Genomic DNA, 71570 nt, shown 5'->3' with positions numbered 1-71570 from the left:
TTTGGCTTAATATCTTAAATGAAGAGCTTCGCATGGCCCAAGATTCAGAAGTCCTGCTTGCTCCAAGCAATGGCTCAAGGCTTGAATTTATGAGCAGCAACAGCTTATCTTGGGTCAGTTGTGTGGGTCCTTCCTTTCATCTGTCTGTCCACTAGCATTCCTACTTCATTGCATGGATGTCTCAACTCCCTGCAGAGCTGCTACCGAATGGCCCCAGTTTACTGCTTGGCACAGTCAGCACAAGGTCAGTGCACCTTCTCCCACCTTTCTTTCCTTGCTTATGACCTAGCTGGGCAACTGAGCTGTACTGGAAGCACATCTGCTAACCTGCCTTCAGCTCCAGTAGCTGTAGCTGTCCCTGTTCATTAATTGGAGCCATATGCAGGAAGCACCATGATTAGACCATTGCTGCTTCTGTGGCCCTCTCTGCAGCTGAATTACTAGCTGAGAGTCAGTCCTTTTCTTCTCCATCATTCATTAATGTGTGCAGCATTGTTTAATAACTCCAAGTGATTCAGACACATCAGGTGTATTCAGTCCCAACATACGCAAAGTTGCTGAGAGTGCAGATGTTGCTGCAACTGTACCGATGAGTAAGTTAGCACGTATCCGAGAGAAGTCTCTGTTCTCATTCCCAGTCATAGGCTCTACTCACTATAGTTTATCACAAACCTTAAAGAGAGTCAGTAAAATTTGTTCAACATTTATTAGCGTGGCTATAAAACTTCCATCATATTTGCAATGGCTTTGGCTAATAACAGAGGATATTTCAGATAGAGACATGTAGTTGGAACAAAGGAAGTCTGTGAGATGTTCTTCCACTGTCTTGTTTATTTTACATCTGCTGCAGTCTTAGCTTTCTTCACTGTAGGTGGTAGAATATTTTTACAGGCACTTGCAAAAAGATCTGAGTATTTAAATTTTTTTTCCAGTGTAATGGGGCCATGTGTAAATTTGTGAATCAATTTCTTAATAACGAATGCACTGCAGACTAAAAAATCCCTGTACTGAATTCCTCTCTAGAATCGCCTTGACGTTCTTTGGAGACCAACGGGTTCTCCTTCCTTCTGTAATTGGTCCTGGGTCAGCTGGTTTTGTGCCCTCCATCTGGTTTGACTGATCAGTGACACTTGTCTTGTGAAGCTCAGGCAGTGATTTATGATCACAGTAAGACCTAAACCACATAGCTGAACTCCAGCATTCAGTGCTATTCTTAAATGTACGAGTTTATTACTGAAGATGCCAACTCTTGAGGAATCTTACTGTGCAGTTAACAGGCCGAAGTTACCAAGAGTTAGAGCCGAGCTTTACACTGGGAGCTTAGTCTATGTCCTTCAAATGAGAAAACTGTCACACAGTTAGGGACAAAGCCTCTTCCATGAAGGTCGCAGTTATCTTGAAACCTGGCTAGTGTCTGATCACTCAGAGCCAGTTTCCCAAGTCAGAGCTTTTCACAGGAAGACATTAGGCTTCTTCTGGAAGGCTTTGCAGTGTGAGATGATATATTTAAAGACAGATTTTTCTCTGCTTCCCAAGAGCTGGATGATTCATTGCAGCTCTTGCTGCTCTACTCCATCATCTCAGATCAAATGAGAGACCACTGAAGATTTCACTAAAGGCATGGCTTTAAGAGCCCTGGGAAGAGAAGGGGGCTGAGAACCTGAGAGGCCTGAGTGCAATAAAAAGGAGTGGTATGAGATTTACCAAAGCTGTGGCCGTAGGAGTAGAAATCCTTGCCAGAACCAGCCAAACATTTGATCCCACGTTTTCCAGCAGGCCTAGGAGACTATTTTGTTTCAAAAATTATTTCTATTTTTATGTACTTTATATTCTACCCACTAGGAATTGATTGTGTTTGCTACCAGAAAAAAGGTGGACTGTACAATTATGTACTCATTTCACAGACTTAAGTAGTTTTAAATCATGGCTGTCATACTTTGTATTTTTGGTGGATTATATATCTGCAAACCTTGATTCATGTGTGTTGCTTTAGGATAGCTAGCTTGCACTCTCTGATTGCACCTGATTGCATTCAGGTTATGGATGCTCCTGTGCCACGTCTCCTTAGTATCTCACGTAGTCACAGTCTTTAACATTGCTATCACAACTACGCTATTCTGAGTTACAAAAATACAATAATTCATGCTTTGCCTTTGTGAGCCTCTGCAGGCTCAATGCTTGCAGTGTATATTTGTCATGTAGAGCTTGGTAACATTGAATACTGAGGTTCTGCTTATACAGGGCTTATAGAGTTAAAGGAATGCTAACAATTGATCAAATACTTCCAAAGACTTAATCCTGTAAAGCAATTAATTACCTACGCGTACTGGCAATACTCGCAGCAATGTGTTTATGATCATTCATAACATCTTCAAGGGATGTGTTCTTAACATGGGATGTATATTGCTATCTTTAATGGGCTCATCTTCAGTTATTAACCTTTTGCAAGCCACTTATACATGCAACTGCAATATAAAATATGGCTGGAATAATTTGCAGTCAAAATTACCTCCTGTAATGTGTCCTAAAACGAGCTGAAATATTCTACTTTGTCAGACAGAGCTTTTAAAGAATTCCCCGCTTCCTTTGGCTTTGAGGAAGGGAAGTTGTAAATTTGATTTTGGAGTTGTTCAGCTCTGGAACTTTTTAAACATTTACTTAAGGTTAAAAAAAAAGTTCTGGTGTAGAGCTGTTGTGATCGCTTTTACATACACTTGCATATGTGTGTTTCTTCCTTATGGGTATGGAATGAGGAGCGGAGAAGATACATCATAAAATCAATTTATGTTTTCAAAGCTCTTCTCCTATAATAGGAACACAAAAAGTTGACCTTAAAAAAAGTCTCTGAAAAGTATCTGCCAAGGAAAAAGCTTTCCATTCATTCAGGAGTCAACATATGTTTTTTTCATTTACTGGCCCTAACAGCTGACTTTATCTGTTAGCTAATTACCTAGTGACATTTAATTGAAACCTAAAAAGAGCCCAAGAGGCTAAAAATAATCACAAACCAAAAGTGAACACACCACTTGTTTGAAATTAACACTGAGCAGCATAGTGATTCCTAACACACACTGTTGATAACAACGGGGGTTTGAAATCTCATGAGTTGGCAAATATCTCTCTACCTTTCTGGGATCATCTGTCCTTGTTGCGGTACCTTGGACTCAGTCATGTGAGGGCTGTAAGCATTCAGTAACATACTTGGGTATCGGGCTTCCAATGGTCATATGAGCTTCATTCAGTAAACGTGCACTTCAGCACTTCTTGAATCTTTCTCTTGCTTATGGACGGAGGACTTGGCGTCCTGTAGAACTGGAGATGTTTCTTCATGTGCTTACCTTTGCTAAGTGAGTCCTGCCTTGTATTTACGAGGATTAATTCAAAGCCTGTATGTCTTGCAGGATCAGAACTAAATTCTGATATATATGTGTTGCCTTTGTCTCTTTTTTTTCTTTCTTTCCTTTCTAAAAAAATTCTGTTTTCTGATGAACTGATAGGGCCTTTGATTTAACTGAGTTCAATGTATAGAATTTATGCTCTTCTACTGATTTTAAATTACAATGTCGCAACTCGAGCATGTAGGATGAATCAGGGCCCATCGTTAACACTGCTTACCAGCAGAGCTCACAAAGGTGTTGGTTACTAACTCAGCCAAAAGACAGCGCAGAAGTGCTGTACCCACGTGGTTCAATCTGAAGAATGGCATTCAGGCTTTAGGTCTTAATGTGCCTTTCCTAAAGTGCTAGAGAAAGAATACTGGGGCTGTGCCAAAATAGGAGGAAGAAGTCAGTAAGACCATTTCTTCCTTCAGTTTGGGGCTATCTGTACACTTTTGAGAGCTGGTAAACCTTTCCAGAAAATCTGATTGTTGATCAGGCCTACATCTTGCTTAACTTTTACATCTCATCTGCTATACATAGACAAGTATTTATTTCCCAGTTTCTTCCCAGTGGCATTAGAGCAACAGAATGCATACTCTCTAGCTCTAAAAGGAAACAAAGTGAGCTGGACCATCAGCTTTGAAAGTCTGTGTACAATATGCAGGAGTCTAACAGGAAGCAATGACACAAAAATGGCACCTTCTCAAGAGACACCTCCTTGCTCTCTGTGGCACCTTTATGCTTCAGTCCCCATTCCCAGACACTCAGAGCCCATCAGGAACTTCGCTTATGTGAGTAGCGCTGTGAATTTTTGTAGCATGTCCAGTGCATCAGTATTTGTTTTTTACAGTGGCTGCCTTTGCAAGTCCTCACTGCAGAGCATGAATTCAATGGGCTATATGCTTCATGAACGTAAATCAAGGCAGTGGCCTCCATGCCAGGGAGTTTAGCTACAACAATGGATGGCAGATGGATACAAGCAGACAGAACAACACAAGGAAACAATTGTGCACTGGTGCTCAGTCTGATGGACAGTGGTCTCAGCCCACCAGCTGTCTGGCTGGCTCTAGGAGAAGAGCTACTTGCATGCTTCTGTATTTGCAAGGTCAAGGCCTTCCTTCGCAAAAGAAGCTTTCACTCCCACCAATCCTGCAAAGCCAACTTCACTTGAGAGCGAACCCTCAAGGCTGTTCTAGTTCATGCCTCTCTGAGAAACAGCGTCAGCAAAGTTTTGGTCATCAAACACTCATTTAGTAACAATAGAGATGGAAAGACGGCTGTTCTGCTTGGGCAATGCTTGCTCTGACGGGGAGGATGTGATGAAATTGCTATCTGATTCGTAAACTAAACCGAGGCGATCTGGAATTACTGAGGAGGAATAAATATGAATGGCCCTGAGCAGTGCCACTTGCCTGAATATAACCAGACTTATTGCTGCTGGGCTGAGATTCCCTTTCCAGATTTATATCTGGATACACAGGGCACATCTAGAAATAGAGCTGGGGAGGAAATAGCTTTCCTGTTCTGCAAAATTTTTTGAGATTTCAAACTTTTTCTGTTTCGCAACAGGATGAAACTGAGATCTTTTGAAGTATTTCATGGAAAAAACAGAGAGGGATTCCAAAATAAAAAAATAGCTCAGCGACTAGATTACCTGGGATGTAGAAAACCCACATCCCTCTTTTGTCTGCAATACATGAGGAACTTGAACCTACACTGTTTGCATCTGAGGTGGATATTCAAACTCCTAACCTGTATAACCCATCAGTCACCCTCTTGCATTGAGTCTTCTTGATCTGTAGCAACAAAGGTGTGTCCTTAGTATGTCATTTATCAGCTGATCTTTGCAGTCATTATGGGTTAACTGCAACTGAAAAATTTCTGCTAAAATGTGAGAGATTATCAATGTCAGGCTAAAGCATCCACCTTGAATCACTCAATTTTTAAAAAATGGCCATGCTTTGCCTGTGACAACTCCTGTCCTTTGACATGTGTCATGCCATGAACCTCCTGTAATCTCGTACCTCTTAAAATGAAGAGCCATTTTATGCTTGAGGCTGTGTAAGTACTGCTGTATCTAAAGCAAATCAGTGGATCCTGTTACAGGAGAACCACATGAAAACTTACAGGCATCCTTTGGGCATACCGTCTTGTATGCATGCTCTCCCATCTAGTGTCTGAATAATAATCTGAATTATAGGTGAACTCTTCTCTATTGCTGGGACGTATTTATCCTGCAAACACTGCTAAGAGTGTGAGACAGGACACAGTAGTGTACTGTAGCTCACCCAGGATGACCTTGAGTGGTCATCTGGTAGACTGAGGTACCTTTGAGGTCCAGAGAAGTGTCATAAGCAAAAGCCAGATTTTCTGTCTAACAGGCCCTCTTCTGTGTATTTTTGTGGTTTATGGTAGGGACAACGAGTGACTATTTCAGTTACAAGCGTGTTCAGTCCAAAGGGAACAAAACGTAAGATTAAATTTTTTAATCCTATAGAACTCATTACTTCAAAATGCCATTGATTAAGGGACCAGGCAGTGACTGAAGATTAAGATCCATAAAAAAAAAAGCTGTCAGATGATGTGCCGTTTTTAATTTGTCCAGCTGTCTGGATTGAGGATTAAAGGGACTTCCCTCCCTTCTCAGTACTTGCTTCGCGTTTGCAAAAGGCAGCATTCTCTTTACAGATAGGACGTCAAGGACAGAGGTCCAATTTGAGTTATTTCCTTTTATACAACATCACTGATTTTATAGTTTTCTCTGAAAACAATATGCTTTTTAACTTGATCCACAAGGCAGCTAATGAGCTATAGGCATGCAATCCAATCAGGCCTGAATATGAAAACCAGACACCCCAGCGGAAAGCTCCCAGGGTTGCAAGCCTGCAGAACCTATTTACTCCTCTGAAACTTATTTACACTTCTGCTGTTCTGCCCTTCACGCATCCCTTCTGCAAATGAGGGGCATATCAGGGCTGTGTGTGACCCTGTACGTTAGGAGTTAGATGTGGTTTCAGTCGTTCGTGATTCCTCTGTTGGCCCTCAGAAAAGATAATAATTGCACCCATAAAGAATGGTCCACTCTAGTGGTAGTTAATGAATGAGTCTTGGACCATTTCCATAACTGGCTTTCGTTTTAATCCTTGTTCGATTTCTGAGTCTGGTCTGAGTCTGAAACCTCAAGTTCTCTCTGACTTTTCCCATTGCCTCGTAATTAGAGAGTAGTATTGGCCAGGATTACTGGACAGCGTTGGTTAAATTCCCGAGTCCTCCTTGATGCAGAATACATTGTCAAGAGGAGAAGGGAAAAGAAAACATCGTGTTGTCTGGGACGAACATCTTAGCCTGTCTGCTGCTTAAACATGGAGCTTGGAGAAGCTCCATTTTGAATCAGAACCTCTAACACAGATAAATAGCAGCTTATTTCTGGCGGACTTCAAGTTCCTGCATTCCCAAGCAGAACATCCTCTTCTATGTCCTTAAACACCTCATTGCAGGTTTGAATTGAACACACAAAGAATTTCATTTTGACCGCATCAAAATAGCTGTTAGCTCCCTTTTACAGTGCAGATCCAAGAACTATCCAAGTATTGGAGACACAAGGGGTTATCTGAATTCTGCCAAGCTTCTTTTATATTACTGCCTCTGGATACAGGATAAGAAAATCGGTGTCCATTTTAGAGACTCCACATGCCCCAGCATATTAAAAAGTATAGTTAGTGTAATGGAGCACCAGGCATGTGTCTTTCAAAGCAGATCAGCCCGTTCTAGGTCATTTTAACCTATGTCCTTTGTAAATTGTGGTTTGTGGATCAGATTTTCATTTGCCCATTTCTCTGCGGGTTATGAGAATGGCTGGTATCTCAAGCCCATTTCAGTCTGTGTCTGGCTCGCTCTGTTCAACAATCCAGATGTTTTTTACCATAGGCATTTTATAAAAGCCTAAAACAAATAAATACATGGTCCTATCCCTTCACCTCTCTTGGGATTAAATATTCCCAGAGCGTTATTAAGGCTAATGCATGTTTTCTTCACTTAAACAGCAGCCTCAGCGAATAGCAAATTCACACAGATACCATTGCAGGCTTGTACATACCAGCTTGAGAATCACAGTCATAACACAGCCTGGAGACTGCGTCCTCTCTCCCCCACTGGGACCCTGCCCCAGTGTGCATCTCACAGCTGATGTAAGGAGCCAGTGTGTCAGCATGAAAACCACTGCGCTGGAGCCCTCAGCCAGGCTGGATGCGCAGCACATAAAGTAAACAAGATCTTTTCTCCCTCCTCTGCATCCCCTTCCCACCACCAATAACCAACATTTACAAATGAGATGATTTGTAGCTACATCAGGGGAACTTTAAAACAAGCATTTCCCTGGCAGATTCATTTGAAATACCAAGTGGTTTTATAATGGGAAAAATTAACCAAGAGGTCTTACATTTCTTTGCTGTTGTTGTTTATAATCACGGTCGACAGAAACGTCATCTTGTAATACTTCGCCCACTTATCTTGCCACACGATTATTCATACCAGAAGTGGGGATGGGAGGAAAAGAGGCTCCTGTGATTGTTGTTTTGTAACCTCTTCCTATTTTTAAAAGGAATATAGTCCAGAACCAAACTGTACGGGTTTAATTCAGCCCAACATCACCTCATTGCCACCAGAACTTTTGTTAATGCTCACAGGTTCTGTGTGTGTAATTAAAGTAGCCTTGGAGCTGCTCTGAGTTATGCTCGTAGGGAATAAACAGTGCAGAGCTCTGCCAGGCTTTCAGCTTTTTGCTGCCCTCTCCAGCCAAGCTGTCTGTGTTGAGAAGGGGCCGGGCTGCTCTCCATCTTTTTCCCAGCAGTGAATTGTTTTGTGCCAGCTTGGGCTGGAGATACAAGTCTAGTCCGAGATCATCCTGTACCTGATTGGTTTAGTTATAGGGGCAAGGCTAGGAAATTTGAACAGTCCTTTTAAATGATGAGTTAGAGAGTCACAGAAATGAGGTAGGAAGATTAAGGCAACTATTGTGGTAAGCGTTGGTGAGTGTAGCCACATGACCAGAGTTACCTGCTCATACGAAGAATAAGGGGAAAGGTTTGCTGTCATGGCCTAACAGTATGCCCCAGGGGTCACCTTTAGGCCTGAAAAATTAAGAGTCTGATTCATCCATACGTTGCTCTGTTGGCTGCAATGCAGCCCAAATTCCAGTCTTGTTTTCCAAGGATTCCCTGCACTGACGAGTCACCGAGCACATAACGGTTGTTGATATCCTTTTCTGAGCTACGCAGTATGGTAGAAAACCAAAGGGAGGCAAGACACCTTACACTGCAAACTTGGAACATAATAATGTTGAATCAAGTCCTCAGTCTTCATTTCTTTTGTTCTGTGTCTCATCTAGAACTAACAACCAGGGTCCTAATTAGAGTCAGTGGAAGAAAAGAGCTTAAATGCACATTTAACCACAAAAATAGATTGAGATTTCCCAAACAAATTTAAGAAAAGCCAGTGAGTATAAATCAGTTGCTGGAAAGTTTAGCTAAGTTAATTGTGAATTGCTTTGAAGTCAGTGTATATAAACAAACATATATACATAATTATTTACCACCATGTTATTTAGGAATTTGCATGTGACAAAACACCAAGCTATTCAAAACACATTTCTTCCACTTTAGGAGATATTTATAAACAATAATAGAGTTCCCAGGAAAAATAAAACTCCTATCACAGAAGGCATTATGTAACTACATAGAGGGAGCACTCTGGTTAGTGAGATAGGTATAACATGGGAGAGGAACAATTACGGTGAAATGAAGTCACACAGTTAATCAGTTGCAGACTCGTTAATACAGCTCATTCCCATGAATGTCTTTCCATTGAAAAATTCTTCTTGTGGCTGTATTTACAGACACAGGCAGCCTTTGAGCTTCGGCCTGTTGGCTACCATCACCTAGTAAAGTCTATCATTTTGCTGAACCAGCTGTCCTTGAGAGTTCAGGAAGAAGAAGTCTCTGTGCTTTGATATCTCCCCTTGAGGGACAGTGGTGGGACTGCTCCCAGAACTTTGAGGGGGTTTGTGTCGCCTCTGAAAACTGAATAATCTCTATTTTACTGTGCTCTGACCGTCATTTCTGTGGGATTTGTTGCTTTATGTGTGCCAGCTTACACCTTTGCAGCTCTTACAAGCACACAGTTTCCCACACAAGTAACTAATTAGTGTTTCTTGCTCTAGGCAACTCTGTGGTTCTGCAGTTCTTATACACCTGGTAATTACCAACAGCAGCATCCGGCTATCTGCAGTAGGTTTTAATGTCTTGTGTATAAATCTATTCTTAAATTACACCAACCATCCACCCTAGAATAAGAAGTAAGACCAGTGCATTATCTGTATTCTGTGCAAAGGATGAAGTGTAATGTCTCCAGTGATAGAGAACAGCCACGGGTCTGTCATGCTGCTGCACCAGACAGATGTGATTGGAGCATCATTACTGGACAAGCAAAAAAGCAGAAGGTAATTAAGGGAATCTGGAACACATTCTCCCTATAGGAGCTGATGATGTGATGGTGTCTTATGCCAGCAGAAAAGCTGGTCCACTGAAGCATATCTAAGATTTTGGGGTTATTGAGTTAAAAACTACTAAAGGTATATTTTCACCTCCAGCTGATAAGGAGATGGGTGCTCTGACTAATTATCCTGACTGAAGAGCTTGTTTGGAATAAATAGATAAGCTTTCGTAAAGTAAATCTGGAGTTATATGTGGTATGACTGACGTCTTGTACTTAGCTGGCTTTAGTTGTGTGGTATTGGAGGATGCTTCAACTGGGTAGGGAGGGACAAAGCATGCAGAACCAATGACACAAGGGTAAAAACTAGGTCTCCCTTCTCGTTTCCACCAAGGCCGATGGGAGCTTGCCTTGTGTTTCAGCATTAAATATGTTAGGATAAAGGTGCTCAGTTCTGATTCCACTTGGATCCATGGTAGTGAGCCTAGCTAAGTCAATCCTGTTTCCGATTAGGATAAGCAAGATCAGAGAGCAATTCCTAGCAAAGAAATTCAGAAACAGCTTTAGGAGCTGAAATCCTGTTTCTCCCTTCCCCAAGTTTCAGCTGTATGCTTCAGGGTAGGGTAGAATAAGAAGAACTAATAGACTGGACTCAGGTCTGTCTTCCATTTCTGATAAATCCTTTCAGTCCCAGAGCATTCCCAGCTTACAAAAAAACCAGCTTGCATGCATGCACAGCTAGGGTTGTAAACGGCTGTCAGCGGCTGTCCTTCATCATTAAAAGGACATTTTGCCAGAATCTTTATTCTTCCATCCAGTGCCACCCAGAATGGATTGGTCAGTTTTTGCTCATGTCATTTAAAAGATTTTCCCTTGGAAAACTGTTCCAACCCATTTTAATCTCAAACTACGAAGGCCAGATGGGCCCCTACATTGTGCTTGCAGGGAGCTGGGGCCTTATTTTAAGGATTTTAAACAGTCGCATAAGCTAACTCTGATCTACAGCAATATCTGCAGTGAGCAGGTCCAAGAGCTGCACCTCTCACTCTCCACAAGTGTAGCAGGTTTGCAAGCATTAGCTTTTGCTCTGATGTGAGAGGGAGAAACAATTGGGGTGCAGAAAGAAAGGGCTACCCTCAATAACTGACCTCTAACCGGTAGGTCACAGTTCTCCCACTCCTTCTTGATTTCGGCACTTATTTTCTTCTCTCAGACAAAAAAGCAGCAGCTCATAAATTGATCATTTGAAAGGAAAAAGGGCAAAAAACAGTGAGATTAAAAATTTTGGATCGGGGGTACTTGAAACGCTGTGTTTCAAGCATTTTGAAATATCTTGCTTGATTTAATAGTAAAAGCTTTACAAATCTGTTTTAGTGGAAATGAACATTTCACAAGTAAATTACTCAAGTTCTGGAAAAAAGGAAATTTATGTTCAGTTTGAAAAACTGAAAAGAGAAAATTCAAAAATTGTGTTTTTCAGACAAGTTAAATTAAGAAAAGATTTGAAACCAGAGGAGAAACGTAATAAAAATGTTTTCCATTATGTTCCCATATGTGCTGAAAGCCAAATTTCCTAAGTTTTTAACCTGAAGGAGACATGGTAAATGCACGCTGTCCCAGCCAAACTGTTATATGAATCTGTAATTTTTAAATGGAAATCTATTATAGCCTGAATTCTGAGAAAGGAAAGGATGCTGCCTAGCAAGCAGGACATTATTGTTTCATTGGAGAGGAGAAAATAACTGAAAAACCTCCAACTAAAGGTATTTGTTAAGGTTTTACGCATAATAGGAAACATTGCACGTTATTAAACAGGGTGCAGTTGTAGTGGCTTAATGACAACGACCATTGAGTTTGTGAGGAGGCACGTGTAAGTGAGACACGGGGAGAAGATTTCTCCAAAATCGTACGGAGGTTGTGACATGCAGATTCAACACCAAACTCCTTTTGTAAGGTGTGGTGCTCCATTTTTTTCTAGTTAAACTCTACCTGAAAAATTGGTTGGTCCAGCAAAGTTTCTTTCATTGGCAATGAAGAGCACTCACTGGGTGAGTCAGGGCTGCATCTGAGCCCCAGCTAACTGTAAAGTTGCCACGTGTGCTTATTGCTGCTTTCAAACATGGGCACTCTTCTATTTTTATGTAAGAAATAAAACTGTGGCTCCCACCAATGCTCTAAACACTGGTATCATAGCCAGCACTCTGTAGACCTGTTTAGACCTGTATTGCATTTATTAACAGCTCCTGTGTTTTTCAATCAGTGAAAATGGAGTTAGCTTTTCAACTCTTCAGCTTTTAACAGTAGCACCAACACTTGGCTTCTATCAGGGAAATACCCTACTGTTTCCATTCAACAGTATTGTTTGCAAATAAAGACAGTCTTTCTCTTGGTTTGCATTATGGATTTAAACAACTTCACCAGACTAACTAGGAACTGTTTCTCATTTTCATTTCTGCCAGGAATCCCAAACATCTATCTGAACATTTAACTCGAAGAAGGTTAGAGGGATCCTGCACTGCGAACTAATACACCAGGGCAATATACGTCATGCACAGTCTGAAAGGTAATGTCAAGACATAACTTGAACAGCTATCAATAAATGGCTTTTGCAATGTACAAGCTTCTACAAAATACGGGGGCTCGATGCTTCTATCAATCCTACAGAACTAGGTGATAGCAGGCTAAGTGCTGTAATACTGCAATGCTCTGATGACTCCTTCTACCTCTTTTACAACTTTGCTGTGTGTCATCACCACCCAGGGAAAGAAACGCCTAAATCTAACTTGCCACCTCCCAAAATAATTTCCAAGACTGAAAAAGGGAACTGAAATAACGACTATCACAAGAACTTTTTCAGGAAAAGAAATGTTTTAGCCTTCTTTCCAAAGATTTCCGTATGATATCCAACTGATGGCTTGCTTGGAAGGGACAGCTACATTATAACAGGTTCCTGGGTTATTTCTTTTCTGCCTGTGTGTTCTTAATGACAAAGGATAAATAGGTAGATCTGATGCCTGGGTTAGCAAATTTGCATGGAACTTCTCCAATTCAGAGGGATGAGTTAATTTTTTTTTTCTTTCCACTGCTACTTCATGCATCATATGACAAGACACATCTGTTCAGTGACTAATATAAAGGGAATATCCCATGCGTGTAAGCGGCACAAGCCTGCCTCACAGTCAACCTTTCTGAATTTTTTTTGAGGGCTGGTTATGCAATAAATAAATGGGGACAAATTCATCCCAGGGAAGAACTTTTAGTCAGCTTTGAAAGCAGCAATTTGGCTTGGAAAAATATCCAACATCAAAATAATAATGAGTGCATGTTACTGATGACAGTCCTGGAGACAAGAATTCTCTGTGCATCCAGAGCCAACTTCTCAAGTCCTCTCTCCTTCATATCTTAGCTCTTACATATGGAAAACCCTCAGCAGAGGGGGTGGAGGAGGGGAGTAGGAAGGGTTTGTAAGACTAAATGCTTTGAGATTTGGCTTTCAGTGAGCAAGCATGCCAAGCCTTGAAAACCAGCAGTGAGGACATTGATGGCACCCTTTGCTGTTTGCTCCACTGCTGAGTCTAAGGGATCCCACAGGGAAAGAGGAGGGTAGAGAAGAGGGGCCACTGATGTCTTCACGCTGACTAAGGTGCCAATGAAACACCAGTCATTTGCCTTTTGCAATCCATACGCAGGTTCTGTAGGACCTCCCTGTAGGCCACTGAGCAGTCAGCCGAAGCGAATGGCATTTGGTCTGTGCCATCTGGAGTTGTCAGTTTAATGATGTAGGACTCAGGGAACAGTTTAATAAATAAATCTAGCCAGTAGCCCTAGCAGTCCTTGGAGCTTTGCAATACTTTGAAACAGTTGTGCAATAAAGAGGAAAATAAGAACGTATTGAAAAGGAGTATTTCATCAGCTGGAGGCTGGGGAATAAATCAGAGAAAACCATGTACTGAAAGTAATGTATCTGCTAGGTTTGGCCGGACTTTGGGATTTGTTTTCCTTTTTTTCCTAGTCACAAATTATTCATCCGCAAATTGCGGTCCACAGCCTCAAATGGTGTATAACTGCATCATGCCGTTAAAATTTATGAACCAGTGTCACCAGTGGAGCTCTGTTACTTCCACTAGCTGTAATGTTGGCCTCATGTATGTTTTTATGACCTTTTTCATTATTCTTGATTGCTTGATGATGACAATATATTCCTTCCTTTATGTAAGTGACCCACTATGTCTTTCATTCTCCTTTTTGAGAAATTAAAATTCACAACAGAAGTAATCGCTGGCATAGCAGAACCCTTTGGAGAAGGGAGGGGAGTACTCCAGGGACAGAGAACAGTTATAGAATCATAGAATCATTTAGGTTGGAAAAGACCCTTAAGGTCATCAAGTCCAACCGTTAACCTAACACTGCCAAGTCCGCCACTAAACCATGTCCCTAAGCACCACGAACAGGCTTAGCTCATAGCTGGATATTCTGTACATGAATCACCATCCACTGCATGAGGAATTGGGTCTATGGAGTCTATCTCCACCACCTCATCCTCTGTAACACTGGTGGCACAGGCATTCTGGGAACTCAGTGAGCCCTAAGACAGTATTGCTGGTGGTAATGACAAAACCAGAAGACACTTGTTTGGTCCTACGAGAGTTTTAGAGTTGTAGAAGTTATTTCCTCTTCCAAAGGTGAGACAAAAAGTTGAGCGCTGAATAATTTACTCATTACTTTGCTCAAGTAGTTTTGGAAGGTCTGTATCTTCTCTTTCACTAGGTGAGTTTAAATGTTCTGATCTGGGTCTTATTTTAACACCTAGCCCACCCCCCCACTGGAGCTTTTGGATATGATGACATTTAAATGTAGTTTGTTGTAAATAATAGCCTGCTTTTCTGGACTTGTTTAGAAAGGGGATATTGTCCCTAGCTGACTGTTTTCCGTTAAGACTTTTGATTTTTAACAAACTATTTCTAACAGTCTGCAATCAGCTCTAATGATTGTCAACCACAAGCTGTAGATTAAGCAACTGTGCCGTTCCTGCTTTAGCCTTTGACTGAAGCTATAGCTCAGTTTTTACTGATCAGCACTATGGATTTATCCTGCTTAGACACTCCGTTGAAGCACACAGGCAGTCTTTACCACGTCAGTGGAAAGATGAGGGTAATATTGTGAATGGCAAGGTTCCAGTTCTTCATAACTGAAGCCGTGGGATGACTGCCTTTTGTTTAAATGTCAGAGGATCATGGATGTCAGAGATGAGAAACCGCCTTTTAGATCATCAAATCTGCATGGCAGCATGGAAGTCGTAGAAAACCGAGGCAGGAGTAACATTGTGTGAGCATCAGTGTTATCCCATTGGAGTTACTGTGAATTAGCAGTTCTGACTGACATCCCAGCCGAATCCAACTGATGGAGGGGCACATGGCATGAAGTATTCACTGAAGAATTTTACTGAACAACACATATGGCTGTATTTTATATTTCACGGTTAAAGTAATATGAACTATGTTAGGAATTAACATGAAGAAACTTTGGAGGCCAAGCTAATCACAATTCTTTAAAGTATAGGCAATGAACCATAACCTGGATATAAAATATTTCCCAACAGCTATTATAATACAACCAGCTGTACTCTGATTCACTTGCACTGGTTAGCTCTTACACCGAAAATAGCTTTAAGATCAATGCTACTGCTCCTGAAGGAAGGGACTGCTTTTGGTACAAACCAGCACAGCTCTATTGGCAGCAACACAACATCCACTTCTACTAGCTGAGAATCCAGCCAGTATTTCTTTAATACTAATACTGTTATGTAACCTGGAATAACTGTTACCCCTCTTCCCTTAATCTTGCTAATTATAAACCAAGAATACATTTATATCCTTATCTTTCTGGGTGTTGCTGAAGCACAGAGTAGTCAAAGAGTTTACTACATAGATTGTGAGGCTCAGTTTGCTTCAAGCAGATTAAGACCTAAAGTAGCACTGTGAGGTTGCGAAGTTCTGCTGTCCCTGTTTCAGAGATGGTAAAAAGGAAACACTGGAAAGTTTAGTTGACTCGGTGAATTCTCTGGCAGAGCAGGAAAGAAAAATTAAACTTCCTGACACCTTAGTTTACCCACCAGATTAGCCTCTCTCTCTTTTGCTCTACATTTATTGTATTCTCTTCCTTTTTTCCTTTTTTTTTTTTTTTCCATGGGTTAAATCTATTTGATTTTTTTTTTCCATTTTGTTTTTTTTTTTTTTTTTTTTTTTAAATGTGCTTTGGCAGGAGTTGTGATTTTTTGGTTAGTAATCCACTTATTTTGTGGTTTAGAAAATATCTCAAATAACAACTTGGACACATTGTTGACTGTCATTGTTGGCCGCTCATATGGCATGAGGAACATGCAAGGAAACACGTCCTTTCATGTTTAACCCCCTCTTCCCCCACCCCAAAATTATCCGCTTCCTACCATGTGCATACCTTTTAGGGTTGGAGAGGGGCTGCAAATTTCATATAAAAATACTCACAGGTATGTAACCTTGACAGATAGATATAACCACAAACGTATGCATATCATTATGTTTTTGTCTCTCTGTACTTCTGTACATGTAGGTGTATGTATCTGTCTTCACAGTCAAACATAAAAATTCACTTTTTTAACTGGAGTTATATTTGTTCCTATAAATACATTTGCCTGCGTTTTGCATTTTCAAACACTGTAGCTGCCACATAGCTCAAATTCTGGTTAGATAAAAGCTCACTTTTTCTTTCTTTTCTGTAAACTTATGAACTGATGGGGGCATTTTTTTCATAACCCATAGATTAAGTCAATATGCCTTTTTCTCAAGGATGAGGAAAAGAAGCTGAACAAATAGCAGCTCTCTTTCAGTAAAATGCATATGATGGCCGTAGGATGTTTGAGGATGTCAAATTTCATTGGAAATAACAAGTTTATTTGCGTACGTTTGTTCATGCTTGTGGTTACCAGAATAAAACTTGCGCTGAAGATGAAAGCTAAGCCCTTGAAGAGCAGATGTATCATATAGATGGAGTAAGCTTGTTGTATATATTTATGGTGCATTCTATAGGTCCCAGTCAAGGTCTTGGCTCCCTTGCGTTAGGCACTGCGTAAACAATTTGCAAGAGCCTGACTCTTCTCCAAGGAGCCTAAATAGGCCAGGGAAACAGTTTGACGGAGGAAGAATTATTAGTTCCTTTCCACAAATAGAAAAGCAGGCAGAGGATGAGGAAGTGGCTTGCCAAAAATCATGTATAGCTAGGGTGACAACCCAGATCCCCCAAGTCTCAACCCAGTGCTTTAAAACAGAAGATCAGAGGAAATGGGGGCATATACCTCTATAAAGTAGAAGTTTGGAGTCTCAAATGGGTTTTCGGTCAACTCAGGTTACGGGCTTGGAAAGCAACAAAATTTGAGTGAGGACAGAATGTGAGGGATGCCGAAGTAGTCAGGTTTTATCGGCCTGTTGGAAAAAAGATGACCAAATATTATTAATGGCAGCATCATTGTTGAGTGTTGCCTGACTAAAGACCGCAGGACTCTAACCACACTTTCGAACCACTGTCTGCACAGGCCATTGCAAACTGTTCCGTGGAGGGCATGCTGCCACCCGGCATTAGACCTGCTTCACTTCCTCACTCTGTACTTACCATCAAAGCTATCATTCATGTGAACATGTAACAGGGGAACCTCAGGCTTGAATTCGTTATGAAACCCTTGGAGTTGAACCAGCCTGGACAACCAACCTTCTGTTTAGCTGCTTCAATGTACGTTTTTATTAGGGAACCAGTACGGACTTCCTGCAAAGTGATTCATAGGTCATCTTCCCTAAGCTGCGGTGATTATTGCAATGGTTTCTAGCTTTTTAGCCACGTTCACTTACAGACTGTCATTCGAAGACTAATAAATCTGACTCCAGTCACCAGACTCCGTGGTATATATTAGGCGACTGGAGAGTCTAAATTGTTCACCCGCTGTCTTGTTTAGAGGCTGTTTTGAATGATGCTTTTCCATCATTACAGGCTTTACTAATTATTTAGTTTTATTGCAGTGATGCTAACAAGGCCGAGTACTGCAGCGGGACAGCGCTAGGCAAACACACAGTAAAATGTCCGTGCCTGAATCCTGCTAAATACTTAATTAATTAGCTCTCACAAATAAATAGAGGGCTGGAATGCTTATAGTACATTTTAGGTTGGGTTGGACCTCAGCGTGGATCCTCTTACAGATCCTCAACAGATGTGGCAAACTCCCCTTTAGTGGAGTTTAAGGTTCAGAAAGAAAACTTTCATACGGCCTTGAAGAAAATCCTCACACTAGGTGAAGTTGGCTGAATTTGGTTCTTTTGAGTCTTCTCTGTATGGAAATTGGTTTTAATACCACCTTCTTGAAGATACAGTAAGCTTTCGGACACATTCTGGCTGTGTTAATTAGTTAAATATTGGAAGTTCTGAGCATTAGTCCTTCTACTGATGGTTATTATCTTCAAAAAGATAATGAGAGGGCGTTAAGCAATGCTTTTGCTTGAAAGCCCTCTCTTGTTTCTTCAAATGGAAAGCTGCTCAGAAGGTCAGAAAAGCAACAGGGAAGTAAGAAGTGACTGTGATATAAAAATTCCTGTGATTCCCAGAAATTAATAGCTCGCCAATGCATCTCACAGTAGTACTTAGGCCAGCAAGCTGAAATAAAATACTGAAAATGTCAGAAAGATATTCATCAAATACTCTACAAACATAAAATAAAAAACATAAAAAAGAAAAAAGCCTCAAGGGCAATATTTGGAAAGATGACCAGGATCCCAACTCCTTGTGGGTGCTATGTACCTAACTGATTTAAATCTTCTCCTACATCCAAAATTCCGCCAACCATACCTCAGAAGAGTCCTTGAATAATGTTGTTCAAGTTCCACGTTAATAACTAAACTTAGGCTCTGAAGTGAAATGCCTGTATTAGGGACACAGTTACATTATGCTTCTCCGGCTGAGTGCAGTTTTGTAGTCACCAGACATTTCTCTCCTTATGCTTTTGATGAACCCTATCGGGCATCTTAAAATAATTTTGTAATAAATTCAGCACTGAGAGGGTCTGAGGCGTAGCACAGCATCTGGAGAGACAAACTGGATGAAGTCAAGTTAGCTATTGCGCTGCAGAAAGGCATTTCAGGTTTCGTACAGTTCAAACAGGCACTGCAGTTGACATTATTGTAGAGAGATGTTGGGGAACCGAGGGGAGCAGTAACTGGAAGTGACTGAAGAGCCAGAGCCTAGAACTTCTGACATAGAGCTGGATGACCAAACCACCATAATATTCTTTTTTTTCCGTGTAAATAACATATGATGATGAAGACAGTGGAATTTTACAGTGGTTCGTAAGCAAACTAGATTTTCAGGTTCAGTAACATTGCAGATCAGTAGTTGCTGCTTTCAGTTCCCAGGTTAATTTTATGGAATATCTTGCATTGTGCCAGACTCTAATTCAATCCAAATGATTTCTGCTTTCCCTTATTTTTCCCCGTTTTGCATGTTACTGTCTTACAAAGGAACTAAACTCTCAATTTTCTCTAAGACCGGTAATTATATGCATAAATGATGAGAAATCTCAAACGTTTTTCTCCAAAGCAATTACAGGCATTTAGGATAAGGATAATACACTTCCTTAAAAAGACTTTAAAAACTCGTTTAAACAAACGTAAATGAAATAACATTGCTAAGCTACTGAAGAGAAATTTCAAGGTACAGTTTTAGAGGACAAAAAATACTTCCTGTTTTTTGCACGGTATTTTCAGACTATGATTTCTAATATATCTCAAGGAATTGTGACATTTTTTCAAAGCAAACTGTTTCTGGTACTTCAGCTTGTTGAACTGAATATTGACCTGCTTGCAAACTGCCGTGGATGAAGCACTTTGTAGTTTTAGGGTATGCTTTTTGCATTCGGTTTTTTGAAGAATGCTTGGCATAAAAATCAACCTGATAAGAGACACTTTCTACAACGCAGAGTTGAGTTTTCAGGAACTTTAGCTAGCCTTTAGTAGCATACATGTAGCCTAATGTAGACAGTGCCAAAAGAAGCCTGAAATTTCTGAGCAGATGAACCTGTTCCCTTTTGCATCGGACAGATGGAACTAACGTGGAGATTAATTCATGTAGATAGAAAGATTTGCACTGGCATCTCTGCGGGTCTGCTGAGAACAGCCAAAATTACTACAGATGCTTTCTTCAACACGGGGCTGCTGATCGGTCTTTCTCCGCTTTTGAAGACTGAAGAATGCATACAACTTCTCTTGTTGTGACTTGGCCTGCGCCAGAAAAATTGTCTTCCATCTCCCCACTTCATTAATCAACCAGTGCATTGTTCAGAACTCCCTCTTCACTGCCGCTTCAGCCTTGCAGCTTATTTTAATCACTTGTTAACATGCTCAGGTTTATTAAGCTCCTGAATCGCACGGGCCCTAAGCAGAGGGCTGAAGAAGTTGCTGGGGCATTTCTTAGTGGCAAAACACTCACCCTGCCCTTGTGTCCGGAGAGTCAGCAAATGTTCCAGGTTGGTCCTCTTGTCCCATAGTGGCAGCTATTGGAGTCAAGTGCTAGGGTATCTGCAGGAGGAGCCAAGGGCTCTGCCAGGCTGGGAGAAAGTCATGGACTACAGGCATGGTTCATATTCTGAATTTCTTGGATCACGGACCTACAAAGGTCAAGTCAAAGGGGGTCAAGGACTTTTGCTAGAGATGGTACAGCAAGGTTTCTCTGCTGCCCGTGGTGTTCTGTCTGTTTGCACTCCCATCTTTATCATGCCAGTGATCTCCTTCGCTCGCCTCATTTGTAATAATGATAACATTGTAAAAGCTTGCCCTTTCAAAGAGGGGGAGCCCTTTGAGTCATAGACCTGCTCTGCTGAATCAGAGCCCTTTTCTTCCTTTCCAGTGCTGTCGTCTTCCCATCCTGCCTCCCTGTTCAGGAGCCCTGCCAGGTCCCAAATGACAGCGTGAAGCCTTTCTTTAAAACAAGAGTTTAAAGGGACAAAAAAAGGAGAAAAATTCGGAAAGCGAAGGCTGGAAAAGCAAAGCATTGCTGCCTTTTTGTGTGCATCCTCCCTCTTTCCCCTAGGAGTCAGGAGCAGAGTAACCCAAGTAAATGCATGAGACTTTAATTCGAACAAGTTGCTGGCATGGCTCTGGGCCAGCGTCCCCCCCGCGCCGGCTCCCAGGCCCCCAGGAAAGAGCAAGGCGGGGGTGGGAGCTGAGTCAACAGCTCAGATGCACTTTCTCAGCAGTCAGCTGGGAAGTCCATTCGGGTTAGTCTACTTGAGTGGGATTTCTGTCTCTTCTTATTGATCTGTTTTGGATACCAGGCACCAGTGTTTTCATATCCAGTCATGAAACAGGAGGCAGAGGGGTAAAAGGGCTGAGGTGAAGGAGAGTGCAGATGCTGAAGCAGGCGGTATCTGCAGCGTGGAGCAAATGTGCAACAAGTCTGAGAAGAGGAGAGTGAAAACCTGGAGTGGGTAGAAAATAGTGGGGGAGGTGGAGAGAGATCAAAGATGAGTACAATAATGGAAGAGCCAAAAAAGGAGCAGGAAAGAAAGAGGAGAAGAGAGAGACTGCCAGGTACGGGGGCAGGTCTAAATGGCACAGGGCTGCAGCGCTTGGTTTATCAGACGTGCCAACAAACTGCCGTGGCTGGGAGTTGAGGGACAGTCTAGCTGTGTGCGCTGAGAAAGCAGCGGGCTTTTAAGTAGAAACTGATTAAGAAGGGGAGGAAAAAGAATAAGGGGATGATGCAGCAACGGACCAGGAGGGTGACGCAGTGGTGGCAACAGAAAACAAAGCATGAGTGTATACAGACGGAGGGATGGACAGTGGACACAACCGTCAGGCCCAGAGTTGTTATAAACATCCTGCCTAGAAAGAATCTTGCCTTTTCAGATATTTCGGTCTGAAACTGTTCCAGCTAACATCTTTCCAAATAACAAATACTGTAATGGATGTTTACCCCTACTTCCCCCCCTGCACACACACATTGTCAATCATTATTTTGGCTAAACGTTTTTATGACTGCTCCCCCTTCCCTAAAGTCGTGTTTATTATTACAACTAAACAGTGAATTTTCTCATAGCCTTTTTATACATCCTCTTAAAGGTCTGCTCTAATAATCCGAAGAAAATTCTTGTAAACTCCCCCTTAGTGAGAGAGGGGCAAGATTGCTTGGGCTGATTAGCCCGGCACATTTTCACTGCTGTATATGTTTTACGGAATATGGTCACTAATAGCTAATGCAGGACTTAGAAAGCCACGAGCAGGATTTTCATGAGATATTCAGCTGCCAAGCTTGGTTACTATCAAGTTTATGTGCTTATTTATGTATTTGGACTGAATAGCACCCTATTTTTTATTTCCTTATAACTTCTAGCAATGAAAAGCGTTTGCTTTTAAATCCATGGGTAAGAGATCTGAACATCTCGGGATTTAGAGCACGACTGTGTAGTCCTCTTTTGTATCATACTGAGCAGTAACTCACAAAAGCTTTACCAGTGACTTATCTCCAAAAGAACCTGCTTCCCCGTTGCTTTGCACTGTACAGAGTCATTAGTACTCATGAAAACTGCTGCCTTATAATTAGAGTAGAAATTGTCCCCACTTAGTGTTCATAAGCCTGACGGCCTATTTCCTGCCAGAGCTTAATGACAAGGCTCAAACCTACCTGTGCTGTAAGGTAGAAGAAATCGGAATTCATCATCGTGGGCAGCTTTGCTCCACAGTGAGAACTAAAGGTTCAATTAAGTTTGTGGTCATAGAGATGCCGTCAGTCTCTAATCACATCCTGGGTTTTGTTTTCCAGTTCTGGGAGCTTTGCACTCAAATCCCTTAGATTAGGCATGTTTGTATAGATAGCTGCCTTTTGGTGAAGAAATAATAATAGTAATGATAACACCTGGATCGTAGACACTGCTTCCTACAAGTACTTTTCAAAGTGTTTGATATTGCATTTAAAGTCTTTAAATCGCTACATCGACCTTTGTTTTTCAGGGCCACAGTGCACAAAGTGAGAAGGGGCAGGCTTATGCTGCAGCAAGAGTGACTCAGGTTAAATACTAGGAAAAACATCCTAGCAATAAAGAAACAAAGTTTTCAAAAGAGCTTAAACCTCACATAAGTTTGTAAAGAATTTATTGCTTTCCAAGAGCAATTTCTAGCCCAAGCAGGCCTTATGAACAGGCTGAACAAAATCTGCTTTTGGAAATGACATGGACAAAACTGTTCCCATCTTGGAAGAGGGTACTGGATGTTGACCTGGAGTTCCCTTCTGACTCTGCTTCTATGAATATCCCCACTTTATACATGGGAAACGAAGACAGAGAGCAGTGAAAGGCCATATCCAACGTCATGAAGCAAAACTGCAAGTAGAACTTAGGTCTCTTCTCTGTGGGGGCAAGCAAAAAAGAGGGAAAACAACAACAACAACAAAAAGAAAAGTAAATAATGGATTCATTACAGGCTTTTCCTGCCTTTCAATCCTAGGCTTTCCTGCATTTCTTCAGACGTATTTGAAAGGAATCTTTACCTGCAGTTCAAGAGTAGACCATCTTATCCAGACCAACTTACCTTCTATCCTAGCCCCTCAAAATCTCCTTGTATGGATCAGAGTACCCATGGATAGCCAGAGGAATGCTTGTTTCTGGGTCATTTCACCTGTATTTGCTTGATGGATAGTGTGCAGCATTTGTGCAGTACTAGGTCACACCAGCTTTAGGCAATTTGCACTGTGATAGCAGAAAGGAGCTGCCTAAACATAAGAAATTATTTGTCCTGTGCAATTTTTTCCAAGCCAATAAAATTTATTTTATTCTTTATGAATTTTTTGGTCGCTTCCAAAAAAATAATTGTAAATGCAAAACCTATACACTGAGCAGTTAAGAATTAGAAGGGAATATTGGTCCTTGCAGTGTTAGTAGTTACCACTCACTTGAAAATAATTGCGGCCCAAGATAAAAACCGATTGCAATAGCAAATTTTGTTCAAGAGCGTTGTTCTCATTTTGAGGTTATAGTCACTGTCCTCCTCCAGTTTTAGCATTGTTTGGTATTCAGGAACTTGAAATTAAGACAAATGCTGCTGGTTTTGAACTGGGTTTCAGCCATTAATCACCAGGGATGCTGGTGAGATTCTCAGCTCGGATAAGTTAGAGACTGTCTCTTCATTACCTTCCTTATGTATCCAAGCCTGGTATTAGTGTGCAGCTTATCAAGAATTTATTGAGATAACAACTAAAACCTCCTTCATACTGAATCCAAAATTCTGTTGAATTCGGAGAGAAAAGCAAGAGGATATTGCATGTAATTAGCCTGTGGATGAAATTCCTACTGAAATAAGCCTGAACCAAACCCCATATCTGTGCACCCCTAGATGTCGAGGGGAAAGTGAAAAGAGAGACACAGCCTGGTCTCCTAACCTGGATCCAGTTTCAAATCAATCTGTACCCCACCCATGTAATGTGCTAAACCAGAGAAGTCTAGGCTTTGGGACTGGTAGAAAATTCTTTTGAAACTTTCTTCTCTCATTTTCTTGTATAAACTTGAGTTTTCAAAGTAAATTGAAAACATTCACGGAAAGCATGTTTGCCTCAGTTTTCTCATGTTTTCACCAGAAAACAGCAAATCCAGTTTTATCTGCAAACAAATAGCGTCAACTTTTTGTCAAAAAATAATAATCACAAACTGGAAAATAATCAGTTTTTGATGCAAAGTCATAATTTTCCATGGGAAAACCTCCAAATTCCATTTCAGGGCATGTCAGCATTCTAGATGAATAAAACAGATACAGGCAAGCTTTAAACTAGCTCACTCCGGTACCAGTAAGAGTTTAGTACTGGCAGTATGAACTCAACATAGACTACTCTACCCACTTCTCCAACAGAAATCAGCTACATGCACAAGCTCCTATTAATACCATGTTGGACAATGGCTCTGAGCCATCTTTTCCTTTGCCTCTGGCCAGTATCTTCAGAAAAACATTAATGAACTCAGTAATAAAATTAGTTAATCATGTCCCATTCTGTCTTCAGTACCAGATGTTATATGGAGTTGGAGGCAGAACACTGCCAGTGAAGAAAGCTTACGTTTTTCACCCTGTTGGGGAGCTTTATTCTGCACCTGATCTCTTCTCTGCAGCTTCTTCAGTGCAGAGAATCTGCAGGAGAAGCGAACCACCGGTTTTGCTTGCTTTGTCACAAGGAGCAGCCACTGTCCCCGTTTTGGGGAATCTGAACCTGACTGATTTGCAGACCATCAGGCAGGAAGCGTGTGAGGAAAGCTGAGAACGGGGCCCAGATCTCCGCCACCTCCCATCACTTAACAACAAAGTGATATTTTCCCTGTGCAGGAAATTGGATCTCAGTCTTTAGAAGCAAGACAGTCTAGAGAGCAATTGCCTCTCTCCTGGCCAGACATATGCCAGTAAGTGTTGGCATTAGGCACAAAGAGAAAAGGACAAGAGATTTTCCTATTGACCTTTGCAAGCTTTAAAAAGGCTCCCGTTGGTAATGCTAAAGGCAACATACATTATTGTTCAAAAGAGAAGTCCCTCTAGCAAGTTCCTGATGGATAATAGTGGTGTTTACTTAAGGAAACTGGGTAATCACAAAGGTTATTTTTTATTGGGTGCCATCCTTTTTAGCATCCTCGTACACAGCCGACGTCAATGTGTGTCATTAACAATGACTTGTAAAAGGATACAGCAGTTGCTAAGGAAACCTCTGTTGCACAGGAGCTAAACAAATAACAGCAAATTAAGCAGGGAGCAGAGGCCACAAAGGGCCTGATTCTGCAAATCTTTACCCATGCAGGCAGTCTTAGGCTGCAGAACTGGTCTCTGGACTTTGCTAGTTGGTGCTCAACCCCTCGCATGAGAAGAAGTTTGTAGAGGCAGGTTGCTTGTCAGAGACTCCTCAAACTTTTATGCATTCACTAGAGCAGATCAAAGGCAGCCTACAGTAGAAATAGCACATAGCTATTTCTGGCTTCTGAATATAATTAATTGTCATTTGAAAGCATCCGTGTAATCTTCGTTGTGATATTAATTTCCCTGAGAGATGCTAACAGGAAACATCAATGTACATGGCCTTCAAGCCTCCGTTAATCTTCAGGAAGTGTATAGCAGATTAGGCACCTTTAAGCATTAATGAGATGTGTCCTTAGGACATACCCAGGTATCCCTGTGTGCTTCAAAGAGCCTGAGAGATGTGCAAGGAAGGTTGTTCCTGGTGGTAATGGTTGCTGCTTGGACTTATGGGCTGGATGGGTGAATCAATAGGGCCCATATTTCCAAAGAATTGACACCCCAGCTTTACAAGAGTTCTGCAGAGACGCTTTGAAATCCTTTTGCCTGTGAAAGAGAAACAAGAATATTAGTTCACCGGAGACTTTCCTCCATGCAAAATCCTGGTTTTTTTAGGGGACAGGTAGTTTTCACTTCACAGTGATTAGACAAGATTAACCATGAGAGTCGGTCTTACGGAAAGACACAACGACGCGCAGCCTGTACGCAGCCATGTAACAGCTCCTGGTGGAGAAGGCTCTGCAACCTCTCCAGGTCATTCATCACGCACCACAAAGCAGCCCCAACAGCCTGCAACAAACACAGGGTTTGTAACAAAAAGCAGAAAATGATGACTTGAATGTTATGAAAATGTGTAGATCAGATAGGATGGTGTAGCCCTGCAATGGCAGATATTTTTTACCTGCATCCAGGTAAAAATAACAGGGTCTTACGACTGCTGGAATTTAACATTGAAAGAGGCATTTCAATACAAAACCCCACAAAGTTTCTGACAGTGAGGAATAGCCTCAGTCCACTCAAGGGAGTTTAAGTGGTTTATTGAAGTTGTGATTTCAAACTGGTTTAGTTAGAGGGTTGCAAATTGCTGAGTAAACATTGATTCTTCAACTTCAATCAGATTTGTTTCAGTTCAGTTCAAGCCAGGGAGGAGAATATTTAGCCTATGCTGGGATAAGCCACTGCAACCGAAATAAAAGTGACCATTGTGAATTTGTGTCAGTTTAAGTTAACCATTGTGAAAGTCTGTAAGTAGGCAGTAAGATCTTTAGAGGAAAGGACTCTCTTTTATACACATTTCCACTGAACCCAGGACAATGGGACCAGGATTACAGGGTGTTACCATGATACAAATGAGACACAGTATTAAGAAAAACAAGTGTTACCATAGAAACAGCTGATAAATGGGCACATGCAACAAATTTGTCCTTAATTTGCTTGTTTAAATGGGAGGGGAACTATTTTGATCCTGCTTAATTGCAGCTGATCTTTTTTAATTGCATTTTCTTCTACCAAGTCCAATACAGTGTCACAGTTAGAGCAGCAGGATAAAAAAACCTCCAGTGATCTGTAATCTTAGGTCCTACCACTGGGAAACTGAGGCAAGGATAGGTGACTGAGCTAGCTCCCACCAGCTTTTTTGACTTACCCTTACCTCAATTTCACCCATCCAGAAAAGTGACCGTATAGTAGGAAAATGAAAATTAAAAAACGCATGAGGGAAAAATCTTTTGCTCACCTGCTTAGCTTGAGTGGGAGTAAGATCGGGTCCTATGGTTGCAAAGAAGGGGGGTCTTCTTTTCCTATTTGTCCTCTGCAAGGTGCTAATGCTGATTTTAAGGTCGCAGGAAAAAGAGCTCCGCATTTAGCAAAGCGGAAAAACAGCAGCTAAGTGTGGAGAATCGGAAACCTGATTTGAATAAGAGTAACCAGATTGTAGGAACTTTAAATAGAATGGCAACTAATGTAATTAAAATGAAAAGGTTCAAAGCACATTAAAGGGCATTAATATGCAATAAGGAAATTCTTAGCTTGCTATATCTCCAAATACACAGTCCTGAAGGTGAAAGGAGCAGCGCCCATAAAAGCCATTCTTTCAGGGAGGGCATTGGGTTCAGTGCATGAGAAAGGTTCAGTCACAAAAGCCTTCCATGGAAAGTTTAGTTATTGCAGGACATTTAGCATGATAGAGGCTTGATAACAAGCACTAGGCACACTCAAGTCATGGAGCAGATTCACGGTTGAGCTAAACAAACCTTCATCTTACAGTGTGATGCACACGAGCAAAGTCCTTCAGTCTCTCAAGGTCTGCCAAGGCAGATAAATGTATAAATAGAACAGAGAAAGGGCCACACTGGTTCAGTAGTCCAATTGCTCTCTTGAGCTCTCTCCTGTAATGGCTGGTACCAGCTGCTTTGAAAGAAAGTGTGTTCTGCAGTGAGCAGCTCAGAAATAACCTACCTTCAGGGAATTTCCTTCCCAGACTCCCTTGTTAGATGTTAGCTTAAGTCCTTATAACAGATTATGCCCCTAAATATAGCTTCATTTCGGCAGCACATTGTTTTATTTTAGCAGTAGAAATGGAGATGACATTTTTTTAGACTGTGGAACAGCATTAATAGCATCACTATTCTAACATTTTTCAAAGCTTTAAAGAACTAAATGAAAAAGTCCTATTACATATTATCCTTTCTACATTGAAAGGATTAAAACCAGCTCATCAACACAAGCCCTGTATGTCCCAATTAACTCCTTTTCTTGTAGCTTTAAACGATTCATTTAAGCTCCCTGCATAAATAGATATTTCACCTAGTGGAATTGGAACTTTGCCATAGATACCACGCCAAGCAGGATTACACCTCTGGGCATCAAAGTAGCTGGGCAAATATAAACTTTTTGATTTAAACTCCACGAAGAGAGCAACAAATGCTTAGAAGAGGAACAGAAGACAGGAGCTGGTAGACCGCAAATTCTCCTTGTTGGGACAGAAATATTTCTGTTTGGAGGTGTCATAGTCACCTCTGGATGGGGAGTCAAAGACCACACGCGCTCATTCATACCTACATACAGGCTCCGAATACTCTCACAGGAACTATTCCCAAGCATATGGTTAACAGATTAGGTTACCTACAGTAACTGCCATATGCCAGATCCCCCAAATTAAAGACTTAATTTCCTTGCGTGGTGACAATGCAACTTGTTCTCCTGCAGGAATCCTCAGACTGTGGTCCAGGGAAGGCTGTTAGACAGTTTTTTGGACCGTGCATTCATCAAGAGCTGTTGGGACACACTGTTTTCCCAGTATTGGTGTTTTAACTCAGAAATGCAGTGTGCTGTCTGTTTTAACTATAGGGACATAGTTGTTCTTCTTGAATTTTAAAGGACTGCAACTAACAGTGTGCCTCTTAAATATCTGGTTTCTGTGATCTCCTTTTTTTGCCTTTTGAAAGGAAATCTTAAAAAACCCACGAACACTCGGTTTCCAGTCTCAGTGGAAGTTGTTTCCTACTAAGATAAATAAACAGATGTGAGAATAGAAAGCATATACCCATTCTGGTTACATCCTAGGTATTTATGTTGCTGAAGCATAAAAAACCCTCCAGTTTTAATCCCGCGTAATGGACGATGGTCCTCCTAGGGATAATGTTTAGGCAGGAACCACAAGAGTCCATCCGCAGCTTCTTAAAAATAATAGGCCCATGGTTGAATTATCTTCTCTGGGATTTGCAAGTGTCTTTACAGTCTCTGTTGGACAACAGTTTTCTCCAGAAAGGACAGTGTTTCCCAAACTAGAAAATACCTTCTTACTGCAGCAGGGAAGTTTCTCCCTCCTCTTCCCCTCAGTGTTGGTTCCTTTACTGGGGCTCTCGCCAAATCTGAATGGGACAGGAAAGACAGAGAGAGGCTGTCCTCGGTGAGGGGGAAAAGGGGCCCAGACACAGTGCCATGGCGGATGTCACAAGTCGGAAAAATGAGGGATGTGTCTCAGCTTTAATTAACATCAACAAATCAGCAGCGGCGGGTGAGGCCTTTGGCTGATGTTCATCCATGGAGCTAAGTCAGCAAGCGGACCCAAAGGCATGACACCCCATACACTGCTGGTTTTGTTGTATCTGTCTCTGGCCCTCTGCATAGTTTTTAGCACTTAAACTGATTTTCTACTTCTCTTAACTTGCCTGCTAAATCACACAGGTTCCTCCTATTTTATTATGTAACTTCATTGTCTTGAAGCAAGAGTTGAATCCCAATGATTTTCGTTCTCCTTCCAGCTGCTATTTGCTATTCTATTAAGGGAAAGCCAAAACCCAAACACAACCCAGATGCTAATGTGAATTCTAGAGACTCTGGTAGGATTCAGGATTACCGTTTTTAGCTGAGAAACCAGAATATTCTGAATCCAGTGATGGAAATGTAACTGAAACCATTTCCAAAGGGAGACACAATAATGCTAGAAGAGTGGATAACTAGGAAGTTTTTATAATTGCATCAATTACAGATATGACCACACTCCATTTTGCATTTGAAAGGAAGTGAAATAGATGCTCTGGGTTCAAATATCATCACATATTGGCGTTATTACTTGATACGAAAGAAATCTTTGGCCCTGAAGGCTTTACAAAGCCTCTTCTGGATTTGTCGGGGCATGAAATGAAGTTCCTGCTGATTCTAAGTTTATCTTTCATAGCCCAACATGTCAGGGTATAACTTTGGCTGTTCTGAAAATGAAGCTGACACCAGACTTCTCAGTGTCATGTAAAGGAATGACCTTCTGGATTTCACAGAAACTACTGAGATTTCAAAGGGAATTTGCTTCTAATTAGAAGGCCAGAGCAGAAGTAGGAAACTTATGCAACAAAGTAATTAAACCAAATTCCTCTCAGTCCCTGTGCGCCTTCTGTCCTGTCAGGCAGGAGTGTCCATTTTAACAAGCTGTGTTTGTCAGCCAGGGTCTCGTGGTGGGTAACGTCATGAGAGTCAATGGGTCCGTGTTCATTCATGCCAGCTGAGAATGTGTCTAGGTGACACCAGAGGGTGAAATACTCAAGCTGGAATAGAAAGCAAGGCAGAACATGTCAGTTCTGCATAGAAGAAAATGGAATATTAAGTCTTAAGTGTGACATGTAAATTATATGTCATTAAGCTTATGAGGTCTCTGTGGAATCCTCAGTGGGACTGGAATACTTGCACAAACTCAGGGTACTACTCATCAGGTGGAAAATAGGTTCATCAGGCTCAGGTTTTTTTAAGTGTGATACAATTGTGCCTTGAATTAGCCCACTCCCTTCCAATGACCTTTCTTGCAGCATATTTTGGATATTAAGAAGAGCTGGATCTGGAGCAGAGCAGTTCATCCCTCAAGTCAGGAAGCTGAGATGCAGCCAACTCAGAGGAACTTTTTTTGTTGCTTTTTTTTTTTTTCTTGACTGTGTGTGTTGCCAAAAGATTAGAAATGACAATCATCAACAAGAATGAGAGCCAGGGTAGGACAGGGCTGCCTGCAATAACAGAGGGAGCCCCTCTGACAGCGCTGGAAATGCTCCTTCAGGGTTCACAGAGGCCAAGGGGTTCTCAACCCTTTTCATAGGGTGGATGATGTTTTAATACTGAGATTCTCTGCTGAGAACATGATCCCACGGACCCCACCTCTCCTTTCACTGGAAAGAGAGCAAGCTTCAGCAGTTGCTTACGTGGGAAGTGACGGTAATGGGAGAGAATTGAATGTAGCTTTAGCTGCCTTTAAATGATTTAACAGCTGGATCTAAGGAGTTGTGACTGCCACTGAAGTTGCTCCATTGGTTTTAGGAGCTGGACTGGCTTCCAAGCAATTGAGCCAATTTAAGAGATTATATATGGTGTCTTGTGGGAACCCCAGATATGAGCACCAGTTTGGGACAGTTATCTTCTTAAGGTCCCTTTGAGAAAGGGAGGTACAGCCAGCCCCGTCATGCAGCCGGGGAAGTGAGGGTGTGATTTTAAGATGCTTTTGATGACATTGACTTTGTCGTGTTCACACTTTGCTTGCATTTGAACTTCTGGGGAGGCGCTGTGGCAGAAATACCATTTTAAACTTTCTGTAGCACCACAGGCCACAGTGAAACAGGATAGTGGCCTAGGTAGCCTTTTCCTCTAACCATGGCCTTTCTTAGAAAAACTAGTAAATCCCCAACTGCACGAAATCCTCCTTGTTAGCATTTTAAGTAGGTAGAGCTTTCAACCAAAGGCCTGAGAAAAATGTGTGCTTGCCCAAAATAAATCTGCTGGGTGTTCCTTGGGGCAAGAAGTTTTGGAAGAACTAGTAGTTAACGAGTTCAGTAGAAAACATTTCTGGAACAAGTGTACCCAAAAGCACACTACAGAGGGAAAAAGCCACTAAACTTCAGTTTTCATAGAAATCTGACTTCTTCCTTCAGCAAAGTATCTTTGCATTTCTTGCATTTCTCTCCGACAAACTCCAGCTCTGTCCATTCCTTCCTGTGTGGGTAATCACAGAGTAATGCTTCAGAGTTCAGAAATCTTTGTCCTTGTCTAAACTTTGCGCTACAGGCCTTGTTTATGAGCTGTCTGGAGAGGATCTGTGAATCAATGGAGCATTGTTCAATAAATAATAAAAGCCAGACACAAATAGGTTTCTTTTTATATGAGGCTTTTCCCATAGGAGATAGTATATAAAAAATTCTGATGTGTAAGAACATGGTTTCTTCCTCTATAGAATATAACTTAAACTCATCAAATTAATTACCACTTTGACATACTGCCACTTGAAGTAATTTGTAACATCACACGTGAAACATAAAGTCGCTTTGTAAGACGGGACCTTGTTGTGATTTAGATTCTTCTATTATCATGCTGGAGGAAGCTGTAATTAATTTCTGTCAGTGTGATATATAAGTGGCATTTTGTTTCATGTTTAATACAAAAGAATTAAAATGGCCTTTCTGGCCCACCTCACTTGACTTGAAGAGTCAGATTTGTCTTAACGTCTTTCATTCTACTCTCAGTTTATCATACGTATGGTAGTGCTAGACCAAGATGTGATGTCTGTCTCATTTAAAATGCCTACACAGTGGTCAGGATTAATGTAGCAGATGTTCAAATTTTATTCATACTTGCACAAGACTCAGAGTTGATAGTCCTGCTCCGTAATCACTCTGTTTTTCTCTAGTCAGTAACACTTGGTTTCATCATCACGGAAAACATAGTTGTTGAAACCAGAGGTACATGGAAGGCATTTCATGATACAGAGAATCAAGCCTCTAATCTTTCCGAAATCCTGTTACTAAGCAGTACAAGTGGTGACAAACCCTTTTGCTCTTCTTGTTCCAGGCAATTCCTGATTTTTTAGTAAAATATGTCCCCTTTTGAATCAAAGTATAAAATTGAAGCCTGTGCTCTGCTATTACCGCTTTTTCTATACTTGAGTCAGCCGGTAGCCGCTGCACATACCCATCAGCCTCAACCTCTTCATTAGTTCTTCTGTTTGAAAGATACAGTGATCAGGCATGAAAAAAGGCTTAAGATAGCACAGTGTGATCTCTTGGAATATGAGATAAGTGATATTAGTAATGAAATGTTCCATAAATCATCTTTATCTGCACAGCTGGGTGGGACTTAAAAGGAACCGGGTCAAAAAGACAAGTACGTGTCTTCGCCTTTGCATTAGTCAAAATGCCTAAGGCCAGACTGTAGCTTCACCTGACACGGCTTTCATCATGTTGCCTTGCAGAGCTTGTCTTGTTAGAAGTGCTCTTACAGTTCTACAGTATTACTACTCCTCGTTGCAAACAACAGTATCTCATTGGACTCCTGCTTCGTCTGCCAGGACTGTCTGATTCTGTCTAAATTTTAGTGGCAATAGAAAGCTCAGGAGTCTTGTCTTTGCTGGCAGTTTGTCTTGCCATAACTCTACCTCTGTGTGTCCATTTTATGTTTAGGAGGAGCTAAACTGAGCATATCTGCAGGAGGACGTGATGTGACAATGCTCTCTCCATCTACTCATAACCACAAGTAGAATTTGGGGACCTTTGCAAAGGTGTTGCTGGGGCTTTTCCACTCAGGGGTAGCAGCTAAGCCACGCCAACAACAGATCTGAAGGTGAGCACCAGGTGAGCAATGGGGCTAGGGAGCAAGTTTGACCTCAAACCTGTCTTGGAGGCAATTCCAGGCAGCAGGGCTTCATAGCCTTAGTCTAGGTGATGTGAGGATAGATATGGCTAAAGCCTGGCATGTCTGTAAATCCATGTGACAGATAAATCCCACCTGGATTTATGGGTTTGGGTTGTTACTTTCATTAAAACAATCTCTTTCAAGGATGTGCTGGATTCTTAAGGTTAACGTGGGAAACAGAATAAAATAGCTGGTTGAAAAACCACTGTGTCCTAACCCAAAAGGCCAGTGAAATCTGGGGAACGATTCTTCTTGATTTCAGAGAAGTTTGGATCTGGCCATCACCTGCCCTCTGGCTGGGAGAGAAGTGGAGAGTAAACACAAATGAGAAGTGGGCAACCAAGTATGTAACTTGTGATTGCGATTGACCAGTGAATAAGCCCTCTGTTTGTTCAGGATGTTCAGTGGCCAGATCCACACGTCCAGTCTTGTTTAGATCGCTCTCACAGGAAGGCAACTGCATATTTGTGGCAGGCTTTAGTTGGGAAAACTTCAGTCAAGCCTGTAAGTATCTGTTCTGCTCTACCACCATCACCACCAAAAAACATCTGGTATTTTAACAAGCTTGCACTGCAGATTTCCATGTCTCCAGAATAAAACTCCATCCATGGTGGGGGGAAGGAGGAAAAGGAGTCTCAAACCAAAGCATTCGGGAAACCACAAAAAGGAGGCTCTGTGGCTAACATCTATCTTCGCAACCCAAGCTGGATGCACTGGAGTAGAAAGTCTTGCTCAAAGTGCAGAAATTGGAAACAGCCTGCACTGACGGCTTCCCCACAGGGTCTGCCAACGGCAGAGAACAGCCCCTATTTCCAGCACTCCACTAAGGAGGACAGGGTTGACTGGTGAGGTGCTGAGCGCTTTAATGCACGTGAGCATCAGGATGAATCAAGGACAGGAAACAAGTTGCTGTATGGGGCTTCCTTTAAGGGAAAGCCAGGGCAGATTCTCATCACACCTCTGGTCTAATGCAGGGCCGGCTGAAGTCAGTGGGCTTCAGTGGATGAGGCCTTGACCACAACAGGCTTCGAATTGCATTTCCAGAAGGATTTGCAGAAGTGTAGCTCCAACAATTTCAGCACTGTCTTCCTAAATGAGTAGAAAATCAGGCCTAATGATGGAAACTTTTCTAAGCAACCTGATACTCCAGACCCTCCTAAACACAGAAGTAGAGGGATAATAATGGTAATAAAATAAGAGCCATCCTAAAGGCATGATCCAAACTGTTACCAGTTTCATCCAGTCCTTTCTGTCTGCTGTTCACCCTGGATGACTGTAATTCCTTTGAAAAAGGGAATGTACCTAGAAAGTACTTTTTTTTGTGGTGATCATAGGAAACATTTGCAAAGGAATGTGAAATTTTTCTGGGTGTGTAACACACCCCAAGTTCTAGGTAAGTTGCTCAAATAAAGTGACACTTCATGAGAGGAGGGCACTAAGGTATGGCTGAGATTTGCCACATTTGAGGGCTCTTCGTAACCCACATAATGCCTACAGCACATGAGAAATGGCTCTATTTCAGAGCAGTAGAAGATGGCTCCAAGAAGCACTTCCGTGCTTCTCTATCTCATCCAGGATTGTATGTTTAATTGATCCATCTTCATTAAGCATTTTGAGATCCTCAGAGTTACACAGCAGTACCTTATTTACATTCTCATTAAGGAAAGCAGATGAAGTGAAAGAAGAAAAGAGAGTGTGAAAGACAGCATCAAAGCAAAAGGAAAGGAGGTTCTTTGCAGAATGTTTTCTCAGGTGTAAGAAAGGGTAAGACTGTTTCTAGCCAAAGACTTCAAAGGCAGGGAGCCCCCTCCCCAAGCTGTTGGGCTGGTTGGGTTTGGTTAGGCTTGGCTCAGCAGCTGAGAAGTGACTCAGAGTGACGGGGAGCAATGTTTTTCATGTGTAATCCGGAATGGGTAGGAGCCTTTGTTTGGGAACCTTTGCAACTCCCTAAGTGAGTTCATACCAGTGAGGTCAGCGGATAAAACATATCGGAGACAGGTGAAGAAATCACCCTGGCTTTTTAACGCTTGTGTTTTTAAATATTTCTTCAGTGCTGCTCGGATTAGTCCTGTGCTGTGTCTGTTCTCAGCTTGGTTCTCTTGCCAGCAAGAGGACGCTGAATGTAGTGAAATAGTCTTGTGGTTACAGAGGTAGCTAATCCAGGACCCTTTTCTTCTGCAGACATCCTGCATGACTCGAGTCCTTCCATCTTAGACCCTCATTTGTAAAATGGCAGCACCTGCAGTGTCCCTGGAGAAGTGACTTGCCTGGGTGTCTGCAGTCCCCAGCCTTGTGCTGATTTCACAGAGCCTTCATAAGTTACTTAAGAACAAAGAATAAATAACAGTATGTTGCTCAATAGTTACGCCCCACAAATGTACATGGTTAGGAAGAGAATTTCTCTCCCACATGCAACAGAGCAAGATTGTTTGGTTTGTGCAGGACATTGTATGACACAGCTTCTCCTCGAGCAGGGAAAAGAAATACAGTGACACAGGAGACCTCCTCCTTATCCCTATGTCCCTTTGACTAAGGGACAGGGACTGAAGGCACTTGGAGGGAGATAAGGAATTTTTAAGCATGGGCCTGCAATTTGGAGCACTTTGAAGTTGCATGGGCTAATGAAGAGAACAGTTTGTCCTGGAAAATGGGAAGTCGGGGTGGGACCGCTGGCTCTCGATGACCTGTTGTGTAGCACTGGCTAATTTGCCCATTGTCTCTCCCGTCTATTTAAATCTGAAGCTCTTGGGGGCACCATATGTATTTACACAATGGGGCCACGATTTCCATAGCGCTTGTGCTAATTATCCAACACAAATAATTAATGGATGGAACAAGTTCTGGCTCCAGGGTTGAGCTTCTAACCACCTGCCCTGCTTATGACTTTAGGCCAATTTGATTGCAGCAGAGTGAACACAATGCCGTGAAGAAAACCCAGCAAATTATTCAACTTTTTCCTAAATGTAAAGGCTAAATGTCCAGTAATCCTAAACCACATCAGCCCTTTTCTTCACCTAGGCTGGCTGCATCCTCCTATAACTGCTAAATGCAAATAGTTGAATGAACCACCAAAACCTTAATGCTGTTAACCACTGCTGGATATTACTGTGTTGCAAGAATAAGAGCGGCAGTAGCAAGCTCTTGGATCAATGCCATCACTTTATTACTTATTACTTATTTTTATATAGCCTTTGGCATGGCAAGAAGTCCTTCTTTAATTATAAACAGGAATGAAGAAGCCACAAGAGGAAATCATACAGTATTGTAGCCGGATAACTGGTACTGCACTGATTACACAGGGGCTCTTATCAAAGCTGACACAGTGCTGGGGCTGTGCAGATATTGTGCTGGAAGCCACAGGCTGTGCGTGGGAGAGAGCCTCGAAGCGGACGTAAGAGCAGTGTAATTCTGCTGAATTGAATTCTCCATGGAGAACTTTTTTGTTTCGTTTTTCTCTCTTTCTCCCTCTCTCCCCCTGCATTAAGGAAATAGGAGAAAAGTAAAGACAGGTCCTGGGAGACGAAGAAATAAGATAAATGTGTAACCTTTTCACTTCTCCTTTCAACATGTTGGGGCAGGGGGGAGGAGAAACCTCGGTTTGACACAGAGATGAGCTATGGATAACGACAGTTGTTTGTGGAACCATGAGAAAACTCTTGAATCCCATTTAAGTCTCTCCCAAGAAGTGAATAACTACTGTTTGTTTATCTTGCCAAAGCCTTTTCAGTTTTCTGGAAGGACTGTCAGCCCCACCTTCTGTGTAGGCTCTGAGGATCCTGTCCATAGTAGTCTCAGCTTCTGTCACTTTACCCTGGTCTGCGCTGTCCTCTGTGCTCAGCCTCACTGATATGTGAGGCTGCTCTGAGCACTCCCACGTGATCTCAGAACAAGTCTGCCTGAGACTCAACAAGAAGTCACCAAAGGGCTGCTGAAGCAGAGGCCATAAATCTTGAGTTTTTAAATTGTTCCTCCACCACCAATCTGCTGTGAGACCATGGGAAGATTTCTTCTGCTGTTTTGGATGCCATTCTGTCCGCGGGTAGATGCATCTCTGGGGAGAAGAACAGCACAAGGCTGTGTCTGTCCCCTTTCAGCCCTGCTTTAGATGGAGCTTCTGCTGGGCGCTGCCATCGCTCAAGCTCTTGGCACTGCACGGTAGGAACTGTGCTTTTAGCAAAGGTAATGTTGGCCTGGTCAAACCTTTGACTGCACCAAAACAGGGATACTGTGGATCAGTGTTCCGCCCTGCTATTCCCTTGCAGAGCAGAAGGCAGCTGTAAAAGTGCTAGTGTCGGTTCTATAGCTGATAAAACCCTTTCTATCATTTCAGGCTATAAAGCTTCTAAACTGAAAGTCAAGGGAGGTTTGTACACACACATGCTCAGGGCTTTAAGCCAGGCTGCCTCAAGTAACTGTTCTCCAAACGTGACCAATGATTTTTTTTTTTTTTTTTTTGCTTGAGATCTTCCCATTTGGTCAGATGTTGGCCCTGCCTCTGTAGATTTAAACTCTTGCAATGATCTTATAGCAGATCCTGTGGGCAGCTACAGATTTTCAGAAGCTCCTTTATTTTGTGGGGTTCTATATTAGCAAAAAGAAGCCTATTGAGCCTCATTGTCTTGTTTTTCCCCTCAGTTCCCACTCGTGATTATTTTTCCAGCCAACACTCATTGAAGGCCCATAAATAATCGTGTCAGAGCTGCAGACATCTTCCAACCCTTTTAATTTTTTTCCAAAAGCCCCAGATACCATCAGTGTTGACTGAAGCCAAGCACTGTGGAGGGTTGGTGAACTTGAAGCTTTCATTGCCTACAATCTATAAAGGAATAGAAAGCCAGAACATATTTTTATTGTGCCCAAAGGGGATTCAGATCAAGGGGTTTGGATGAACTTCCTTGTCTTTCTTTGCTCCAAGTACTCCTTTCTTAAAACAAAGTAGATAATTTACTAGTGATTTGGGTGATAATGTGGAGCCAAATTCTTGGTGGTTTCCTTCAGTTAGTTCCCTCTGCAGAGAACTATGTTCTGGTGACATTTCAGCACTATGAAATAGAATCACGGACAGATCCTGCTGAGAGCAACCACTCGCAGTGCTATACCTGGGGATTACATCCACTCAGGAAGACTGTCAGGTCATCGGATTGAACATAAATGCCAGGTAGGAGAAAATCCTCCTGAAATTTAATGTGATGGCGGGTAAGGGATGAATCACCTGATTAACAATGGGAAGATTTCAACAGCTTAGCTCTTTCTCCAAATCATTAAGAAGACATTAGTTCCATTATTTTCCCCCCCTCATTCCTGCATCCTCTTATCTTTAGCATGGTGGTAAGGCAAGGACAGGCAGAGATTCTTCTGTAGTGAGCAGAGTAAAAAGAACAGAGTGGGCACAGAACAAAGATAAATTTCCATCACACATCCCAACACAGCTAGCTCTGGCGTGACACTGGGATGAATGAAATCTGTTTAATTTCTAAAAATGTTCAGAAGCATTTTGTCCAGAGGTTGAGGCACAAATTCCACTAGAAAGACAGGAGGGCACATCCACCTAGGCAGGACCAACATCTCCATTGAGAAATTGGCTGAGCCCAAGCCATGGCAGCATCAGTAAAGGACTCCAACTCGAGGATCAATGCAATGTCTCAGCAGACCAGAGCAGTGTGTACGTGCATTTACCTAAATACTAAAACAAGCGTCATACACAAAAATTATCTCCAGGATCTTCTTTACCAACATACCCTGTTATTATAAAGTTTTCCTCCTTCACTTGTTAGCCATGTACCTATCATACTTCAACTTGTCTTGTAACTCCCTGGGCAAAATAGTAATTTATAGTCTCACAAGGTGCAGTGAAAGATCTGCCAGGTTCAGAATTTTGCATTTTATTATTTTCACTTTTATTACAGAAATAAAAATTGAGCCTGAGTTGCAGTTCCCGGTTTACCTGCCCTCTGGCCCTTTAAATTGAGGTGGGAAAGGAAGAAAGTGTGTTTCTGCTAGGGTAGCTGTTTGTCACCTGGTTCCTATAGGCTTATATCCCTTCTAACTGGCAAGTTTGGGGGGTTCCTGGTATTTTTTTATGACTGCTCTTCTCCTTTTTATTCTAAAGAGGAGGGTAGGCCCTCAAAAATAACGCTGTGGAGTGGTTTTGAGTGATATGCACAGCTCTGTGTGAGGTTTTCAGATGCATCTGATTTGCTTTGTGTTTGTGATACTGAATGGTTTGATTCACATAAGGAAAAAGATGATTTCCAAAAGAATTTGTTTATGGTCTTTCCTTGGCTGTCCTGCTGTTGTGAAGGACTCTCGGACCCCAGAATAGCTGGGTAGTGCTTCTGTTGCTTGCTGCCTTGTCTGGGATCTGGTATAATTTAGCTGTGAGCTCCAGTGGGATCTCCCAAGAACTGTTATAATACATTTTTCTCTTGAACAGCTCAAACTGTGAATAGACAAAACAAACAAGGGAAAGGTGGGGAAAACAGGCACGAAAAATTATATAACTGGCCCAAGGTTGTGCAGTGCAGTTAGAAATAGGCCATGTATCTCTCATACTCAGCTTAATGCCTTGCCCATTTACCCCTCTCTTGCTCCATCCTCATCCATGGGATGATGCCATGGGCTCCCATCTGTGCACAACACAGACAAATCCAGCTGATGAGGGGAAAAACATGCTGCTCACCTCTGAGCTCCCTTGGCATTGAATAAGAATGGCAAAGGCTATATTTGACTAACTTTCTGTATTTTTTATTTTATTGTTTTGCCAGGAGATTTCTGATAATGGACTGATTTTGTTACTTGTGTAAAAGAAAACTCTCAAGGCCCCAGTGTAAGGACCAGCATGTCTTTCAACTGCTGTACCGAACACAGGCCCAGATATTACAGTGTGCAGGTGAAACTGGGGAAAAAGGGAAAAATGGCAGTGTGAAAAGGGACTGTCCCCTAACGGGTGGAAACTGAGGCAAATGATCTTCCAGACCTGACCCTGCAAACATTCACCTGTGCTTAATTTTAAGCATGAGTGGTTCCTTAAAGTCTGTGATTTAAAGGATTACTTGTGCTTAAAATTAAACACACATGTATGGATATGGGGAACTGGATCTTCAATCTTTCTGTGTGTGAATTGGCCACTTCTAACTTGGAAGCATCTCCATGCTCCTGTAACTTTATCGCATAGTAAATACCAAAACAATCTTATCAGCAACGTCTAGGGGGTTGTATAGCACCTAGCACAACAGATCCCTGCAATTACCTGGTGGGGCCTCTGCTATACTAGTACAGGAAAAAATGAACATTTAAGCTGTGCTGTTTCCATCCTTGTCATCTGCCTCCACCTCTGGGTCTCTGAAGTTTCATTTTTTAGGATCTGCTTCAGCCAAGGGGCAGAAACTTACTCTCACCACATTTTACTCATCTACCCTGAAAGGGCTTTACTTTAAAACCCTCCCATTCTGTCACTTCTGTTGTTTTTGTGTAATGTAAATAATCACATTGGGTCTGCTTTGAGGCTGGGAATAGTGATTCTATGCAAGATTGAGAACAACTTTCTTCTGCCAGTTAAGATGTGCTAGCAAGGAGGAGGACATTGGCACTTGGCAGAAAATAATACTCCTCTCAACCCCCGGTTATTAAAAATGGGTCTCAATTTGAAGCATGAGGGTTTTATGTTCTCTTTTAAACCCTTGCCTGGCTTAAAACTGCATATTCTTTATCTTTATTCATGTCTGAGCTCTTTTTAAAAATCCTCCTACGTGTCTTCAACAATATCTTGGAATAATGAGTCCCACTGTCTAATTATGAAATATTTTTTCTCCCAAAGCTTTTTTTAAATCGTGAAAAGTGAAGAAGTTACGATCCAACCCCACAGTACCTCTGCAGCAAGAACTCCAAACTCTGCTCTGAGTTGGGTTGCATGTGATCAGTATCATCCTCTCTCAGCAGCTTATCACCAGCTGCTCCTTTACAGAAACCAGAGATAGAAACACTGCACTGGGCACTTGAATAAAATCAGGGAGTCGCATCACCTACCCTGAACACTCGCTTTAAGTGCCATGTGGTGCAGTTTAACTATTTCTGGAGAACAGCTCTGAAGTGACTGCATCTTGTGTGCCAGGCATGCGATTGTAGCAAGTTAGTGTACTGTAGTTTTTGCCATTTCTCAAGTCAGGCAGTGGCGTGTGATTTATCAGCAGGAACCGCGTTACCAGCATGTCTTCCAAATTAAAGAAAAAATGTTCCATCCTGCCTCATTTAAGCCAGGGAAAGGGGAGCCTGTTTTCCTTGCAGCTTTCTCCATCAGCTAGCTTCTGTGTCACTGAATAAATTTACGTAGCTTTGGATTTGTCTTGCCCAACTTTATTGTAGACATCAACCTGTCAGAGTGAGCAGAGGCTCAGCTTCTCCAACACTGTTGGAGGCTTTTCCCATTTCGGCTCCTCTTGGACCACAGACTGCCCACCCCAAGCAAGGGGAGATGTTGCAGTAGTCTGGGGTGTGGAGGAGGGAATGGGAGAGGATGTGGAGCAGTTCAGAGGTGTCAGCACTGGGACCTGGAGTCAAGCTGGGCTTTTTTCTTTCTTGAGAGAATTTTGGGAGCTGCAGTAGCAGCCCCAGCTAAGTCCATCACCCTGGACCACGATTGTGATTTGCATCCTGAGGACAGCAAATGCTCTCTCTGCCTTTCTCTGTTGTTCAAGTGATGCAGAACAAAGCAGCAGCAGCAGCAACTCAGGCTTGGTGTCATCTTTTTCCATCTGACACAAGCTCTCTGTTAGGGCTTACTTTTTTTTTTTCCCCCCAATGGCCTTCTTGGTTTCTTTCCAAGCTACCAGCATCAGTACAGATGTAGTGATGGGTTTGGGTCCCAAAATTCATCTTTTTCTCCAGTCTTATTTTCCAAGGGAATGGGGGGCCTGGAAAACATGACACAGTCATCATTTGCAAGGTTTAGAGCCTGAACTGAAGTTCGCAATGCACTCTCCCTGCTCCCGCACAGTGGGATGCTGTGAAATTCAGCAATGCTGGTAGTGCCTAACAAGCAGAAATCGGCCATGCTGCAGGGAGGGTTGTGTGGTGAGGGTTTTATGTAACGTGGGAGAATAGGGGAACCCACTGTCTGAGGAGGGAAAATTGCTTATTCCATAATGACTGTTCCGCTGCCTAGTACAGAGTGGAATAATTAGGGTTTCTTTTCTCTTTAATTAGAAAATGGCAAACATAGATTAATCAATTACAAATGCCTCTTTATACTGCAGTGCACTGCAATTAACATTACTTAAATGTGTTAACAAAGTAGGAGGCCTGTATTTGTAAAGCAACTTCTTACGGCTTTTTCTTTCCCCATTTTCCCGGCTCCCAACATGTCTGAACCCTTTCCGTTTTCCCTTTCTGCTCTCACCCCTGCTCCTTCTGCAGAGATTTAACAGTTCTAGATGAGATTTTTAAACCATTATATACCGCATAGTGTTAGTGAAACTGCTCTTTCCAAAAAAACCCCTTTTGGCCGGGCTTGGAGGGCTGGAGGAATTAACCGAGGGGAAGAAGTGGAATCGGCATATTCACTGGGGTCGCACACTACAATAGCAGAGTAAAATCCAGGAAATACAATAACTTGATTCATTACTTGTTTCTTATGCCGCTGCCAAAAGCGTGATTAAGTCACAAAGAGTTCGATTAGGGACACTTGGTAACAAAACCTCAGCTCCATTGACATGGTCTATTTTCAGAGTACATCTAGTGCTTGTGCTCGCAGCTACGGGCCTCTTCCTCATTCGGCATTTAATAGCCTCCACCACCGAACAAAAGTAGCGGAGGACCGAATAGGGGAGAGCGAGGGGAAGGTTGGGGGGGGAGGAAGCCGCTTGCATTCAAGTGCACAAATAATGAAGCAGCAGCAGCAAAAGAGGGAAGGCAGGGTGGTCCGGAGGCTGGAGCCCAGGGTGCCTGGGTCCTGCTCTGCACCCTGGAGCTGCCTGAGCCCTTCGCCTTTTCCCGGGGTGCTCACCTGTGCCTGAGGCCGGAGGAGGACTGGGAAAAGTGCCTGTGTCTCCATCCATTGCTGCCATCTATTGGGAGGAATCGGCTCGCTCTTCCCCCCCCGATTCCCCAGCGGAGCCGCATTTCGGGAAGAGCATGGGACTTCCAGCCCCAACGGCTGTGAGCGTGGAGGTATTCCTGTGCCGCACCGCCTTGATGTGGGTTCTTCAACCTGGAGGGGTTTAGGGCATGCCCTCTGTACACACTCTGTTGCTTTCCTTGTATCTTCGTGAATTGTGCGGTAGCCTCAAATTGCCCTCCTGGAGTCCCAAGCGTTGGCGGCGCAGTTCAGGCTGAGGCAGCAACAGCGTTGCTTGGTAATACTTGGGTTTGTGGTGTCATGGTGGTTTTATGCTGGAAGGAACGGCCCTGAGATTGTAACAAGTATTGGACGGATAGAAAGTATTTGGAAGCAAGCAATCTTAAATTTGGATGCTCCGAAAAATCTGGTGCCTTGCACTGGACCTGCATTGCTATTTTGGGTGGATTTTGTAAAAAACGTGGTGACTGGAAAGAAACCTGTGGCCTCTTGAGAGGGAGAGCCATGTGTTCGCATGGTGCGTGTGCTGCTCCCCTGGCAGCATGGCGTGCCCTGGCCGGGAGGTTTACAACTGTAGGAAGCAGCTATCAGGTTTCTGTAGGTGGTTGTCTGCTCCTTTCTTCTCTACTGTAATTTAAAGACACTTAGCACCTTGGATCTACCCCAAGATGAAATAGGTAGAGCAGGGAATGGTATCGCTCACACATTCATCACAACACGAAGCTAATGGAAAAACAGGTTTTGCTGTTAGGTCACGTCTTTGTCCAGGTGAAGACTAAGGCACAGTTCAGCGTTTTCTGCCCTGCCGAGCGGGTAGTGCCGACGTGATGCAGTGTATTGCTTTGTTTTGCAGTGATCCCCCCAGTTCAAGTAGGTGGAAGGGGAGTTTATGCAAACACAAGCCTCCCCATCTTGCCGAGAGCATCCCCGTTCTCCAAGAGGTGGTCCCAGTCGTCTCCCTTAGATTGGCGACAGGTTGTCCCCTTTTGTACTGCCCTTGGTTATGGCTGGTTGCAAGATGCTGTCTTTTAGGGGGTGATGGGCACTGCATCAAATGAAACAGATGCTCCTTCCCAGCAAAATCTCTCAGGGACTAGCCAAATATAGCAGCAGCGTTCTGCTCTCTTGCAAAGCAGCTCCATTCAAATTCACAGCTGGTGTGTTTCTACCTCCCATATCGCCGTGCAGCTCCTCCAAGCCCCTCTCGCTTCTGCCTGAAGGATATGTACTCAGGTTGCTGCTCTGCCAGCATCCGAGGAATGGGGTGTTCAGCTCCAGCCCCACTTTGTTTGAAGGGGAGAGGGCAGGATGTCATACAGCGAATCTGCATCGCTTGGCTCCATTAAGAAACATCTCATAAAACAGAAGTCATTTCTCAGAGCATTCGTTATATGCCACCTGTGTTTTGTTCTCTGTTGGCACATGGCCACAAGACCTTAGATAAAAATGAAAAGGGCTTTTATGTTTTATTTCAAAAATTTCTAGAACTGAGTAGGTGAAAAAGACTCCATCTTTAATACGTCGCACATGCACTGCTTAGTGACCTGACTGCCAAAATCTGCCCTACCCAAGAGGGAGATCACGTGCAGCCCTGTATGGAGAGATCTTTCCTCTTGTGGGTGTCTTCTGGAGAAGGACATGGACTCTCCAGACCCCAGAAGTTGGCAGAGAGCCGGAGCCTCTGTGCTGTGCTGCAAACCCGGCCCTTCGGAAGTGGCTGGTTTCCACCTGATAATAAAGCTGAGCAAGCCCTGAACTACCTGCTGAACTGGGCCCCCAAGGAAGGAGCCCCGCTGGCTTTCTCTATAGTTTTCTTCTTTTAACGAGCCAATATGTGCTAAGTTTGAGATGTAGCTGATTAGGGTGCTAGCTATCAAGTGTGTGGTTTCAATTTGGGATGTTGCTGGCCATCCTCCCGGGAAAGATGCTTTGAACTGAAGCAGCGGCATGTGGCTCACCACAGCTCTGCTGACACAAGAGTCGCCGAGCCTTTGAGAGAAGAGGCAGAGAGCAGAGCTGCCTCCCTGCTCCTTTCATGCCGTTATGTTGTGAGGAAGCAGGGACCACAGAAACACGCTGGGTGGGAGGCTAAAGAGCTGTCTCTCCTCCCAGATATTGGCTGGCTTGGAACAAAAGTGCGTGTGGGAGGGGTTGCATCTTATATGCTCGAGGATGCAAAGGCAAACAGCTTTGTTATAATGTCACCGACGATGATTTTGGAATTGATAAGGCCAAGGCAGCTGGCACTTCACAGAGCAATAAGGAGTGCTGTCGTGAGGGCGAGGGGGGAAGGAGACCAGAAGTTGGGATGCCAAAGGGGCTGTTCCTGCTTGGGAAGAAAATGGGATGCAGCCATTAAATAGGAGTGACTGGGAATGGGGCTCTGGGGTTCTATTCATGCCTCTAGGAAAGGATTTTGATCTACTGGTGAACAGTTGGGGGTCAGGCTGCCTGCGTCTTCATCTTATTCTGATTACATCTGTGCATCAGTTTTCTGCTCTGTGGAATGAGGATAGAAGGCTTCCCCTTGAAAAAAGTTTGTGGGACGTCATTCATGAAGTAAACTTGAGTGTTGGAGGGAAAAAATATACTAACCTTTTTATTTCTTGTTTTGACACAGATTTTTCACTGTGTGGTTAAGATTAACTTGTCAGTTGGGCTTGTGTTTATCCTCTCAGAAATAAAAAGGCTAACTGAATCAACACATGAACGTAAATAGGGTAAAATCAAATTTTATTGCACGTTCAGCAGTAACATGTGCTTACCATATCATACGGCTTATGTATGTTTAAGTAGCTGCTGTCCGTCATAGTGTGCGTTTATATAATAACTTAGCTAGAAATGGGTTATGCTTGGGGAGATCAACTTTGCAGTGTTGAATGCTTTCAATTTCCTGGAAACATGTTCAGTGCAGTAACTCCTGGTTAGGCCTCTTTTATTACAAAAAAAAAAAAAAAAAAAAAGCTGTTGAAGACAAAATCTCTTGAAGATGCATTTTAAACCTTTTGTATATGAGAAGGGCTGGACCTGATCAGCATAACCTGGAAAGTGACAATTGCTTTTTCTGAGTAGGGGTACTTGGGCATTTTGTTGCAGGCATGTTGAACTAAAAATCTGTATGTTTCTTAAACAGGAAACGTTTACTGAAGAAATAACTTGCAACTAACAAACATAAATAGACTTGCACATAGCTTGAGTTCCAGCTTTGTCTTCTTTGTTTACCAGGAATTTGTCAGACAACTGTCTAGGGCTCTAATATAACCCATAGAGACTTCAGGCAGCTACATAATATATTGCAAGAAAAACTTTATGCAAGGTTTATTTCTTGCCCAGAAATTCACAGCCTGTCTAGTGCTTCTTGTTTCTCATCATAACTGTGCTGAAAAACTCACCTTATTTAACAACTTGTGAAAGGAGTACATTAACTGCTTTCTGACACTTCATACGTCACCCAGAGAATACCTGGTTGTCCTCTGGTCATGCGCTGTCCTGTGCGTGCTATCACTGGTTCACTTCCCGTGAAAAGAGACAGGGCAGAGTGCTGCACTCACCAACACAGCGGACTGTCAGTGAATGTAAGTCCGTAGATTTTACAACATTGAATTCTGGTGAGGACACCTGTGCCCAGGTCCCGTGGTTGGAGGTATCTGTAAATGTTAGGATGTGTTTTACTGCTGCTGGGTTCCAGCCATCCACTCCACCCTCCCAAAGAGGAGTGATCACTTTTGCAATAATGAGAAGAAGCCTTTTGCCATGCAGGTAAAGACCCCGTGGATGAATTTGGGAAGGGAGCAGGGTTGCCTGGATGCTGAGACTGCTACTGCCTTTGCAGGCAGACGTGTAACAAGTGCAGCTCTATTCAGCCGTTTTAATGAGGAAGCTGAGGCTAAAAGGCTGCCGGGGGGATGGGAAGGCAGGCACAAGTCTGGCAAATCCTTTGAACAGTTTGGACCAGCAACTGAAATGTATTTAACCGTTAGATATGAAACTCCAGCCTTTCTTCCCCCCTCCCCCTTTTCAATTAACAGTTGGTCCCCAGGCTAACAGCCTGCTGATTCACTCACAGCGGCCATACAGCTGATGCTTCATAAAGTCTCTGTGTTAATCTAATCCCTAAATAGCTCTGGTCTCCATCACAGTCGCAGCGGCGATTTCAGTTCCAAATTGTAATTTTATTCTTGTAGCTTCTGAAAAGTCAATAGGTTCCTGGAGGCGTTGCCTGCCCGTTGGGCAGCTCAGATGGAAAAGGGCTATTGTAAACCCAATTTAACATGCCCTTCGGTATGGACAGGGCATGACCCAAAGCCTGCTGAAGTCAGAAAGGCTTTCCGAGAGCTTGGAGTGGGCTTTTGGAGCAGGGCTGTCGCAGGCTATTCTCAGTTTCTGTCTATATATTTAGATGGGAGTCTGTGCCTCTATTAGGGCCTTTCACTGCTTCTCATAACCAGAGTAGCTGAACAACTCTGCATTCTTTGCATCCTTGCCCAAATTTGCACTTTTATTCCCGGAAGCCATGCTGAAGTGCAGAGCTGGTGTGAAGGGAATGAGTTTGCAGATTTTGCTGTGTGAGCTGGCTGCCTAGTGGCATTGTACACTAAAATAACCAAAACTCCACACTATTTTTAGAACTAGAGCATTCTCAAAAGCTTCCTGCCTTGATTTCCCTACCTCCCCCTGCTATTGTTCACTACTTTGGGCTACGCTGTTGCTCCAGGAGTAGCCCCAAAAGCATACCTGCTCCAGAGGAAAAAACTTCCATTTCTGTGACATGGACTCGAATTCCACTGTTGCACCCATACCTCTTTTAGCCAGCTATTAAGTGTTGTTAATTAGCTAGCCTTCATCTTACAGTTTTAGGAGATTTTTGCTACCCTGAATCCAGGCCATGGCGAGCATTTCCAAGTGAGACTGTACTTCTTGCCTGTGATCTTTGGAAAAGATCTAAGCCATTTTCACTTGTTATTCCAGGCCCCTTTCTCTCTCATGAACCCTATCTGGTAAGCAGGAGGCTTTCAGCATAGCTCTGAAATCCCTCGAAATAATACCTGCAAATACCTATCATACACCATAAGAAGTTCTCCATAAGAAGAGACAATCCTAGCTGAGAAATCAGGAGTATCCTGGTATAAGATTGCTAAAAGCTTTTCAAAGCTTTGGTAAGCTCTTTGGATTAGCTATTCGGTAGCTATTACGGCAGTTGCTGTGGAGCAATTGTCTTGCTCTGGGACGGACTGGACACCAGCCAAATCGTCCTGTAGCCCCATTGATAGTTCCCTGGCTATAGCAATCTGCAACATCTGAGATTTCAAAGCCTTGCCACGGGATCGAAAGCACGGTTACCGTAGTGAAGGACAGGGTGTATTTGGGGGGAGAGTAGGAATTTCTAAACAAATTGGGCAAAAGGTAGAAGAGTGAGGATAAAAATGATGGTAGAATCTATCCGGTCCTTCAGCCCATCTTTCTGAATAGCGCAGGTTGGTTTCCAGTTTTCTCAGGCTTTGTCCAGCCATGTCTTAAATATCACAAGAGATTAAGCTTCAAATTACTTGTGTAGCTTGTCCAGGTCTTAAATCTTTAGATCTTAAATGAGCGATTAGGGAGTGGCTGGATGCTGCCATGACACGTCCGGGGGTCCTGAGCGGTGGTGGCTGGAGACACCCACCCGGGTCTCTTCAGTGGGAAGGCAGCTGGCAGGAAACGGGCCCCTTCCTCACGGAACGAATAAGTATTTCCTTGAGCGCAGGGATTAACAAAGCCTGGTTTCCCACAGATTTGTGTCTTGTGGGCAATTGTTAATTGCGATTGAAGCTTTTCCCACAACTGGGGCATTTGACATCTCCCTTCCCCCTTCTTCCCCCATGGAGTCTCTGGTATCCAGTGAGGGGTGATCAGATGCTGTAGGTTTTGAGTGGAGTGGTTTTTGGGGTTGTCTTCTAACAGCTGTCCTTTTTAACAACTTCTCACAAAGCTGCCGTGATGGGGGACTCTGAGGCATTATGCCTCCATCAAAAGCAGTTGAAGGTGCCCAGAGAATTAAAACGGTAGAAATGTGCACGCACCCATGCATATACAGTGTGTTTGTAGAAATGGCACCTTGTTAAATCAGGTTAAATTGCTAAGGATGGATTTGAAAATCATGGCAGACTTCATAAACTTCATTGGTTTTGAGTTAACTTAGTGGTTTGGGGGCTTTTTTTGTTTCTGTTTTATGGGCTGCGGGTGTTTGGGTTTTTTCTTTGTGGTGGATTTTTGTTTTATGTAGAGCTTGGTCTTGAATTTCTGGATGAAAAACATGCAAGATTAAATTCTGCTAATCTTGAAATGAGGTTTGTGAGCATTATCCTGTCTTTCTTCGTACAGGCGGAGCAGGACCAAAGTCCTGATTTTTGTTTTACGATCTAGCTGAGATACTAGTTTCTTGATACTGGCCATCCACTTGTGGGTCAAGCCTTAAAGTCTCTGTATCGGTTTCCCAACTGTTACATGGGGGTAAAAGATCTCCTTTGTTCTATTTAAAATTAAAACTGCGAGCTAAGACAATGGAGTTTCCCAGAAAAAGACCCTCGGTGTTTGGGCGTTTGCGATGGACAAAGCTGCTGTGCTCTGCTGGGAGATGTAAACTAGAAGTCCCCGGCCAAATCTTTCAGTGTGCTGGCTTGAACTGGGGCAAATTCCCTGTTCATATAAGGGCCTTAAGATGCTTATTCTTATGGCTGCACACCAGATAAGTGACAATTAGAAAAGACAATCAATTTGTGGCTGCTCTGGTTTTAGTTTCCATCTGATGCAACTGCAATCTGGAAGAGAAATCTTAATTTAGGACTACAAAGGGATTGTTCTCTCAGAAGATAACACGCTGCCAGCCAGGCTGTTATCTTCCGTGAAAATTGATTGTCCCGTTTAGTGATGTCTCTATTTTCCCATAGCTGGTTCAGAAGGAGCTGCTGAAAAGCGAACTAAATTGAGGTTGTGGATGCTGTGATTGCTGCTGTGAGAGGACCGTTAATTATCACACCTCTTCTCCCTTCACCTTTGCAGGCTTCCTAAAACTCACTTATTTGTCCTGACATGATATGGATGTTTGAAACTCTATTCTGTAAAATCTGCTTTCCTCTCACTTTTAGGGATTGGTATGAAAAAGGCAAAAGCCTGTTTTAAAAATGTGGACACTGGAACTGTGATCTCTTCTGTATTACTGCGTGCACAGTTAGGAAACGGGTGGAGGTGAAATTTCCCATGGCAAATACATAAAGCCTCCTTGGAGGTAGAGGACGGCCTCAGATTAGCTGCTTCGTTGTCACCCCTAGTGTCCTTTATCCTTTTCCCTTTCATTTGGTCCACTCCCTAGATTCCAGTTTCTTTCTTTCACTTATGTCCCTAGACCTCACTTGGCTAGCTGCTTTGGTAACACCTCCTCCTATCTCTTTTCCTAATAAATGGGCCAAAAAAGGTCTTCAGACTAAGCTAAAAAATCAAGTTCTTCCTTGCTGTTCCGCTGGTTACCGCACTAGCGAGAAAGCTCGGAGCAGCTGTCAGATATTTATGCAAACCCTTTTCCTCTTCTATTTTAAGTTCAATTTTGATCAAAAAGGGGGGGGGGGGGGGCAGAAATCAGCTTGGAAACCACAATACATTATTCAGAGCTCCCTGCTGCTTTTTCCTGTTCGTTTGCAAAAGTAGGTGTGAGGTGTAGCGACGAAACGCACTGTTCAAACTGAACCTGCTGAAGGAGGCAGCAAGCAAAGGACCGGAGATGCTGACTTGCTTCTCTACAAAACCCAGCCTTTCTCACTGCCCAAACTGTGCTGTCGAGTTAATCATCATCTCCCTTGGAGGCCAACCCGCAGTGAACTTCAGCCAGACAATACACGCGACTCTTCACAGCCCTACTTATTTAGCAATGTTCAGGGTTTAACATCCAAAGCAGCAGATGGGGAGGATAGCATGCGCTGGGGAGGGCGGCAGGCAGAGCGGGGTTGGGAACAAGCTGTTCGAGGCCTGTTTCTGCTTGGATTTAACCTCCCATCTGAACTGGAAGTAACGCTACGCTCAGCCCCAGCTCTGGACGTTCCCGTGGCTTTGCATTGCAAGTAGGACTTCGCAGGGGTGAAGCATGGCAGAGAAAGCCGCACCGTTCCTCTCTGCGCGGGCTCGGAGAGGAAAGAGGTGTACGGTACTGCCTTTCCCTCCAGTTAGCGTAATAAATATTAAATCGTAAGGTTTCCAAGGGCAGTGAAGCGCAATCATTGTGGTTGAGTTCACGGTGAGTGAGAATATGGGGGTATCTTTTCTTCTGAGACTGTCGCTGAGCCAGTGGTTTTTATGAGGAGCCCTAAAAGGAGAAGAACGGCTGTGTTACTGATGTGGAATCTCAGAGGAAATATGGAAGATTTCCCTGGTTTTCTTCTTCTAAAAATAACCCGTGAATGTTTCTACTGTGACAAACAGGTATTGCATATGAGTATTCCAGAGCAGGGACTGGGACAAGAAGCATCCACTGGCCTTTGCTTTAACTAGCCCAAAATCCAGGAGGTACAATGATTTCAAGGGACCTTCAGCCTCTGCAGTTCTGGGGTTGCATCGGCTGCGAGTCAACCTCTGACACGGAGACCAGAGGCCATAATCCCCAGGGGAGATTTCCCATTTGCTTCTATATGTTTTGAATTATGCTCTACTCACTTGGCGCCTCTTATCTAACAAGGCACTGTGTTATTTAGGCCTTGGCAATTAATAGGTTTTCCCTGAGAATAATCTTTCTAGCTTCTGAAAAATCACGGGGAAAGAATGATTCTCATGTTAAATGTTCTTGTCAGTACAGTCACCAGAATATTTAATATACTAACTTTAGGATCTGTGACTTGTTACGGTAATAAGAAGAAAAAATACAAAATGACACTCTTGCAAAACAAATTCCCGTAACTATTGGCTAGAAAAGTTTCAAGAGACTTTCTCAAGAGTAGAGTGAGGAGGCTGCCATGTCATTCCCTTTTTTTTTTTTTTCTTTAAAGAGCTGCTGTGCAAATTGAAACGTATATTGCTGGCTGATTCCTGCTTGCCTTATTTCACACCTAGTGCTGAGGTCACCCTGCAAGAGGCTGAGCAGGGAATGCTCTTGCCTGCCTGTAAACAGGGGAAAGATCTTCCCAAGGATCCTTCCACAGCACACAAAAAAAGCAAATTCATGATTCATGAAGGCTCTGGCCATAGATCTTGCAAAGAAATGCTTGGCAGCTTTAGAGAATAGCTGGGTTTATTTTAACCTTTAAGAATGACACCAATTTCACAGCTGTTAATGCTATGTGGCTCCTACGCTTTCCAATGCAAATTGCACATGAAGGGCTAATGCATTTTGATGAGGGGGGGGGGGGGGGAGGCAGAATCTCCATATTAATGTGCCAATATCTTTGTTCTGAAGTGTTTAATTTTATGCTTTAATGAGAGATCCACTTTCTGGTTAAGGCAAGCCTTTGCAAGAAACTATTTAGATATTTGCTAGTGTCATCAGGCTCTGGAGCCGGGGGAGGGAAACACTTATTGCAAGTGCTGGGCGGGGGGGGTGTGCCTCTGTGGCAAAGACTGGTGGGGGGGGAGTCCTTACCCAGAGCCCCTCAAAATCGGGTTTGGGATTAACTTTTGCCGCAGTCAGAAGCATCGGGGTTCTGGATCAACCGCCTGGGGAACTGCTGGCTGCGCGGTGGAAAGTATATGTGATGGGTGTCTGACCACTCTAAAATTCTGGGGGGCTTCCTCCGTCTCTGCATCTGTGCCAGCATCTCTGAGCTCTGATTGCTTTTAGTTCAGGTGAACAGCTCTGTCACTGTGTGCAAAACCTGGCATTCTGTCTCCATGTGCATCCTCCAAAATACATTACTCATCGGCATGATGCGGGATAACCTGCCAAAGCATATTGCCGTGTGTAAATGCGACTTCCTCGCCTCCGTGAGCCACGTCCTGTTTCTATAACTCCTCTTGGCTAGTACTTTAGGGCTGGGACTGGGACTGGCACATCTACCTGCTGAATGGAAGGATTAAAAAACCTCTGACTCTGTTTTTCAGTACAAATCCAGTCCAAGCCAGTGATAGCCGCATTTGGTTAGAGTGGAGTAAAGCTGTCAGCCTGCCACAGCAATGCCTTTAAAGGACTGTTTCACCTTCCATAGATGAGTATTTTCGCTGCCTGGATCAGGCCAAGGTACCAGGAATTGAGTGCTGAAAGTTCTTTATGTATCTGATATGTGATGCACATTTGGTTTTAATCAAAATCCCATTGAAACAGGCAGTCAGGATTTAGAGCATAGGATTACAAGTAATACCGGGTTATTATTAGTAATCACTTTTCATCATGCATTGCATTTACAAGATACAAAACAATCCCAGCAGAAATATACTAAAATACATAATTCCTTTTATTAAAAAATCAAATTGTGCGAAGTGAATAAATCATGTAGTACAGTAATATGAGAAGACCTTTAACTTGCCTTCATTTATGTTTCCAATTACCTCAAACACAGTAGAAGACAATAGTTGTAACCTTATGTTGGGCATTAAACAATTGTACCTTAAACATACAGCGGTCACGACACAATTAAACCTCTTCTGACTTTCTGCATATAAACCAGAGATACTAAATCCCTTTGTTTAATAAGAAGATATTGAGCAGGTTTTTTGTTGTTGTTGTTGCCAGGTTTATGGAGCGAAGGCCAAAGCCTGTAGATGGATCCAAGTGGCTTTGTCGGGGCAGACACCCGGGTAACTCTTAAATTGTATCCTGCCTTTTGGAACAAGTTCTGACATCGCTTGCACCGGTGCAGCCAGGGTTATTCATTTGGGCTAAGCAAATTAAAAGGTTCTGCTTAGCCTCTCCCTTACTTTGCTTTTATACTGTCAGTGTAATTGAAGCTGCTCCTGGTTTATAACTCTACGATGGGGAATTGCATCCAGACAGCGTGTAGTGACGCATCAGAATAATGGTGTAGATGAAGGGCTAATATTGAATTCGGCGGTTATACTAATGTACACCTGTTGAGGATCTGGTCCAGCGAGATGTGCGCAGGCGGCTGGCGAGCTATCAAGGCCTCGAGACAGCGCAGGTTTGATCCTTACAATGCACGGAGCGTTTCCCGTGAGGTTCAACGCGCGTTAGAGTTGCGGCGAGGAGGGAGCGTGCTCTGCCCCTTGCTGGACACGGGTCCTGCTCCGTGCGAACCTAACCCCGTGCGCCCGCTCCCGCTCCGTGGCGGCTCTTTCCAGCCATCCCTTTTGCGCGTTAAGAGAGTTAACTTGCAGCGTGTCAACCCGCCGAGCCGCGAGGAAAGGGTGGGGTGGTTGCGGACGTGTGTGCCAAAGTGTCGCTGCTGCGAGAGGCGGCCGAAGAGGAGGTTCGTTTGCTTGGAAGGAGCAGACGTGCAGGGACGAACCAGCGGAGCGTTGCTAACTCCCGAGGTGATGCAGTTGCTCACGTCCCTCCGGAGCGGAGCGAAGCGAATGGAGGGGTCCTGTGCTGGGGAAGGGGGGGCTGCAAGGTGGGCACAGATCGAGTTACACAATGGCAGGGGGGGCCGCTGCCCTCGCAGCAGCTTCCAGCCAGGGAGCAGCTGAGCACAAAGCGGGGGGGTTATTGACTTCAAGTGCCCCTCTTTGCTTTTGCTTCTTTTCTTTGCCCCTGTATTTCTTACTGAGGTTGGACAAAAATCTTAACACCTTGGGAATAGACTAACAGTGGTACAATAGTGTGTACTGTTCGATTTAACAGGAGCTTTTGAATGGAAATGGAAACAAGGGGACAGTTCACTCAGGGCTAACAGTGCCTTTCTTTTCTCTCTTTACGTGTATCAGCTGGGAAACAAACCCTTGTACTTCAGGGCAGCATTCAACCTGTAAGGGAAGCTACAGAGAAAAGTCTTCCAGCAGGTCATGCTGAGCCTTTAGTAACAAAATAGTGGAACTTCTTTGGGGTTTTTATTTTGGGGTTTCTTTGCTCTGCTGGTGAGATGTCTAGGGTATAGGCCAGCTATTAACTGAGAACAGGAGGAAGGAAGATTTTTAGGGAAAAATCTTATCCCGTAATGGGTATTCTTATTGTGTCCCTAAACCTTCTAGCAGCAGTCTTAAAGGCATGACCCTGAAATGGGCAAACCACTGATCTTTGAACAGTCTAGTGATTCCTGCGCTGGTTGTTTCTTTTTCCCTTTAAAAGCTTGGGTACAAGAGAGAAGCCAAGCTCCTCTGCCATCATACAGTGAGTGCAAAATTGAAGTTACAGGGGGATTTTGCAGTTCTTGTTGCCTTCGGTATGCAAAATAAGTAATGCAAATATGCTCTGGTACCAAAGTACTCAAATGTCTCATGCAGAAATTTGCTTGTACACGTCTCCTGCCAAATTTGACGGCAACTCAGTATGGGTCCTTCACCCCTGAATTCATTTTCCCACTTTCTTAAAGCTGTAATAAAGGTACTGCCTTCACAGGGTCTTTTTGGAGACCCTGAAGTTTTTCTGATGTTAATAATGTTTGCATGTGTCCCGATCCAATATATCGCACCGTATTGTAGTGCCCGCTCCCATTAGCAAACTGAGCCTCATCTTACAGTTGCTCTCCTGTTATTGCTGTTCATAATTAAAACGGGTTGCTTTGAAAATACGCAGCAGGTACAAATCCTAAATATGTCCCTAAAGGAGTAAATCAGCCCTGGAATAATGATATGAGAAAGAACAGAAAATGTGCTGGAAAAATTTTAGTATTTATAGGAGCTACTTGCTACTAACTTTTCCTTACACTGGGACTCAAATGAGGTTGTATACGTGCTCAGAGGGCCAGGACAACCTGTTTTGTTTTGCAAACTACTTACAGTTCAGATTGAAACATTAAAAAAGACAAGTAGGAATTTTCACCTTGGGGGTGAAGGGGTGGAGAAATCAGGCTTTGAGTTTGAAATTCAATTTTGTGGAAAATGCAATGCTTCCACTCCAAATAGGACTTAGATAGAATGGTGATTCATCCCCCATTGAAGTCAATGCCAGAGTTGCTTTTGATTTAATCAGAATCAAACCCTATGGGATTATTCTCACTTGCAAACTGGACCGGTCCTATTAAGTAGAGAAACCACAGTGCTTTTGCAGGACTGCTGCTTTTTTTATTATTTTTTTTTTATTTTTTTTTTTTATTTAATGAAATTGGCTCGGTGTCACAAAACTGAGATGAAACCCGAAACCCTTCTGTTTCAGTGCTTTTTGAATGTTCTTGGAACATCTGGCACAGCTGTTATTTTGACCCCAAGGCAGGAGTACAACCTCGCTCCTGTTCCTATTCCAATTGAAGCTGACACCAAATATGCCAACACAAATGGGGCTGTGCAGCCCAAACTGAGCTGTCAGCTCCTTCTCGGAAGAAATTGGAGCTCAGGGATGGGGCGAGAAACCAGAGTGGTCCCGTTGTCATGGTCAAAGCTGTCAAACCTAGGCAAAAAAAGACAGGAATGAGGTAAAGCAGCGGGCACTGTTTCTGGAGCTCCGCTAAGGAAGAGGCTACTTCTGTTTTTCTTTAAATTGCTTCCTTATTGACTTTTAAATGTAACCACCCATAAACCTGAATGAATGCCCACAGGACGAGGGTTTTTTGCACCTCCACTTAAATGAGATTTGTAGAATTGGTTCATCCAAACGGAACTTCTATACGTGGACGGATCTGTGAATCTATTCCAGCTGCTTTTCCTTGCCTGGCACCACGGAGACGAGTATTTTTCCTTCGACAGAAAAGATTGTGGGGATAGCTGAGTGAAAATCAAACATGCTCGAGATCCAAAAGAAGCTGTCTTGTCTCTGATAAGTAATACCCGATACCTAAATCTTTCGACTTACTTTAAGCTGCAGGAACTTGTAACTTTTTATCTATAAATCTTCTTCCTCCATGCACCTTCCTGATTTCCTTTCAGCTCGGAGGCTTTATACTACTGCTTATACTTTCATCTCTTAAATACTCAGAACCTTAAATTGTCTCTGGTATACCGGATAGTCAGTTCTCTAGTATGTTAATCCTCATTATGTGTCTATTAAAATGAAGATTAAATGAAGCATTAGGGTGCCTCCTCCCGTTAAGAAATCTGAAAAACAGGATTGAGTTGGGGGGGGGGGGGGGTGGAGCAGGAAAACCACCAAACACCTACAAAATTGTTTCTTGAGCTTCGCTGGGAAGCAGTAAAAGCAAGACTGCGCCGAAGTCTGAGGTACGAGTGCATGATTTTGTTAACGTAATTGTGCGAGCGAGGGGAAGATAAGGACTGCAGTGTACTAGGAATAAGCTTTTAGGCACCGAGAGGGTATTTGCATGTGCCTACGTGAGGCGTAGTGTGTTCGTACACGGGTTCAGTGTCGCGCACACGTGCTTTGGCAGGCGAGAGGCGATGCCTCCCATCTGCACGCACACAGGTACGTCCTCTTCGCCTTTCTGGGGGGCTGGGGTCAGGTGCAGAGCCGACCCGCTGCGTGACGGCTCGCTGCCAGCCCCCGTCGTACGCGCCGTCCAAAAATGCCCCTTCCCTTCTTCCAAGCTGCCGTAACCCTGGGATAACTGCTAAACGGATGGGAAAATCTCTTTTCTTAAAGGGCAGGTGATTTTTTTTTGGGGTGGGGGAAGATTTCGGGCTGCCCTGTCATTTCCTTGAGCTCAATTATCCCTAGGAAGTCCCCCCCTCCCTTTCCCAACGCCTCTCCAAAGATTAACTTTTGGGTTATTGTTGTTTGGCAGGTACTTTTAATTGGCTGGAAAATATTCTTCCTGTGAAGTTGCAGTTTTCTGGGGCTTGAATGAGTCCAGTCTGCCATTGGCTCTGCCCAGCGCCTCCCGATTGGCTCGGCAGCCCGCGGGGGGACCGATAAGGGCGGCTATAAAAGCCCTCGGCACTGCTCCTGGTCCCCCAGCGAGCAGGAGCCAGAGGGGCCAGGCAGAGCCGGGCTGCAGCACGTCCCTGAGCCTCGGCGGACTCCTTTCTCTCTCCCTGGGAGCGTGTATCCAGATCCACATCTTTGCTCAAGCCGAAGTGGAAGAGGAGAGAGAGAGAGAGAGAGAGAGACACACACACACACACACATACACCCAAAAAAAAAAAAACCAAACCCAAAAAAAACCAACCCACCCAAAAAACCACACTTAGCGGAAACTTGTCAGAGAATGCTACTAAAGTCTGGTTTTCTCCTGCTGCTGGTGATCAGTGCATCTGCATCCTATGAAGCTGAACAGAATGATTCTGTGAACCCCAGGAAACCCAGGGTTGCAGCCCAGAACTCAGGTAACACCCAGCAAGGAGGGCTTTGAGCCTGAACCCTGATGTGTTAAACTGTTTCAGATATCTCTACTGCTGATTTTTCTTTTTTTTTTCTTTTTTTTTTCTTTTTTTTTTTTTTTTGCTTATAAACTTAATGGCTGGTAGGAACAAATATTAATTTAAGGGTCTGATTCAGGAGGATATTGGTGCATAGCTGGAGAAGAAATCATCTCCTTTCAGGAGCTGGGTCAGGGAACCGGTGTGTGATCTGCTTGCAGGATGCAATCCATTCTCTTTCCTCCTCCCCATCTACTAAATGAGTTCCGTGTACTTTTTTTTCTCCTGCTTGCATGTATCTTTATCTCTTCTCCAATTGCAATCATACTTTGGTGTTAAATTCCTTGCTTTTTAGGAAGTTGATAAAATCCGTGGAAATTTGTCTGAACCATTGTTCTGCCAAACATCTGTCTATTCAAAGAGGGGGAGAGAGATATGCGACTTTGAAGAATGCGGTAACCTAGAAACTGTCCACTGCTAGCATTTATTTTCAAAAACTGATTGCTATCAGTTAGATGGTGCCATAAAAATACGATTGTGACATTTAGCAAACTTGCTTTTACAATGGATAAAAAAATTGCTGGCAAGTCAGCTCTGGATGTCTCTACTTTGTGCACTATAGATGCTTAGATAAGTTGGACACATTGTCTGGAACAATGGAAATTAAAAATCTGTCTTCTAGTGTACTGAAAAGATATTAGGTCTCTAATTTGGAGCTCATTAACAGATGTCTTATTTTAGATCTGCAAGGCTCTGCAGCATTATACTAGGGTGTTTGCTCAATTTCCTTTTGTATTTGGTTGCTATAGAAACATAGGGTCTCACTATTGCACCGTGCCTAAAACAATAAAAGCTTAATGCATACTAAGTCTGCTGAAAGCAAAGTTATAATTTGAACCTGTGGAAACATAATTATGGGAATGACTTGTGCGATGGTGAGGTTATGAACTGGGGAGAGGATGATCTTACCAAATATTTCTCCCTTCAGGCACGTAAGCAAAAGCGGAGAATGAGGAGGGGTTAATTGGGTGATTTTTTAAAATATTTTTTTTTCTCCTCTTTTCTGTAGAGATGTTAGTTATACAGATACGTCTTTAGGCTACAACTTAGCTCTTAATAAGGTGTGTTCTCTTCCACTAAATGCAAATCCGCACTTTTCCCACACCTAGAATCTTGATGGGAGACACTGGCTTTGCATTTCTTCCTAAAGAATGTCTCGTAACATGATCTGCAAAAGTAATGAATATGCCTTGCACAGACGCATAAGGGGACAGATGTTCAGCTTACCAAAAAAGGTTAATCCCTACTAATTTCAGGGCAATCATGTGGCAATACTGCTGATTCATTGTTAAAATGCATAGTATCTGCACTAAAAAAGATGGGATGACATGGATACCCTCGTGTTGAGACTAACTACTGCCTCAACGATTTTAATTATACATGGTCAGCTCCATTACCTTAACTTTCTCTGTCCAAATGTCCCTTCTCTTTGCAAATCTTCAGCAATATGACTTCTCTTGCCTATGCTTGCAAACTGCTGGGTACCAGGTTAGTATTTAGCACCAAGCTGCTCGTTCAAGTCCTTTGTAGTACTGATAATTGACACGCAAACTAAAATCTTATTTCTAGATACTTTACGCTTTTTAGAAAAGCACAAATACTTCCAATGCTAGCAAAACCAGCGCTTCCTCGCAGCAAGTGCACATTTCATGCCAGCTTATTGGCAATCGCCATCGCTTCAGTCTCATTTTCAAAGGAGGCTTGTGAGCCAGATGCTGCCGAGCTGCTCCGACCTCCCCTCGGTCTAAGACCATGCAGAAGACCTCACTGCCCAGTGCTCTTCATGGGCCCATCCTCATTAACTTCTGCCTTCTTTAGAGGAACTCCGAATAAAGCTGTAAACGCATGCAATCAGAATGAGGTTGGGATGGGCCCTTAAGTCTCCATCTAGCCAAAGCCTACCAGGTGTTGCCTCTCTTTTAATCCACATGTAACCAGTTGAAGGTTTCGGTAGTTGCAGTTTCTGTTCCTCGATTGGCTGGTGATCTGTTGCATGACTTCAGCGTATAACTCCCTTTGGCAGTGCCTTTGGCCCCTCTTTGTTACCTTTCCCTCCAGTCCTGAAAAGCGATAAGGCTACTGCTGATTGCAGTTGAGTGTGACTTGCCTTTGCGCTGGAGAAGGACTTCACGGCGTTGAGCATCGGGGAGCGGTGCGTCTGTAATGTTGTGCCTGTGCTTCTCTCTGCAGCCGAGGTGGTTCGCTGTCTGAACAGTGCCCTCCAGGTGGGCTGCGGGGCCTTCGCCTGTCTGGAGAACTCCACGTGCGACACGGATGGCATGTACGACATCTGCAAGTCCTTCCTGTACAGTGCTGCTAAATTTGACACTCAGGTACGGTACGAGTATAAAGGGGACGAGAATAATACCTCACCGTTAGAGCTCCCTTTTCATGCCCCAATTCAATAAAGTGCTTTTACAAGTCCTGCGGCACTAAAGCACGTGCTTAAATACTTTGCTGAATGGATGCCTTAATTTCTCTGTCCTCATGGAGATGGGGTCTGTGCAGGCTTAACCCTTCCTTTCTTGCAGCCCTTCCTGCTGCTTAGCTACTCCTCTGAACCATGATTCTGGTTTTTGGCTACAAATGCATCCTTCAGGGCTATTTTCTACAGTACATTTTCCACATACTGTATGCTATGTGTGAGGACTTGGCAAGGAGCGTTTTGTGGGGCGGAGAGCTGAGTTTCCTCTTCAGGAGGAAATATAAACGTTCTTCTAACAAAGTAAGTCTTCTGACTGTGTGACCTGGCACAGGGCTGGGATTTGAATTGGAAGTCTTCGGGCCTGGACAGATCAGCCTCTCCGGAGCTGCAGTTGCTTGCAGCAGAATAAAAAGGATAATATCAGAGGACTGTGGCTCTGCCAAGGGCCCTTTTCCCTCGTACTTTCTTCCCAAAACGCGCACACCCCCTTGTTCCCTGTGCTCTTGCTCCTAAGGACAAACTTAAAAGCTCTTAAAGCATCTTGAGGTCTGGTGAACCAGATGTGTTAAATCGCTGGTATGCAGTCAGCGGTCCGGCCCTCTCCCGGAGGGCAGAATTGGCCCATGTCTGGTGCTGGCACTTTTAGGTCTGTTCACGCAAAGGCTTCCATTGCCTAAATCTTTTGGGACCAGGAGCTCGCTGTTCTCGCTGGACTGTATACATCTCAACTGAAACTGCTGTGAATGATAACTATGCAATAATTGCGAGCATTTAGGGTCCAATTCCCTGCCGTACTTGGTAAGGGATCTCCAGCAGGTCTGCAATTGCAGCAAGGGTAATTAATAGCAGCCAGCCACAGCGGAGTATCTGTTAATATGTCCCTTTCTATGAAATCTGTTGCAGTTTAAGGTTTTTCTTCTCTTTCCAGGGAAAAGCTTTTGTGAAAGAAAGCTTGAAATGCATTGCAAATGGGGTTACATCCAAGGTGTTCCTTGCCATCCGGAGGTGCTCCACATTCCAAAGAATGATCTCCGAAGTGCAAGAGGAGTGCTACAGCAAACTGGACATGTGCGGCATTGCGAAACGAAATCCTGAAGCCATCACAGAGGTCGTCCAGCTTCCAAATCAGTTCTCAAACCGGTACGTGGAGCTTTCCTCAGCTGAAACGCATCAAATGCAAAAACGTGGAGCACAGAGAAAGAAATGAGAGGAACCGAGTATAAGTCTTAATATAGCTTGGCCTAAGTAATGCTCTCTGCCTTTTCAAATTCTTGTTAAGTTTTACCAGCATTCTTCTGATTCTCTTTTTGGTAAATACACTTATAAACTTCTCCAGGGAAGAATCATAAAATTAGCTAGACATACATTATTTCAAAGCCTGGAGTTTATTTAAATGTTAGTTCTTTTAGTCTGAATGCAGTATAATGGTAAACAGCTTTTAAATACCAAACCAGTTCGATTAATGTAGCATCTCTGGCATATTGAGCACTTACGAGCTTCTCAACCTATTGCAACTTCACTCACTTCTTCAGACTGCAGCCATCCCTTTCCTTGGGTTTTTATGGCACCTAGCAAATGAGGCCTTGCCCTTCGACTTACCATGGCAATATGAAGAACTAGAAAAGCTTAAAAGGGAACCAGCGAGCGTGCTCCTCTATAACCTTACTCTGCCATGACCCAGAAGTTCATATTTGTAGGGGTAGTCTGGTGTTCTTAATGGTCTCTTTTGGGGTTGTCTTCACCACTGTTCCTTCTTGATAGCAAAAGCTGCTGCAGAAATGTGCACGTCACGCTGCTCTCTGGTGCCTTTATCTGAGCACAGAACTGCCCTGTCCCCATCATCCAAGGACAAGGGACAGAGAGAGGCTTCAGGGAGCTACTGCAGTCTGCGCAGTCACGCTGCAAGGGCAGGGATTTCTCCCTCTAAATCCTGGAACAATCAGTGCTGAGTCTTGTGATTGGGATAAAAGGGATCTTCTTGAACAGTTTGAGTAAATATGCTCTAGAATTTGAGTGCAAACAGACCAAGCTGCAATTTAACATGTTGGCTGGCTGTGGCGAATGCTACGGCTCCTCTGGGGTGGCTGTTTGACTTGATCTAGAAGCACCTTAAGCCTCCAGACCTATCCCAGGACAGGTATGCAAGTGATACATAGATGTTGCATCTCCGACCAGCATAAATTTATTATAGAAAACTCTATTGTAGATATTATATCCAGAAAATTATACTTGTGGGAAGGCGAAAATTATACTTGTGTATAATTGCGTCTTTCCCCTCTTTCCCCAAGCAAATTTGGAAGAGGCTTGCTTCAGCCTTCCCCCGAGGGCTGGGATGAGGAGCAGGCAGTGCTGTGGCATCAGTGTTTTACAGGCTGAAAGAGCAGTTCAGGTTAATACGATGGATTGTAGAGTTAAAGAGCCCTTGGCAGGACTGCCGGGGCACTGAAGTGAAGGAGGGACGTGTGGACGCTCGAGCGAGGGAGGATGCAGTGACAGCAGCAGCGGTGTTATACGTGTTGGGGATGTTCCTCTCCAGAGGACCAAGCCTGAACTGGAGCTGCTGTCTGCCGGCACGGAGGGAACTCCTCCCCCACAGCCGCCAACCCTTGTCAAAGCCAAAGGATATTATGACATGTTGAGTAACAAAAGCAGCAGGATTTCCCAGCTAATAGTTTACATTGAGGTCTCCTAAAGCATCCTGCTTTCCCAGCCCCTGTCCCAACATAGCCACAGAATAAGAATGTGCCACTTGGCCTGGGAGACTGAGAGGAAGTAGTTAAAGGTCATAGCATCTTCCTGTGATTTAATCTCGTGGCAGGAGCAGGAGGAGAGGAAAGCCTTGTTGCCTTTGCTTGCAGTCTCGCTCCTGAAAGACACTAGCGAGCTGCTTGATTGCAGCTCCAGCTATGGAAAGCACCAAGCTGTATTTGTATGAAGGAGGTGTATGCAGCGCACCAGAGGAAGGTGAATAGGATCTGGTCCTCCTGTCCTGCTAGACTGGGACCAATTTAAGCTGGATGCACGGCTTGCACAGATGTATTCATCATCAACTACTGTGCATGCTTCAGACCTTAATATCAGCACTGCCGAGCTGTGCTTGCACTGTGCTCCACCGTGCCAAAGCCTGGGCCTTTTGTACTTCAAGTGCAGCAGAAACTTTAACCTCACCTGACCTCCACTGGCTGCTCTAAAGGCCAGAGCCGAGAGTTAGGAAAGGAGTTTGAATGTGAACTCTCATTTCCCTCTTCCTTCCCCTCCTCCACCTGCAGGTTATTCTCTTTTCTGCTCCTGTGGAAAAATGTCACGGTGACCTTAAAGGCTTAAAATAAGTTCCCCAACGTCCTTTCAGGCAGAAGTAGCCCAGCAAATACAGGACTGCTCCTCTTTTCCCAACTTTCTCTCCCTAGGAAGATGTTCTCTTTTACAGTGAGGTCCCGCTTGCCAGCTTTGCTCTCCCTGCCCAAGCCAGGCGTGCACGCAGGGCTGTGCTGATTCTGCCTTAGCCCCGCAGAGGATCGTTCCTTTGAGCACTGTTCTCTGCTCGGCTCAAGCAGCGCTGGGGAAACAGATCAGCACAATTTCCTGGCTCCCTCCTTGAGCATGGAACGCGTACTCAAGGCTGCTGGAAGGCGAAAATGCAGCAGCAGGCTGTAGAGGAGGCAGGCACGCAACAGGGCAAAGCATAAGGTCCTCACTTGTGATTTAATGCATGGTCAGCTTGTTGGAAGTGACAACTGATTGTATGTCCTAAAGATCTGTCCCCGGGGAATGCATGCATCTGTCAGGCTCTGACTGGGACTGAGTTTCCTTCTCCCTCTTCTGGTCCCTGGCTAAAGGCTGTGCACGGAGGGGAAGGGAAGGGAACAAAAGGGAATGGTGCCAGAGGGATGGCTGCACTCATAGGAAGGGTCGTACTGGCTCAGACCAGTGGTCTGTTTAGTCCGTTATCCTGTCTGATGATGGGCAGTATCTGTCTATTGGAAAGCTGCAATTAGTTTTTTTCCTAAAGCTCTAGAAATTCTGGTTGTTTAGCAGAGAGTAAAACACACACTTTAAGCCAATTACTACATTGTCTTAGCTCCTGCTCTCACCTTCTGCCTGATCCACCCAGGTAATGACCAAATCACTTGTGCTTATAGCCTTGCCTTTCAGAGCTGGAGCAGCTGCTCGCTTAGGACGAGTCCGTTAGAAGTTTGATGGGTTGCGTTCCTTCCATATGTCATGGGCACAGCATCGCCAGGTCCAGGGCATTTGTTAAATGCAGTAAGAATAGGTACATTGTGCACTGTCAGAAATCAATTTCAGACACAGCCTAAACGACTTAAAGTTCTGATTCTCATAGTTTTGTCACTTGGACTGGTCTCCTGGCTTGAGATCAGCTCTTACCTTGTTTCTTTTGTCTTGCTGGGGAATGCCTTGGGATAACGGATGGTAACTCTCGTGCAGGTATTACAACAAGCTGGTGAGAAGCTTGTTGGAGTGCGATGAAGAGACTGTCAGCACCATCAAGGACAGCTTGATGGAGAAGATCGGACCCAACATGGCAAGCCTCTTCCACCTGCTGCAGACAGATCACTGCGCCCAAGGCCACCCGCGCGCGGACTTCGCCAGGAGACGTATCACCGAGCCGCAGAAGCTAAAACTCTACTTCAGGAACCTCCGAGGTGAGGGGTCCGTCCCGGCCCACACAAAGCGCAGCTCCACCGAAAGCGCATAACGCCTCAGGGGAGCGACAATGGGTGTGTAAGGGATGCTAAGCACTACCAAAGCTGAAGTCTCTCTTCTAGAAGAGTAATGCACCCAAACCAAGTGTACTGTAGCTAGTTTTAATAACAACTAGGAACTGGTTTTAGATTTAGTCATTAATATTTTCTATTCCTCTCGAACAAAACTTTTGCATGGATCTGTGTTGTGTCTCAGCTTTCCCGCCGTCAAAATGTCTCCATCTCTTTTCTTCCCCACAAAAAACATATCCCGAACAATCTTAGTCTTAAATATAACCGTACAGTAGTCAGGCCTTCAGACACCAAACTCTAAATGTACTGTAGCGCTAACACCATTGAAGTCTGAAGATTTGGCACCGAGGAGAATAGTTTATTCTCTCTTGTAGTAAGCTGGTAGGCGACGATAGATGCACTAATAACTATTGCACATCCTAAAGATGTCAATGGAATTCGTGTTATGAATCTGTGCTGGCCATGGACGAATATGAATGTCATATTCCTGGTCTCTTAGTGTCATACAGTCCTAATCCTTCCAATACAGCTCCGTTAACCCGTTGATTTACCAAACTCGCTAGCTGTGGATGATTCTAGTTACCGTGACCTGGCACCACAGTGCAAAATGAGTTAAAACTCCCCCCCTCCCCCCCCACACCAAATCAGGAAAGGAACATTTTGTACTACGGAAATGATTAAAAGAGGTGCCAGTCTATGGTTGAAGCTAGTCAGAAGGTTACATAATCTTGCATTGTATTTAAAAGCTAACATCTATGTACTGTATTTAACTGTCTAAAGCTTTAAAAGAAATCTAACAAAAACAAACCCTGTCTTAAGACTAGAGTATTAAAGGTCTTGCTCTAACTGTGGTATAAATAGTTTTAAAATCTGTCATGTACTGTACATAAATTCCACGAGAGTCTGCTTAAAAGGAGCAGAATATAATAACTTTATTGCATAAACTTAGTTTTGTAAGTTAGCTATTTCTTTTTTCCTGGAAACAGTATCTCTGTCATATTCAAGAGTTCACATTCTACTCTGTGGCCTTCTTATAATGGAAGAGAGAAGATGTTTAGGACAGAAATTACCGGGCCAGAAACAAGCCTCTCTTCTCAGTTAAAACGGGGGAGGGGGAGGAAGAGTTCAGACTGGCCAGTCCTCTCTCCACAGAGCTGCTGTGAGATGTAGTTATACCCAAGGCACCAGTGCTGCTGGAGAGCTATTTGGGGAATTATCAGATGGCTGACGAGAAGCTGCTTTGGGCTCTCATAGCTGCCGCAGGGTAAAACTTCCTTTAGAAAGTTGATTTCTGGGGAAAGGCAGGGAAAATCCTTAAATTCTCTTAAGCTTTGGAAGTAAAGCGGTGTGCCTGCCTTTAAGAGGACGCATGCATTAATGCTCTCAGACCTGCCTTTCCTCCCATCCACCTCTTCGGCAGCCTCTGCGAACAGGAGTGGAGCAGCCGGTCCCGCAGCAGTAGCTGGGGGCCTCCCCCAAACGCCGCTCTCTGCACAGTAGTCTGGCCGGGCTTCGGTGAGCCAAAAAAAGCCACATCGTGGCATGCGATCAACAAGGCCGGTTCCACGCTCCAAATCTACCCCGTTAGAGTCCGTCTGCAGAGTGGATGACTCTTGCTCAACTAGTTAGAGAGCTAATAAAGGAGGGATCTATTTTTCTTTTCAAAATCTAAAGCAATATAACTTTTTTTTTTTAAACCACAAAGCCTTTAAACAATAACTTGCTGCTAATATATTGAAACCAGATGCAGTGGCAGCATTTCTAATATTGCTGTCTTCATTAAATGTAGCCCAAAAGTGCTGTCATAAAATTGTAAGCAGCAAAAAATGTTGCTGACGGTAGAGGGTTGTTACTTTTATTTTTTTTTAATACTCTGAATCGTGCCGTCCAGGGCAAGCAAGATGCAATATTGCTCATTCTTAAATCACAGTCAGGTATATAGAGTCCAACACAAAGAAGTTTCGCAAGGTGAAAACCAAAGGCCCCTTGAATATCTTGACCCTAAAAGTTTGACTTATGCTTAGGAACTGATCCCAGAACTGTGCACGTGCGACTCCACCCCACAGCATTACGCTTCACGCTGCACCGTTAGGAGACAGGGATTATTTAAACAGGGAAGTCTGCTGGGGTTTGTGCATCAAGTGCATAATGCTATTTGGGGAAATTGTTACGAAAAGGTCTTTACCTGGCGCGAGGCAGCGCCCAACCAACCGCCTGGATGGCTGCACTGGTGCTACGGAGCCCAGCTCTGGGCTGTGCGAAGCAGCTCCCGTTTTGGGTACCCAAGGCCTCCGTGGGCTCGCACCAGCAGAGCTCACTGAGGACATCTAGCAGCCACGATTTTCCGTGGAGATGCTCCTCATGGCAAGCGGCTTCTCTGTTGCTTTGTGCATCCATTTCCATGAAAACCCAAAGAAGGTTTGTCAACTTGATTGGGGGCCAGGGAGGAGGGTTAGATTGCCCCGAACCCTATCTTTTTGGGTTATCATAATTCACTTTCTTTTTCCAGTAGGAGTTGAAACTTGTTGTCCCCTGAATATGGGTGGGAAGATGACCAGGAAAATAATTCCCCCCGATTGGATTTGCTGTGGTATCACAGGTAGACATCACCTGTGCAAACCAAAGCTCTGCCTCTCCGCACTGGCACTGCTGTTGGGCGCTCACTGGATGGCCCGTGTCGGAGAGAGCCTCAACTACGTCACCAGATTTTTGAGCTGCTTTAATACATCACTTTATTTTTTTCCTATGCTGAAGTAGCAAGGAAGCCGCAAGCACACGTCCATCAAATCAAAAGGCCTGGGGTTCACCTTGCCTAACTTTTACCATCTAGCCTAAGCTGGTCGTTTAAAGCTCTCTCTTATCAGGGGAGAGGGACAGGGAGATGGGAGAGGCGCTTCCCGTCGACTGGGAAGGATGCCTGATTTTAGATGGTTTGAATTTGGTGAGAGAGATCCCCCTGGGGATGGGGAATGATTCTCAATATTAAGTCCAGCTATTTCACATTTTATTTAATCTCTAATGCTTTATTTTTTTAATCTTGCGTTCATTGCAAAATGATTTCTCTTGGGGGCGGGGAGGGGCTTATCTAGAAATGTTTGCATGATTCTCATTGTGATTTGTTTGCACTTTAGATGTTTTGTGCCATTATAAATTTGCATTATGTATTTATAATTTAAAGATACTTAGAAGGGGGAGAGAGTTTGGGGTTTTTGTTTTTTTTGCTGAGTACTGGAATAAACAGTGAGCATATCTGGTATATGTCATTATTTATTGTTTAAATTACATTTTTAAAGCTCAGTGTGTTCATATAAAGGTTATTTGAAACATATCATAGTAATGAGAAAGATGCAAGTTATTTTCTTTGCTTATTTTTATAATTAAAGATGCATAACATAATGAGGCCTATGTTGGATTTTCTTCTGCAATGAAATAAAATGTCAAATTTAAGGGTTTTTAGTGTCCGACTCTCATTGAACCTTACTGTGACTGCTGATTATGATAGTACCAACAAGCAAGTTTTTGCACTTACCTTCGACCAAGCATCGTAGCTGTTAGGTCTCTTCTGGATGCTGAATATCTGGGGTTCGGATCCTGCGGTGTAGGTGATGGGAAGTCAGAGGTTCAGCTCACACAGTCGCCAGCAGTGAGGCTGGAGAAAAACAGGTAGAAGGGGGTGAGCACAGAGTAAATGATACCCAAAGTAGCGTTTTGGCATCTAGACCACCGTGCCGAGTATCACCAGAATAATCCTTTGGATACATCTGCTCTCACCAAAACCTCCGATCCTGGGCCCCGCGATGTCCGAGAGCGGCTGTAAATCCCAGTGCTAATAAAGCTCTTGTCATGGTTCTCTTTGCCAGCAGCCTGACCTTGTAAGTTGTATCTTACCTAGCCCTTATTTAGCCTGAGAACAAAATTAAGGCAGAACTATTTTTTAATGAACGCATCCGTAACAGCGTTGCAGGAAAAAGAAAATACCTTGGTTTTGACTTCGATGTACATGTAAATGTGCATTTACACTTCATTCAGGAAACCTCTAATTTCCAGTGGAAGATCAAAAAAAGTGTAATACTCATCAGAGGAAGACTGGCAGACTAATTCAGATTTAATGCTCCAAAAGACACCGCAAAGTTTTAAAAAAGCGTTTCCCCCATCACATTAGAGTAAGACTTGTCCAAGAGAACCAAGGAATAAATATTAGCAATACAGTTGGATTTAAAAAAAAATATCTTTTGTTCCTTCTTGTTTTGTCCAGCAAGGTAGAAATTACTTTCAAAGGGGACTATTCGAACTTTGCTTTTGTTGAAGTCCCTTTTTAGTCAAAAGCGAAGTTTGTAGCAAGGTACAGTAACTTACCAAAATCAGAATTTATCATTCTTTGCAAACAAATAAGCTGCTGTGGTTGGCAGCAGTGAGAGTTGATGAGCCAGAGCGACGCTTATCTAATATTGCTGCAAACCAGGGCTGAGGTGCCAAGGAAACGAGACCTTCCTTGAGCTCCCGTTACCGCTATTAATCCACAGATGGTGACGAGCCACCCCCCCACCTGCTTACCTTGATACCATTTTGGGAATTCTCCCTGCTCCTGGCTCCAGGTGAGCTTCACTGTTCCAGCCGCAGTGGAGCTGGTATCTCGGAAAAAGGCAGCAAGGGCGATTACGTACGTCGTTCGAAGCACTGGGCTGTACTGCCAGTTTGATTAGGTTTCTCATAAAATCCTTTCCCCAAATGAAAAAGTGAAAAGCAAAAAGGATTGCTAAGAAATGTTGGCATTGCTGCCATAACTGAGCATCAAAGCAGTTAGGTTTACCAAAGGAATTCAAAACCAGTTCCCGTCTATGTAGAAGTGCCGCTGAGCCTTCCGACGTGCCGGGGGTCTGAGGAATGGACGTCACTCTCTGACTTTCTCATCTGCTTTTCCATTAGCAGGAATCCCCAGATCGCTCGCTGAACACGTGCGTCCACTCACCTATCCATAAATCGCCGGCTGCTGAAGAACGTCCCCCCCACCCCACTTTTGAGAAGCCAAAGGAGCAAAGGGAACAGCATTCAAATAGAAATGAGAAGAAAATTTAAGGGTGAACAGTGAATTACAGATTGCTAGAA

General features: G+C 43.5%; 1 protein-coding gene across 5 annotated transcripts; it reads left to right on the top strand.

The window, feature by feature from the left end:
• The first annotated feature begins 37433 nt into the window (after nt 1-37433).
• Nucleotides 37434-70592, top strand: STC1 (stanniocalcin 1). 5 transcript variants are annotated; one of them, XM_049831476.1, is made up of 5 exons: nt 37946-38035; nt 38897-39014; nt 61494-61636; nt 62657-62868; nt 66175-70592. In XM_049831476.1, the coding sequence occupies exons 2-5, from the start codon at nt 39008-39010 to the stop codon at nt 66443-66445; spliced, it is 633 nt and encodes a 210-aa protein (XP_049687433.1). In that variant the 5' UTR covers nt 37946-38035; nt 38897-39007; the 3' UTR covers nt 66446-70592. The 5 variants fall into 5 exon arrangements, with proteins under 5 accessions (XP_049687431.1, XP_049687430.1, XP_049687433.1 ...); XM_049831475.1 differs by lacking the exons at nt 37946-38035; nt 38897-39014 and adding exons at nt 54021-54120; nt 54613-54677; XM_049831474.1 differs by lacking the exon at nt 38897-39014 and having other exon boundaries at nt 37434-38011.
• The last annotated feature ends 978 nt before the right edge of the window (nt 70593-71570 follow it).

The sequence above is a fragment of the Accipiter gentilis genome, chromosome 28 (assembly GCF_929443795.1).
Source record: "Accipiter gentilis chromosome 28, bAccGen1.1, whole genome shotgun sequence".
NCBI classification, from domain to species: domain Eukaryota; kingdom Metazoa; phylum Chordata; class Aves; order Accipitriformes; family Accipitridae; genus Astur; species Astur gentilis.
The sequence above is the reverse complement of the archived record's forward strand: the minus strand, read 5'-3'. Positions and strand labels throughout refer to the sequence as shown.

Bases quoted from the DNA above. Each gene is read 5' to 3' on its own strand.
- STC1 (XM_049831473.1), top strand. From the start codon at position 37,900: ATGCATCTCTGGGGAGAAGAACAGCACAAGGCTGTGTCTGTCCCCTTT. The intron at 38,036-61,493 runs GTAATGTTGGCC...TTCTCTCTGCAG, and splicing joins GAACTGTGCTTTTAGCAAAG to CCGAGGTGGTTCGCTGTCTG. The intron at 62,869-66,174 runs GTACGTGGAGCT...ACTCTCGTGCAG, and splicing joins CCAAATCAGTTCTCAAACCG to GTATTACAACAAGCTGGTGA.